Source organism: Lissotriton vulgaris, chromosome 9 (assembly GCF_964263255.1).
Source record: "Lissotriton vulgaris chromosome 9, aLisVul1.2, whole genome shotgun sequence".
In the NCBI taxonomy this organism is placed as follows: domain Eukaryota; kingdom Metazoa; phylum Chordata; class Amphibia; order Caudata; family Salamandridae; genus Lissotriton; species Lissotriton vulgaris.
In genome coordinates, this window is record NC_141697.1 from 260320809 (window position 1) to 260392897 (window position 72089).

Here is a 72089-nt window from a genome sequence, read left to right on the forward strand (position 1 = left end):
AGCTGAACATGGCCCCGTGTTTCCTGGTGTCCTGTGTGCGGGGAGGGGGTGAGGGGTGGCTCCGCTTATCTCTTGCTTCCTAGTTCCCTAGGGGGGGGGGTGCATGGCAGCGTTTACTAATGAAGAGGCTGGGAGTGTAACGAAATGCGCAATCGCTTATACAGTAGCCAAACAAAAGGGAATATAGAACATGAGAAGCAGAAGGGGAAACGGGATTAAACTAGAATTACCTGCACTGCAGAGTTTTGGGAAATCCTGTCCAAGTGGCAAATTCCGCTGGGGCGTAGTCGGGTGCCATAATGCGATCAAAGAAAATGGCTATCATGCTGGCCTGTTATCGAGTATACTCGGCGAGAGGTCTGGAGAGAAGCACTTCCGGGTGGCCGCGGGCAGCGCGGCGGCCTCTTCAGGTCACAGCAGGCGGTGGTCAGAGTGCTTCACAATAGGAACAGAAATGATCCATGAGACGAGTGAACACGTTACAAAAGCAGACGTTAAGTTACATTAGGCAAAAGTGACAATTGTGAGCAAACAAAATACAAGAGGTAGCAAAGGGTACTTTACAGGAGAAATAGACTGGGACCTCGGCGAGAGGGAGGGTGTAACGCCCATCACTAGAAAAGGGGCGGGGCTTAAAAAAAGAGAGAAAACGCCCCGAATCGCGTTAAGACAGGGCCTGAACTGAGTGACGCCCCTCTCCTCCAATGGCTGGCCAGCATTTACGAGGCCAGCCAATGGAGAAGAGGGGCGTGTTCTAGCCCCCATACTAGACAACATAAAATCTCGGACTCCGCCCACTGCGTGGGACGCTAGTCCGAGACCTAAAAATGGGGTTGTAAGAACTGGAATGGTTTTAAATCCATGTGCATTCTTAAATCAATGGCATGAGGAGATGAAGGCAAAAAGGTGTAGGTGTGTGTCCACAGTGGATGATTTCAGTATTTTGGAGTTCCTTTTTTTATAGCCATAAGAAAAATAATATTAACCCCTGTCGTGTTTACTTATTACCAAAGGTTATGATGACAGTACAAATAGAGAAAAACTTCTTTAGTTACGTATGATAGTTTACTTGCACATCTCACAGGCTGTAGCGGCAGAAAGGTCTCAGAGCGAAAATTCCAGGTAAATGACTCGATTTAGTCTTTGATGGTCAGTGCAACATCCACATCAGGTTAGCGGAGGACATTATCACCCCGGAAGACTACTGCCTAGCAAATTTGGAGAGGACCATCGGACCAGCTGCCATCTTTGTACCTTGAAAGGAACCACCATGGTGGCAGTTCCTTTCAAGGTACAAAAAAGTTTGGTGAAAAGCTGCCGTCAGTTATGACGGCTGGTCACCAAATGTTTAATTAACGTATTCCTCCCACTCTATGGAATTTTCTCCCATGGTGTGGGGGCCATTATTTGTTTTTGTGTTCCTCACAGCCAGATTATACCTAAATAAGGTGGGTGGTTTAAGGCCCTTCACCTGAATGCACCTACTCTGTCAGACTGTTGTAAAAAACGTGTGTTGATGGAGCCAACTAGGGCACTGTGGATGGAAAGTTTTCTGTTCACCTGTCTCTAAATGAGGCAGGAAGTCCAAGAGTTTGACTGACAAGGCACTTCCGGCCACATGCATCAATATTCCCGTTTGCGAATTCTTAATTGCGAAAATTAAGGAATCGCAATGAAGAATTTGCAAACGGCTATACATTAAGAAATCGCATTTTTTTTGCGATTCCTTAATGTTCCTTAATTGCGATTCACAATTTGCGAATCGCAATTAAGGAATACCTTTTCATTGATTCCTATGGGCCTAGAGGCCTTTGTCAGGGTAAATGGTGAAATAAAATAAATTAGGTCTAATACCTTAAGGAATGGATTAGATGAGTCATAAAAGTCACAGGAAGAAAGCATGGCAAAGGATCAGTGGATTTTTTTTAAATAAAGGTGTTTTAAGACAAAGTCAGGCACTCTAAGAGGAAAGTGGCACAGCTTGAGTGGCACGAAAAAAGTCATGAAGACCAGATAGCTCTTGCTTGCTGGAACATTGCCGGATTGGAGGAATGTTAGTGATAATAGAGCTGTTGCATTCCTTGACTTTATTTACATGTAAGAATGTAGTAATCAGGATTATAGGCATACTTCCTGCAAAGTACTAATCGCATGGTAACTAGGAGTTGGGTAGGTAATGGCTTTGAGAGGGATGTTGCTGTCAACAATGACTTAATAGTGACCATCGATTTTACTCTATACTTTGCAACAACATGCCAGCATTTTACGATATTGTGCTAAGGCTGCTCCAATTTAAATGTTTCTCTTATTAATAGGGGAGTACCAAAACAAAGGGATTTTTCAGTTGCAAACGAAAAAGTTACTTACCTTTGGTAATGCTCTCTCTGGTGGAAACTCTAACTGCAGATTCCTCACCTTATGAGTATCCCCAGGCACCAGACGGGATCCGGAGATTTTTCTCAGCATTACACCAGTGTGCCTGCAGGTGGCACCATGCAGTTCAGCGTCAACTCTGTCCTGCTCAAGAGGTGACGCTGGAGCCTCCTCCGCATGCTGACATCTGTTACCTTCTTGACTCAACAAGTAATCAGATGTAACAGTGTGCGGACCTCTAAAATTGAACTTTTTTTTTTGATAATCAACTTTATTGGCATTTCGAAAACGACAAAGAAAAAACATTAGTGGCAGCTCAGCAATCATTAGACACAGGTAAAAACATTCAGCAGCATACATAGACGGGTGAGCGATGTCCCAGTCCGGCAGCACCAACGTTGCAATGGAGCAAGACACAGAGCAAATGTCAACGCTCATGGTGGCAGTAGGTTAAACCATTTCCCCCAAATTCTGGTAAATTGTTCTGGCGCACCCCGGGATTCACAAAGGGCCTCTTCCTGGACCCCGCACCAGTCCACCCCCGTCCTCCAGCCCTTGACCGTTGGAGCTGAGTCTCGGAGCCAATGACGAGCAATATCGCGCTTGGCCACGGCCACCGCCATCCCCAGCAGGCTCCTACCCGGTCTATTGCCATCAAGGCCATCAAATACCCCTAGGAGCAGCCGAAGTGGATCATGAGGGACCTTCCAACCCAAGGCCTGTGTTAACTCGCTTTCCACTCCCCTCCAGAACCTCTCCAGTCCCGGGCATGTCCACACCATGTGGAAGAAATCAGCTGGGGAACATCCGCATCTAGGGCAGTCTGGAGCGGCTCTCAAGTGGGCCCGAAAGAGCCTCTCTGGGGTGAGGTAGGACGTGTGTAGGTAGTATATCTGTACCAGCCTCAACTTGGAGGACGTTGTCAGGGTGCGTGGGGCCATCAAGGCGTCTCTCCAGTCGGCCTCCTCCAGGGGTCCAACCCATCCCTCCCATCGGGCTCGCAAGCGATCAAGGGACGCAGGGCTGTTATTGATTAGGGCACGATTGAATCGGGACACTCCCCCCTCCCCAGGTCTCCCATCATCACCTGGGCTTCTAATGGGTTAAATTCTGGGAGGGTAGTTGGTGCGGGGAGGTGCGCGTGGAGGCCATGTCGCGGCTGGAGGTAACGGAAATTTTGGGTATGTGAAAGGGCGTGACGTTGTTGTAGTTCGGCAAAGGCCCGGACGTGATCTCCCACCCATATATCTCCGAGCACCGACACTCCAATTAGGTCCCAGCGTCGGAACCTGTCCACGGACGATACCTCTCGGAGCCAGTTCCCATGCCAGAGTGGCGTCTGGCCCGTGAGTGTACGGTCCCATCCCGTGTAGCGTAGGGAGGCTTGCCAGGCCGTCAAGACCGCTCTGGTAATGGGGGCCAGGGAGTTCAGAATCGGGCAGCCATAGAGGAGGGCTTGAATCCGAGGGAAGTCCGTCTCTGCCAATTCCACCCGATATGCCGGGTCGGACCAGCCGCCCGCAAACCAGTCATGGATAACTATCAATTTGGTGGCGAGATAGTAGAGGTAGAGATGAGTCACCCCAAGGCCTCCGTCATAGGGCGGAATGCGGCAGTGCGCAAGTGTAATCCGCGGTCACCCACCGACCCAGAGGAACCTGGACAGGGATCGAGCCAGCTCTCGAAACCAGGCGCGGGGAAGTGGGATGGAGGTGTTCTGCATGGTGTAAAGAAAACGGGGAAGAATCATCATCTTGAAAAGTGCGCTCCGCCCGAGGGGGTTGAGGGGAAGGGAGTGCCATTTCTTTAAGTCCGAACTGATTCGGGTCACCAGGGGCGCGATATTCAGGGCCCATTCCAACTACGGCAGGAGGGTCACCCATATCCCCAGATATTTGACCGAGTTTTGGCGGATGGAAATAGATGACTGCCAGTCGAAACAATCCCGGGAGGGGTGCAATGGGACCAGGGTGGACTTGGCCGCGTTAAGCCTGAGGCCGGAGACCCGCTCGAAGTCCAGGAGGAGGTGCAGGCATCTAGGGTCTGAGTTCGCCGGGTCTGCCAAATACAGAAGCACATCGTCAGCGTAGAGGGCGATCTTATCTAACTGACTCTCATTCCAGGCTCCCCCTTGGATAAGGCGATCCTGCCGGATGAGCGTCGCCAGGGGCTCCATCGCTAGCGCGAAAAGGAGTGGAGACAGGGGGCACCCCTGGCACGTCCCTCTACGAACCGGGAACGCCTGCGAGAGCGATCCATTGACGAGCACTCGGGCCCTGGGATTCGCATAAAGGACCCCAATATAGCTGCGGAACCGCGAGCCAAAACCCATTATGGAGAAGTGTGGCTCAGGGGTTAGAGGCGGCAGTCCCGGAAGCTGAGATCGGTTCTGGACCAGGGTTCAATTCCTCGGCGGGTCTTGGGCTAAAAATTCCACGGACTCGATAATTCTCGCTCCGGTGCCTTCTCGACTCACGGGTTCACACTCTGCAACTCTGGGCAATAGCTTGCTTAATCTCCACAACGGCCCCTCGCGGCGGGATGCCTGACTTTCACCTTGTGGATACCCGCTGGGGCTATCACACAGGGGAATATCAGGACGGGTTCCCTAAGCAAGCGCCGGGACACCCACTGCGGGTAGCTGTGCGCTATATAAGCTCAACTACATTTACATTTACATTATCCTTAGCACGTCCTGCAGGTACTCCCAGCCCACCGTATCAAAAGCCTTCTCGAAGTCGAGAAAGAGGAGGGCTAGATAAGGGGACAAGCGGGATCGATGGGCTAAGCCATATGAAGGCAGCGGATACAGTGGCGGGTTTCCCTGGCCGGCATGAAGCCGCATTGGTCCGGGAGGACCAGGTCTTGTAAGAAGGGCTTAAGTCTTTGGGCCAGTACTGCGGCGAAGAGCTTAATTTAAGTATTAATGAGTGAGATAGGACGGAAGTTCGCACAATCTAGTGAGGGTGGGTGGGACTTAGGAATGACCACAATCGTGGCCAGGTCCGACTCAGGAGGGAAGGCGCCTTTCTCTATCACATGGTGGAAGAGACGTAACAGCAGGGGTGCCAGAGTATCTCTAAAGGCTGTATAGAATTCTTGGGGGAATCCGTCTGGGCCCGGCGTTTTGCCCCGATTCAGGAGGGGGATGGCCTTTAAGATCTCCTCCTGCGAGAAGGGCAGCTCCAAAGATTCTGCATCTTCCGGAGCAAGGGAGGACATCTGCACGCCAGCACCGTCCAGGAGGGTGGCCAACAGCGCCTCCAGAGGGTGCGCCGCGTAGAGATGAGTATAAAAATCGGCGAAAGTTCTGGCTATGCCTTCAGAGATCGTCCGGAGGGTACCGTCCGGCACACAGATCTCTGGAATGACGCGGTGGATCTTAGGGTAGGACACCAGGTTGTGAAGGAGTTTACCATTTTTATCACCTCACCCATAAATCCACGCTACCGACGATCGCCACAGCTGCTGGCATTGAGACGCCATACCGCACGTGGCCCCCTGGGGCAAAGCCCATGCGGAGGGAGACCGGGGAGTGGTCCGACAACCCCCTTGGTAAAATAGTCACACCAGAGATCAAATGGCAGTCCAAGGCCGGGAGTAGGAGAAGGTCTATGCGGGAATGAGTGTGGTGAGAGGCCGAGGTATGAGTGTATTGTGTCTTACTGGGGTTCCATACCCGCCAGGCATCACAGAGTTCCAGGGAGGACGCCCAGCCCGAGAGGGCCGCCGCGGTAAGGGAGCGGGACGCCGAAGGAGGGCCAGACGTGTCTAGCTCCGGCTGCATCACCGCATTGAAATCACCGTCCACCAGCGTGAGACCGGGCGGGAGCTCGGAAAGGATATGTGTAAGGGAGTGCAGCGTCGGGGATAGGAGGGCTGGTGGGACATAGACATTCCGGATGTTCAAGGGGCAACCTACCAACGCGCCCGAGACCGCAACATATCTCCCCTGTGTATCGGTGTAGGCTTTGGTCAGGGAGAAGGGGAGGCCCCTTCGGAGCAGAATCGCCGCTCCCCGGGACCCGCGCTGGAAGCCGGAGTGCCAGACCATCGCAAATCCATAGCGAGCTAGGAATTGACATTGGGTGCCTAGGAGGTGGGTCTCCTGGAGAAGGAGTACATCCGCCGAGAGGCGTTGCGCCGCTCAGAGGACCGCAGTGCGCTTGATGCGGTCGAGAAGACCATTCACGTTCAAGGAGAGAACGTGGAGGGGCCTAATCAGAGAGTAAGCCATTGGAAGGGGTGGAGAAGTGGGCCAGCGCAGGGGCTGCAGGGGAGCGTGCCGCGGGGGTAGGACTCATCACACCGCCCCTGGGTTAGAGCACAGGGAGCGCAGCGCAGGTCAGCGGGGTCCAGGCGTCCGAGGCATCGGGAAGTCCAGAGGAAGGAGGGGGTGGCAGTCCTATGACTGTTCCTGTGACCGTCCAAAAGGGACCCAGAGGTACCAGAGCGTCTGTGTGCCATGAGTGCATGCCAGACAGAGTGCACCCACCCCAGAATAGTAGCAGAAAGAGCTGTCGTCGGCCACTCACGAGCGATCACCAATTTAGCCAAAGAGCGGCTGCTGAGCGCCAATTTGAGAAGCAGCCCGTAGGCAGCTAGAACCATGAACCATAGAGGAGACAACGGCCTCCTTTTCCCAACCACCCCAACACCCCCCACCCTACACTTCGAAACAGGAAGCATCTGTCGCCTGCAAAAAGCAAAACAATCCCTTCAAAAAAACAGATCCCTCAGTAGAGGACGGAAACTAAACTGAAACGATTTGTCGGGAGCAGTGGCACTAGTCCAGTGACAAACAAGGGAGGACCCCCTTCCGTATGGTCGGATGAAGTACAACAGCCATAAACATTAAAGGTCAGCTAGCCAATCAAATCAAATACATTGACAATGATCTGCGCGGTCACTAAGCACCATAGGATACACGTGTGGATGGTAAAGAAGGACATGGACAGAAGAAGAGAAGGGAACAAGGAATGAGAGCGAAGGGAGATGGAGGAGAGAGGCAGGTGGGAAGAACAGCATGAGAGTGACACAGTGCAGATCTCGGGTGCGACACCTATTAGGTCGCTCACCCTTCAGGTGTCAGGTCAGACCTGAGAGAATGTTTCCGGCATTCCGCCCACTCAGAGCGACCGTGGGCAGAGAGACAACACAAATCCAGGTTCAGGCCTCCGCCTCTTGTGAAGAATCCCGGAGCACCGGGCTGCCGGTCAAATCCGAGTCCGATCCAGATCTGCGCAGTTCCATGCCAGGGATCAAGGGCTCGCCCACGGCGGTCTTGGTGGAGGACCCTGCCGCTGGGGGGCACCCCGATCCAAGGAGGAGGAGGAGAAGGTCACCGCCCAGTCCCTTCAGGCGAGTTCGAGGCATCCTGGCGTTGGCGGCCCCGTCTGCGGGACCCGGTCCGGCGCCGCCGCGGCTTGGGCTCCTCGCGGCCAGAGCCGACGCCAGGTCCCCGGGAAGGGGACGGCATCCGGTTCGATCTAAGGGGCCTCTACTCCGTGAGCCAGGTCCAGGCAGCCTGTGGGGTATCAAAGAAGAAGGATTTCTCCTGGAAGAGTGATAGAGTAGTGTGGCTCACTGGTTAGAGGCGGCAGACTCGAGAGCAGAGGACGGCCCTGGACCAGGGTTTGATTCCCGGCACGGCAGGTTTCTGGACCAGGGTCAGCGGACTCGATAATTCTCTTGCCTCGGTGCCCACTCTGATCAGCGATCACACTCGGCAACTCTGGGCATTAGCTTGTCTCATCTTCACTAACGGCCCCACCAGACCGCCGGGGATGCCTGGTCTCACCCTGGAGATACCCATTAAGGGACCATCTGTCAGGGAAGCCAGGAAGGGTTTCGCAGCGGTCGAAGCGCCTTGGGACCCTCCGGGTAAGTAGTGCGCTATATAAATGCCTATACATTTACATTTACATTTACATAGAGCGCGCAGGTCACCGGACTATTTTATTACCAAATATGCACACTTGGGCCCATAATTTATTTATCCCACTTATTTAATCGGGTAACCTACACTCTACTACCAGTAACCCTGTTCCTTTCTATTTATTTCCAATGTACCTGACTTACCAATCCTTGCCACAGGTACCTAAAATCACAATGTATCAAGGAGCTAGCTGTAAAGATAAGCAGTCATCACAATACAATCTCAATTTAATAAATGTTTATACCTTTTCAAATAACCACAGACTCGCGAAGTTTTGAAAACCTTTATCTAATCATCATCATCATCATATGTCATGAACATAAGGTTAACACAGATCAGACTATCTATAACTAGAATTAGAAATATCGTATAGCTATGAATAAGGCAGAGAATACTAATGATAATGATAATGACATTTATAAAGCGCTCAAATACCAAGAATGGTGTCTCGGCGCTAGAACCTAGAGCAAAGCCCGACCGACTCCTCTCACTGAAACAACCAAGTTTTCAAGTATTTCCTAAAGCTCAAAAGAGAGCTAGCCTTCCTAATCTCAGGAGGCAACAGATTCCACAGCTTAGATGTGCCATAGTGAAAACTCCGACCTCCCCAGTGCAAGGTCCGAATCTTCGGCACTGTTAGAAGATTTGCACCAGTGGACCGGAGTGATCTACCTGGCTGGTACCACATAAAAAGTTCCTGCAAAAACAACTGACCTTTTTGTGTCAAGGCTTTAAAGGCCACAAAGAGCGCCTTGAATTTGATTCGCTGTACCACACGCAGCCAATGCAGCTTCCGAATTTCTCCCGCAATGGGTTTATGCCGGGGAAGACTCAGCAAAAGGCAAGCCGCTGAGTTTTGGACTGCTTGAAGTTATTTCAAACACTGCTTTTGGACATTCAGATAAAGTCCATTGCAATAATCCAATTTGGACTGTATAAGGGAGGTGATAACCACTTTTTTGGTTTCTTCAGGGATATATGGAAGAACCTTCTTAATTTTTTTTATGAGGAAGTAGGAAGCCGAGACAATGGCATTGGTTTGTTGAATAAATGTTAATCTGTTGCCCAAATTTCTGGTCTTATCCAACAGAATGGGCGGCAATCCCATTTCTGCAGGCCACCAAAGCTTGCTCCAAGCAGGTTGTAGACTGCCAAAGATCAACACTTCCGTCTTATCAGAGTTTAACTTGAGGCAGTGTGTGCTCATCCAGATGTTAATGGCGGCCATGCAGACATGGAATTGCACAGCAGGGGAGCCCAGTTTTCCATGAGCTGCAACCACGATCTGGGAGTCGTCTGCGTAGGATGTTAGTGAGAAACCACAGCCTCTAATTAATGACGCCAGTTCAGTGACATAAACATTAACCAACAGTGGGCTCAGCGAGCTACCCTGTGGCACCCCGCAAGGCAGTACATAAGGCTCCGAATTGAACCCGTCGAACAACACCGTTGATCTCCTCTCCTGTAGAAAGTAGGCCAGGAGGGCCAACGCCATGCCTTTTACACCTAAAGTTTTTAATCGGTGGATCAGGAGAGTATGATCAACAGTGTCGAACGTGACAGAGAGACGAGCAGAATTAATGCCGCGGTATCTCCACTGTCCATAACAGCTCTAATTTCTTAGGCCGCCTTGATAAGTGCTGTCTCAGTGCTGTGCTCTTTACGGAAGCCAAACTGAGAATGGTCCAGCAGCCCATTATCCTCGATAAACTGAGTCAATTGGACACTCATAATCTTGTCCACAACTTTAGCTGGGAGAGGGAGGCGAGCAATAGGGTGGTACTTCGATGTCAAAGAGGCGTCTAAAGTGGCGGAAGAACAGAGGTCTCCTTCCTACTAATAGGGAAACTGCCTGAGGAAAACATCCTGTTAAAAATGTCTGCCAGCACAGGTCTCACCAAATAAGCTAGTTCTGTCAAAAAAGCTGGAGAACACGGGTCCAATGGAGAGCCTGATTTGGAGGCCAAAATATGATGGTTCACTGTGTTGGCTGACACCGGGGAAAATTTAAAAAAACCTGCACGTGTCAACCGGCAGGATCTGTGTATTGGAAGTTGGGTGGGCATTTAAACAATCTTTAAAAATGCCAACAATATCCAACAGTTTGCTTTTGAAATTGGACGCCATGTCATCAAAAAACTGTTGACTGCCTAACTTATTTAATGCCTTGGGGACCATAAGTTTATTTATAATTGAAAACAACTCTTTAGCAGAATGTTTCGCAGAGTCAATCTGAGTTTTAAAATATTTACTTTTCTCAATAATCACAAGTGCTTTATAAGATCTGAGGGCTGACCTATAAATCTGTTTATCAATATCAAGGTAATCCATTCGCCAACTACGTTCCATGCGACGGCATTTCTGTTTTTCAGTTCGAAGGAGATCAGAAAACCATGGTGCAGACGGTGCCGCCCTGTTAACTAAAATGTTCTTAATAGGAACCGCTGCGCTAATGGCCTCCAGTAGCCAGCTGTTGTTTGTAGTTATTGACTGCTTTGTCAACGTTGGCGCAGCCTGGGCGAACGGAACGTAATAAGCTAGTTTGAAGGACAATTTTGTCCACTTTACTCCAGGCTCTGCGGGGAGCGGCCTTAGGTATAGCCGTGTTGACCTGCCGAATGATACTCTTAGGGAAGGTAAAACTAATGAGTAAATGGTCTGACCAGGGGAGAGGGATCCCATCTTTAACTTTAAGCCCATGAAAGGAAGAGAAGATCCCATCCAGCGTGTGCCCCGCCTTATGAGTGGGAACACCAACCAGTTGGGCCAGCCCTGCTGCACCTAGAGTATCCAGAAGCATAGCAGTCTCTTTGCTTGTGGGGTCCTCCAGATAAAAATTTAAATCGCCCAGAATGGTAAATTCCTCATTAGCTAATACTGTTTCAAGCATTTCATTAAGATTATTTAGGAATGTGGCTTTAGACCCTAGTGGCCGATACACGAGAATTCCCATAAATGAAATGTTAGCTCTGAGCTTAACCGTAAAATGCAGTGCTTCGCAGCCGGAAAATTGGATGGGATGGATCGAAACAGTGTAGCAGTCTATAGATATGATTGCTACTCCACCTCCTCTCCTGCCCATGGGCCTATCCATCTTAACAAAGCTATATCCGACCGGGGTGGCAGTAATGAAGTCAGGGTCCGAGGCCGCATCGGCCCATGTTTCTGTTATGAACAATATGTCTAGCCTCATATTTTCAATCAGTTGGGCTATTTCATATCTGTGTTTCCCCAGTGACCGGGCATTGATAAGCCCACCCTGTAGTAAGGCCTCAGCTCGCCAACTGCCATCTCCAGTAGACGGATTTGCTACCTGAGTTGTACTAGCGGTCGAAAAGGCGAAGCCACACCAGTGGCATCTACAGTTGGTGTTTAGAGCACAAACCTCACAGCCCTCCCTAGATTGGTGGAGAGCAAAGAGTTCCTCCTTAGAGTATTTAACAATCATTTAGAAATCAGAAAATAAAGGGAAGGAGAAAATAAGGAACATACTAATTTAGATCAACAGACTTTCACAACTTCACTAAAGGCGGGTAAAGAAAGGGAACATGCTAAATCAAAGTAGACTTTCAAAATTCACTAACTGTTAAAAGGAAATGAAACTTATGCAATTTGATTTATCCAGATGTGCTTATTCTCTATAGGGAGGGTAAGAATGGAACATAAACTATATGGAAAAAACGATTTAGCATTTGACTAAGGGTAGGTCAAAAGTGGAACATGCTAATAGACAAATAATGCATGAAAATCTCATTCATAAAGGGACAGGGGAGAAAAAGGAACATATGCAATAATGTTTTGAAATATTCGAGAATTAGAAATGCAAATATAGATAAGCAATTACCCACACAGACTTTATATTTACCTAGGATAGAGTGAAGACCAACCCTGGCCACAGGTCAGTTTGGAAAAGACGGGAAAGGACCCTCAAGGACTTAGGTGCCAGTAGGCGAGCAGGTACAGCTCATGGACAGTCAGGACAGGACAACCCCAGAATTTTGGATAAGGACCGGGTTTACCAAAGGGTACGACCAACACCCGCAGCTTCGGTTGCAACGCCTGCGCTACTCCCTCTCTGCAAGGAATCTGCCAATAACCCCGATTGGGTTCTCGAACCTCCCAGCAAAGTGCTTCGCCAGCACTTTAAGTCTGCGTAACCCCGAATGGGTTTCTCGAACCTTCCAACAGAGTGATTCGAAGCTCTCTGAATTCAGTCACCTATAGAGTGCGTTGGGTCAGGGACAGGTCAGCTATTCGGACAAGTCGGACGAATTCCCTAGCTAAACCTACACTAGTTATACTGTTTTTCGGGTCAGTGTACCACCCCCTAATGTTGCAAGTGTGAGGATCCCCAATTTTGATTGGACAAAGGAGGAGGTTAGGTCATCACACAACCTAAAATTTAGACTTTCTCAGGCTTAATATTCAATCTTTGTACCCACCCCTTATTTTCTGGGTTCCCATGACATATGCTTTCACATAACAATGGTGAATACTATTTTCATATACAATTGTTACAAATGTAGTACAGTTCAGCTTCTTTGACTAGGTTAGAGTTGTCTTCCCAGGCACATCTTGGCTTGAGTTGCCACCTGGCTTCCGTCCAAAGGTCATTTCTGCGGAGCCTTGCAGATCTTGCGCAGACTCAGATTCAACCAAGCTCACGTAAGAACAGGCCAAGTTTTCGAAGTGTTACATGAAATGGGAAAAGAACAGTTTTAATACATACAATAAATGATTTCACTGTAAACCATGAGTTGCTATATTATTCCCATTACTTTATAATAACTAAAGCATTAAGTGTTAGGCAAAACAGACAGCTTTGCGAAAGCGGCAATGCAAGCTCAGAGCATGTGAGAACACAAAGCGGCCATATCAGCTGTATCGCTCATGAGCAAACACTTTCCCACCAGAACTGTGAGTACGTCACATCACATGGGTATGACCGACGCATGCACAGTCTAAATTCCCGCGTAGCAGCGGCCATTTTAATGGCAAGCATATTAGGTTTAGTAAACACATAGGCAAGCGTCACTGGGACACCCCGTGTAGTGCAATATTAGTAACACGAACATGTTAATTTAGTTTTATTAACATTATTTGAGGTTCTTGATACAAGCAAGTCGCTTAACGTGCGAATCCTTGCTCCATCAAGACGACCTTGAGCCGTGCAGGGAACAGGAGATCGTATCGCAAGCACAGCGCCCGAAGCTTCTGTTTAACTTCATCGTAGGATTTCCTTTGGGACTGGACTTCCCTCGAACAGTCTGGGAAGATCATGATCGTGGAGTTCTGGAATTTCAAGGGGCCCAGGTCTCTGGCTGCACCCAGGATGGTGTCCCGGTCCCGGAAATTGAAGATGCGGAGGATGAAAGGGCGGGCAGGACCCCCCCGGGGGGGGGAGGGGTTTGGGCGCTAAGGAGTGATGGGCCCGCTCGATGGTGAACCAGGGGGAAAGTTTCTCCACCGGCATCCAGGAGCGGAACCAGGATTCCAAGAAGTCAACCACAGGGCCCTTCTCCACCCCCTCCGGAAATCCAATGAGCCGGAGGTTGTTTAGTCGGGCACGGTTTTCGGCATCTTCCACCCTGCGATGGAGGTCAAACGTTAGGATTTGAAGGCGGGCCACTTGGGTCTTGAGGGTGGCCAGGTCATCCTCCGTCGAGGATATACGGGACTCCGCTTCAAAGATGCGCGCCGTGGCATTCCTGAGATCCTGCCGGATGAGGGCAACATCAACCCGTACCTCCCCGATCTTGGTCTCCACCGATGCCTGGGAGGCGCTGATAGCTTGGAGGATGGTCGATAAGTCCCCCCCTCCGCCTCGGAGGGAGGAGGGGGTCCTGTACCGGGGCCAGGGTCCGTCCTGGTGAATTGGTCCATACGCAGTTGAGCGAATGGAATCGAGGGCTGTGTGTTTTTCCCCCTGACCATGGCTCCTCCAGGTGATTTGGGCCGAGGGGGCTGGCGTCGCAGGTGTCGGTGCTCAGAACAGCAGGCGTCCCCACACGGTCCCACAACAGGCTCAGGAGGTCAGCTCCTAGCTCGGGATGGAGAACACAGAGGGCCAAGGACCAGAGTGGGAGAGACCAGGGGGAATCCGCTGCGTCACGAGTGGAGGGAAGCAATCCAGGGGGGGGCCCTTCAGGGGCCGCCCTGGGTACAATGTCTCAGGGCGTTGGGCTCAGTCCAGGCGTGAGAAGGTAGGACACCAGTCCACAGGTCGCACTCTCCAGAGGGCAGCTAGCAATATGGCCAGGGGAGACGCAGTGGACGGCAACTCAGGTGTTGGGGTTCAGGGGGGGCAGGTGCCTTATGTCTAGTTCCCCGGTCACTGGTTTTAGTGTGTAGTGCCAAGTGCATATGCAAATTTATGGACGCTCCCTCGGGCTCGCTTTAAAAGGCCTTGCCCGCAGGGAACCAGTGCTTGGTTTCTTTGATGGTCCCTTGCTGCGTGTTTCCAGTTCCTGTTTTTCTACCTTTTTCCCTCTCCATTGAGCTCTATTTCAGCAGACCTTTGGAGGGCTGGTTTTTGGCTTCCCTTTTCCCATTTATCATGTTTCTAAAACCTTTGGGCAATTCTGAACCCTTAGTGGGTACCTGTTTTGGTATTCGGTGACACTTCGGGATTCGCGGCTGCGTTTCCTTTGAGTTCTGGCGTCCCGTTTATTTTTTCTTTTTTGTACGCAAACCATCTTGTTGTGTATCTTTTGGGTGGTTTCACAAAGGAGCTGAATAACGGCCGTTTTTTGTGCTACCTTCGAGTTCTTTTAAAGAAAGGGTTTTTTGGGTGTCTTTTATATCCTTAGACGCCTTTTTTCCCCTATCCCTTCTTTGTCCTTTCTTTTGTTATTTTTTTTGCTAATTCCACCCCCTTTGACATTCTCGGTGTTTCCCGAGGGGGAGTGGTTGGTCTGAGGTTACACCAGAAAGAACCAATACGAAAGCAGTGGATTATTTCCTGTCTCGTATCAAGCTACTCCCGTGTGTTTACTGGGGTAAGCAGGGAGGTCGGTGGTTCGTGTGTGTACTTGGCACTGGTTTTGTTAATGGGGTGTGTCTAATCTTGTCCCCCTTTTCTTTTTTAGCGGTCTCGACTGGGTCAAGCAGTCAGCTACCAGGAAACTAGAGGAGATGAGCTGTGTTCCCCAAGACCTTGGGTTCCCTTGTTTTGTTTACCCACCTTCTCCCGGTATCGTGTTCTCCACCACCCGGAATTTATCTGTGGGTGCTGGGGGTCACGGCGAGGGTAGGGGATGGGGACGTTCTTCACTCCTGCGGTGTTTGGCTGGTTGGCAGCGGAACAGAAAACCAAGCCCACGAATTGATACACCGCCCGAGTGAAGAATGGTTGAGGAGGCTACGGGAGGGGCGTCCTCGATGCAGGAACTCATGCATGCCTTAGCACTTATGCAGGGTGAAGTCCAATCCCTTAGACAAGAGAATCATGAGTTACGGGTGACACTGAGTGAGGTCAAGGAAAACACCAAGAGGAGAGGGAGGGATCCCTCAGTGAAGGCTAAGACCCCAGTGATTCAGCCAGACACATTTAAGTATGAGAGGAGTGGGGGACAGAGTGGGTCTCCTTTGTCTGTTACCGTTAACACTCCTGTGCCGGTGCCTCTGGCTGCTCCTGAGAGGTTTTCAGGGGACAGTAGTAGATATGCTATCTTTATGAATCAGTGTCATTTGCACTTTATGTGTCTACCAGCTGCTTTTCCCGATGACACTACTAAGGTAGCGTTTGTAATTTCATATCTTTCGGGTACTGCTGCTGGTTGGGCGGTCCCCTTAGTCGAAAACAACGACGCTGTGTTAAGTAGTTTTCCGGCATTTAAGCTCCAAATGCGTAGTCTGTTTGCTAAGCATGCGTTTATGCAAGCAAGCGATGCAGAATTGCTAAATCTACGGCAGGGTAAGCAGGACCTTCTGGCTTATGTGTCTACCTTTAACTTTAACCGCTTAGTAGCAGAAACTCAATGGCCCATTGCAAAAAGAACATCTTTGTTTTATCAGGGCTTGCGCGAAGACTTAAAGGATATAGTCTCACAGGTAGTAGATCCCCTGAGGATTGTGTTGAGTTCATCGATCTGGTGGTAAAACTCAATCATAGATTGTGTGAGAGGAAGGGGGAGAAGACCAGGTTTCAACCCTCGAGGACAACTGTAACCAAGAGAGAGACACCGGAAAGTGGGGATGTAAAGACAGATCCCGAACCAATGCCGTTAGGTGGGGTGCGGGGTCCCTTAACCAAGGAGGAAAAGGAGCGGAGGCGATTGTTGCAGTTGTGTTTGTATTGTGGGAGGGGTGGGCACTTCGCTCGAGAGTGTCCAGTGAAACCGTCCCGGTTAACAGTGAATAAGGCTGTGGCTTTCATGGTAGGGGGGTGTGAGAGGCCTTCTGTCCTTGAGAGCAGCAGTTGCAATCCTTATGATGTACAAGGGGCAGTTCAAAGAGTCCTGCACCATTTCACAGTGACAGCTTGCTTTGCATATTCATCTACTGGTAGAGCATCCCTGTCGGTATTATTGGTTTGTGGGGCCACAGGGAACTTTATGGACATCGGTTTGGCCGAGCCGGCAAGCCTTCGGTGTCACAGACTGAGGCGGAGAGGCAGGCGGCCCTACAGGCGGTAGCGGACTTATCCAGTACCAGAAGCCAGTCCGGGAAGGGTACGGGCTCAGAAGACCCGGGCATGGGCTCGGAGACGGGACTATCGGAATTTGGTGGAGCCCGGGGCCCTATTGTGACGCCGCAGACTTCGGAGGAGATACTTGAGACGTGTTGAACTGAACTAGTGAAGTGGACTCGCTGGTTGGACACCGGGGCATTGGGCCCGTGGCAGTGGACCGCTGCTACTTGAGGTCTTGGGGCGCTATAATGTGGGGAATGTGGGGTGGAGTGCGCGGGGTTGATTTGCTTTGAGGGTCTAGCACATCGAGCCACGCCTTACTGGCCCCTAAGGTCACCGCAGTGGAGACTGCGGCCATTACTGCCTTTCTTTGAGGGGTGGTTGGGAGTGTTGGTTTGGATGGGGGTACTTCCAGTTGCGGGGGGGCCTGTCCTGGGGGGGAGGGCGTTGCGAGCAGTTGGGGTTGCTCAGGGGGTAGTTGTTGTTGGAGGGGTTTGGCTTCCTGTTCGGAGAGGGTGGGTGGGGTGGCCCGTGGTCGCGGGACAAGTGAGGACATTGTTCTTTGTTGTCTGGTCCAGTTGTGTGGGGAGGGATGGCTAGTACCGGGGCATTGAAATGTGTGTCCTGGAATGTGCGGGGTATGCAGTCAATGACACGCAGGCATAAAGTTCAGGCATACCTCAAGCGTAGAGGGGTTCATATAGCGTTCCTGCAAGAAACGCATCTTAATAAGCAAGAGGGGGCTGCTCTGCAGAGACGCTGGAGGGGACAGCTGTTTTACACGACGTTTTCAGCATTTGCAAGAGGGACACTGATTTGGATACGGGCGGGGGTCCCCTTCCAGCTGACAAAAACATTGGTGGACCCTGAGGGCAGGTATGTGGCGGTGGAGGGGAGGCTGAGAGGCAGGGTGATATCTCTCTGCAATGTGTACGCCCCTAATGTAGATCTGCCCGTATTTCTGTCTACAATCTCGGGCAAACTGGCGGGTTATTTAGCAGGGCCGGTCCTCTTGGGGGGGGATTTCAACTCAGTCGAGGATGTGTTATTGGATAGGTCCCATCCCCCACTGCGCGCGTCCCCAGTGCATAGAGTCGCCAAGCGCAGGTTGGAATGGCAGGAGAGCTGGGCCCTCAGGGATGCATGGAGGGCGTTGCACCCCACTACTAGGGACTACTCTTTTCACTCGCATCTGCATGATCTGCACGTGAGGCTAGATGCGTTTCTTTGTTCGCCATGCGTGCTCCCTGCAGTGGGTGGGGCGGAATACCTGGCCAGGACGCTATCGGACCACAACCCTTTGTTGATATCTCTGAACTGGATGGTGACTGTTAACTGCGTGCCAACATGGCGCCTGCAACCCGACACCCTGGATGATCTGCTGTTTAGGGAGGATCTGGGAGAACGCATTGAGAGTTACTTTGAGGAGAACAGTGGTTCGGCCTCCACGAGGGCGGTAGAGTGGGATGCGTTTAAGGTGGTGGTGCGGGGACACTATATTGGGCACACAGCTGGGGCTCGCAAGACTTTGATGGACGATTTGGACAAGGCTGAAAAGCGGCTGAGGGAACTGGAGAAGAGTCGCCCGAATCACCCTGAGTTGCAGGAGGGGCTTAGTGGTGCGCGGGAGGGGCTGGCTGTTGAGCTGGAACGGCTGCGCAGCTTTGATCATAAGGCGTACATGACGAGGGCACATGCGGAGGGTGATAAGGCGGGGTCTATGCTGGCATGGCTCGCTAACCCAGTCGGGAGGGGCATGCCGATCATGATGATCCAGGAGGTGGGGGAGGGGCCCTGCCATACCCAGCCCGGGATCCTGAATAAGTTTCGTACTTACTACGAGGGGCTTTATGAGAGTGGTGAGACGGGAGGGGCGGATGAGCTAGGAGAGTTCTTGGACGGCTTGCAACTGCCGAGGGTGGAGGACTCAGAGGCAGAAGAGCTGGGTCGGCCCATCACTCTTGGAGAGATAGGGTGTGCAGTAAAGCAAATGGCCAGGAACAAGACCCCGGGACTTGATGGGCTCCCGATCGAATTCTACAGCAAATATCTAGAGTACCTTGCTCCGCGGCTGCGTGAGGTATACAATGAAGCTCAAACGAAGGGTAGGCTCCCGACCTCCATGAGTGAGGCCCTCATGATCCCGCTCTTAAAACCGGGCAGAGAGGGTGCGGCTTTGTCCTCGTACCGTCCGCTGTCCATGTTGACGACGGACTATAAGATCCTGAGTAAAATTCTTGCCAACAGACTGCTGGTGCACATGACGGGCCTTGTTCATAAGGACCAGTGCGGTTTTATTCCGACACGCAACACTACCCACAATATTCGTAGGCTTACGAGACTGATGGGTGAGGACTGGCCGAGCGCCGTTTCCCCATTTGTCCTTTCCATAGACATAGAGAAGGCCTTTGACAGCCTTGAGTGGGGATACCTGTATGAGGTGATGCGACGCTTCGGACTGGGGGACGGATACATAAACTGGACTAAGGTCCTGTACACTGACGCGGTGGCGAGAGTTCGAGTGGGTACTCTGATCTCGGGGCAATACCCGGTCAGGCGTGGCACCAGACAAGGATGTTCCCTATCTCCGCTCCTGTTCGCCTTAGCGATGGAACCCTTCGCAGTGGAGGCCAGGCTGGGCCGCCACTATGCCAGTTTATCGTTTAGGGGCACACCGCACTTCATCTCTTTATACGCAGACGACCTGTTGATGTTTCTGGCCGACGCGGGCCCGAGCTCGAGGGGGCACGGCGGCTACTAGGGCGGTTTGGCCGGTTGTCGGGCCTGAGGGTCAACTGGCCTAAATCCTGCCTGTTCCCCCTGAGGTCAGGAGAACCATGCCCACTCACTGCGCAAGAACTTAGATGGGAGCCGCGCTGCTTGCATTATTTGGGGGTCTATGTTTATCACTCCCCGGCTGATTTACTGGAAGGCAACATCACCCGCTGTGTTAATGCCCTACGGGGATCCATGGACTTCTGGTCGACCCTGCCATTATCCCTGGCTGGTAGGATCTCCCTGCTCAAAATGGTGGCCCTGCCCAGGCTTTTGTATTATTTTAGGACACTTCCGGTTTGGATCCCGAGCTCTGTCTTTAAACGCCTGAGATCTCTGGTCATAGCGTTCTTATGGGGCACGGGAAGGAGGCGCATAGCGCTCGACACTCTGCTGCGCCCCAAGGATGAAGGAGGGATGGCGGTGCCGGATTTTGAAGGATATTACCTGGCTGCGCAGCTGCAGATTTTTACTCAGGAGGTTGCGAGAGTGTATAGAGGCCCTGAAGACGCGAGAGTAGATGGTACCCAGCGGCATGTTCTGGCGTACATCACGCTGCACCAGAAGCTCCGGGTGGGAGATTTGACGGTCGAGGAGCAGACGTTTCGACTCTGCTGGGACCGGGACCGTAAGCGGGCGGGAGTCCGCCTTATGTATGCCCCTGAAATTCCGCTGGGAATGATCACGGCCCTCCCGCATGGAGGGGACTGGTCGCGCTTGCTAGGTTGGGAGGAGGCCGGGATACAAATGTTGGGCGATCTGTATGAGGATGGGGTGCTGTTGCAGTTTCAGGACTTGCAGGAGCGTTTCGACCTGCCGAGGGGCGACTACTTGTTGCATGCAGCGGTAACAGGCGCTATGCAAGCCCACTGGGGGGAAGGGTTGCAGGAGCCGGGCGTCTCTATGGCCTGCCAATACACAATGATGGCGGCGGGGACCTTTAAGGCTGTCACTTGCTTGTACTCTAGGATGCAGCGGGAGGCCTTGCAACCATTGACGGCCCTGAAGGCCAAGTTGGAGCTGGATCTGCAAGTGGAGATACCTGACACGACCTGGGGCCAGTTACTAAGGCGAGCACGGAAGAGCTCGAGAAACGCCAGGTTTCAATTAATTCACTTCTATGTCATTCACAGGGCATACCTCACACCCGGGAAAATCCAACAGTATTTTGGGGTAGACAACGCCGCTTGCCCCAGATGTAACACAGTCGGGGCGGACCTGGGTCACATGTTATGGGATTGCCCCTCTCTGGGAGACTACTGGCAGGAAGTTGGGCGGGCCCTTAACAGCGCGACGGATAGAGATATCCAGTACACTAAAGCGGTTGGCATCCTCCATTGGTTCCCGCACACGCCTAGAAACAAGACTACTAGCAAATTTATAGACCTGGGACTTATTCTGGCCAAGCGGGAGATTACGAGGAACTGGAAGTCGAGAGTGGGGCCCACATATAAAAGATGGTATGGGGAATGCCTGAGGTGGACCGCATGTGAAAGTACCTTGAGATACCAGGTGGCATGGAGGATGAATGACGAGAAGGCTCTGGAGAGGGCAACTGCATGGGAAATGATGGTGCAGGCGCTCCGTGACATGGACGCTGAGGAGTTGGAGGGCGAGGGTGAGCTAGATGGGGCAAGCCCTGTCACTGTACAGGAGAGCACACCTTAGCGAATGTCTGTTCCTCCTACAACGCACCAGGCACTTTTACACTACTGATACGGCGCAGAGCGACCACGGGGGAGGGTGGGAAGGAAGCTGGAATTGGCGGGCTGTTGGGGAACCGAAATCGGGGGAGGGGGAGGGGTGAAAATTGTAAAAGCAACTCAGAAATGCTTGCCTACTGCCACTGACAGACAATGTAAGGTGATACGAGAAGCACCCATGGATGAGAACACCCACACCGGAGGAATGGGTGGACCTCCCAGATAACTGAAAGACTGGTAAATATTACTCTTGTGCACAGTGAAATACTATTGCTGCTTATCTTGACTGTACAATTATATTGGTGTTGCAATAAAAATGATGTTAAAACAAAAAAAAAAAAAATCGGTTTGGCCGAGAAGTTGATGGTTTCGTGTGTGCTGAAGAGACAACCTGAACCCGTGAGGGCCATTGACGGCACGGAACTGTCCTCTGGGTCAATCGTCCGGCAGACCGAACCTCTGCTGATGACATTCGATAATGGGCATTCTGAGACTGATTGTTTCAATCTGATAGCCACTCCAGCATTTGGGGTGGTACTCAGGGTGCCCTGGTTACAGGCCCATAATCCTAGGATCGATTGGGCGCGGAGGTTGGTCACGCTCGATTCGGAGTATTGCCTTCTGCACTGTTATTGTGAGGTGACTGATTGGGTGTCTACGTTGTCTTGTGCAGCGAGTGGCTGTGTTCAGAACAGTTTGCCTTCTTCGTTTGTGGCATACAAGGAAGTATTTAATAAGGAACAGGCGTGTGTTTTGCCTCCACACAGGGCTTTTGATTGCCGTATTGATTTGGTTCCGGGGGCCATTTTGCCCTGTAGTAGGGTTTATGCGTTGTCGGAGCCGGAGAAGAAACATCTACGGCATTACTTGGACGAAATGTTGAAGTATGGGTTCATTCGACCATCTTCTTCGCCTGTATCCTCCTCCATCTTTTTCATACCTAAGAAGGAGGGTGATCTCCACGCTTGCGTGGATTACAGAGCGCTGAATAAAGTTACAATAAAGAACAAGTACCCATTACCACTCATTCCGGTGTTGTTAGATCAGCTGCAACATGCCCAGGTGTTTACAAAGCTTGAGTTAAGAGGTGCTTACCATCTCGTTCGCGTCCGAGAGGGCGACGAATGGAAAACGGCGTTCCGCACTAAGTTTGGTTTATTTGAGTATTGTGTTATGCCTTTTGGTTTGTGTAACGCGCCTGCCGCTTTTCAGTTTTTTATTAATGAGGTTTTGCGTGAGTTTTTGGATATCAGTGTGATTGTTTACATTGATGACATTTTGGTTTTTTCCCAGTCCTTTCAACCCTCGAGGACAACTGTAACCAAGAGAGAGACACCGGAAAGTGGGGATGTAAAGACAGATCCCGAACCAATGCCGTTAGGTGGGGTGCGGGGTCCCTTAACCAAGGAGGAAAAGGAGCGGAGGCGATTGTTGCAGTTGTGTTTGTATTGTGGGAGGGGTGGGCACTTCGCTCGAGAGTGTCCAGTGAAACCGTCCCGGTTAACAGTGAATAAGGCTGTGGCTTTCATGGTAGGGGGGTGTGAGAGGCCTTCTGTCCTTGAGAGCAGCAGTTGCAATCCTTATGATGTACAAGGGGCAGTTCAAAGAGTCCTGCACCATTTCACAGTGACAGCTTGCTTTGCATATTCATCTACTGGTAGAGCATCCCTGTCGGTATTATTGGTTTGTGGGGCCACAGGGAACTTTATGGACATCGGTTTGGCCGAGAAGTTGATGGTTTCGTGTGTGCTGAAGAGACAACCTGAACCCGTGAGGGCCATTGACGGCACGGAACTGTCCTCTGGGTCAATCGTCCGGCAGACCGAACCTCTGCTGATGACATTCGATAATGGGCATTCTGAGACTGTTTGTTTCAATCTGATAGCCACTCCAGCATTTGGGGTGGTACTCAGGGTGCCCTGGTTACAGGCCCATAATCCTAGGATCGATTGGGCGCGGAGGTTGGTCACGCTCGATTCGGAGTATTGCCTTCTGCACTGTTATTGTGAGGCGACTGATTGGGTGTCTACGTTGTCTTGTGCAGCGAGTGGCTGTGTTCAGAACAGTTTGCCTTCTTCGTTTGTGGAATACAAGGAAGTATTTAATAAGGAACAGGCGTGTGTTTTGCCTCCACACAGGGCTTTTGATTGCCGTATTGATTTGGTTCCGGGGGCCATTTTGCCCTGTAGTAGGGTTTATGCGTTGTCGGAGCCGGAGAAGAAACATCTACGGCATTACTTGGACGAAATGTTGAAGTATGGGTTCATTCGACCATCTTCTTCGCCTGTATCCTCCTCCATCTTTTTCATACCTAAGAAGGAGGGTGATCTCCACGCTTGCGTGGATTACAGAGCGTTGAATAAAGTTACAATAAAGAACAAGTACCCATTACCACTCATTCCGGTGTTGTTAGATCAGCTGCAACATGCCCAGGTGTTTACAAAGCTTGAGTTAAGAGGTGCTTACCATCTCGTTCGCGTCCGAGAGGGCGACGAATGGAAAACGGCGTTCCGCACTAAGTTTGGTTTATTTGAGTATTGTGTTATGCCTTTTGGTTTGTGTAACGCGCCTGCCGCTTTTCAGTTTTTTATTAATGAGGTTTTGCGTGAGTTTTTGGATATCAGTCCTTTGAGGATCATGATGCTCATGTTTCGCAGGTTTTCTCTAAGTTGTTGGAACACCGTTTATTCGTCAAGCTGGATAAGTGCACGTTTGGTGCGACACATGTTGAGTTCTTGGGTTTCTTGATATCGGCGGATGGTATTAAGATGCATCCCCGGAAAATTGAAGCCATTATCAATTGGCCCATACCCACCTGTCAAGGATATACAGGTACTACTTGGATTCGCCAACTTCTATAGTCATTTTATTAGCCATTTCTCAGAAATTGTTTCGCCTATGACTTCTTTGTTGAAACAGGGAGTGGTTTTTGATTGGACGCCTGCAGCACAGTTGGCATTGGAATGTTTGATTGGGCAATTTACATCTGCTCCTGTGTTACTGCATCCTGACCCTGCCCTTCCGTTTTATGTAGAGGCGGATGCGTCCCAGCTGGCAGTTGGGGGTGTGTTGTCTCAGCGTGACAGTGAGACTGGGTTGATGCATCCAATTGCGTTTTCTCGAAAAAACTACTACCTGCTGAGCAGAATTACACTGTGGCCGAGAGGGAGCTATTGGCATAAAGCTGTCTTTTGAGGAATGGCAACACTATCTTTGGGGCGCTCGTCACCCCATCACGATCTATACGGATCATAAGAACTTGGAGTTTTTCCGTTCTGCCAGGGCTTTGACTCCCCGGCAGATGAGATGGGTGCTGTTTTTCAATGAATACGATTTTACCATCACGTATAGGCCAGCAGCTCAACAGAGGGAAGTCTGATGCGTTATCTCGGATTTATGCGGATCCGTCACAAGGAGGGCGGGTAGAGGAGACCCGATTTATGATCCCAAGTGAAAAGATCGTTGGTTGTGCCTCCATGGATGGCTTTTTGGTTAAAGTGCAAGAAGAAATGAAACAGTTGGACCTGGCTCCGTGGCTGACGGAACCTGGGTTTACGTTAAGGGATGGGTTGTTGTATCAGGCTAATAAGCTGTTTGTGCCCCCTGAGTTGCGTACACTGGTTCTTACTTATTGTCATTCATCGCCTTTGGTTGGGCATCCCAGTGTCAATAAGACCAAAGAGTTGTGTATGCGTTGGTTCTGGTGGAAGTCTTTGGCCCACGATGTGCAGGTATTTGTGGCCTCATGTCCGGTGTGTGCTGTTAGTAAGTCCTCGCACATGTCACCATCTGGGTTGTTGCACCCTTTGCCAGTGCCTCCCTCCCCCTGCATACGATCAGTATGGATTTTGGGACCGATTTGCCGCCTGATTCAGGGTTTACGACCATATTGGTTGTAGTGGATTTATTCACTAAAACGGCACACTTCGTTCCCTTACTAGGGTTACCCATGTTAGGGGTGGTCGGATTTGACCCCATTCATGAGTGTTCAATGTAGATTCCTCAGGGCTGCGTAGAATGCTTTTTTCTGCAATCCTTATTGTGCCCCGAAGATCCTTTTGTGACTTTCCCTAAACCTCTTTCTGCCTAAGGCCATGGTATTTTGAGACGCTCCCTAACTAGTAGAAAAGGGAACCTCACCCGCGAATCCTTGCTTGGCTTACTGTTTGGTTAGTGACCACGCCCCCTCTACTCAGCGTCCTGCTCCGTGAGGTTCCCGTATCGTCCCGAGATCCTGCTTTGCCTTAGAGGTCCCGTTTGTGCTCTTTTCCTGTTCCTGTGGTTTTCACTCTAGTTTCACGGTATTTCTGTTCCTGGCCTGTGTCCTACCCGTTGTTTGTACCTCCCGCTCTGCTCCGCTAACTTTCTCCTTCGCGGCACGCCCTTCCCCAGTGCCTAGCTCTCCCTTCCACCTTGATTCCCCGCCTACCCTTCAATCCTCGCTTTTGTCAGTTTCCTGCTGGCGATTCAGCTCTGTTATTCTCCGCGATCATTTCTGTGATCGTAGGGGTTTTGCTGATGTGTGTTTATGCACTCCACTCCGTCTTTAGTTTACGAGTGGAGCGCTGCTTGTCTATTTCGTCTTGTTACATGTACGCCCGCTCCGCTCTGTTCTAAGTTTACGAGTCGGACGTGGTGTGTTTATTGTCCGTGTTCTACGTTGTTTGCTCCCTCACTCCGCTCTGTCTTAAGCTTAGGAGCCGGAAGTAGGGATTGTCTGTGTTGTGTGTTTGTTTCTCACTCCGGGCTGTCTTAAGTTTATGCGCTGGAAGTGGGAATTCCTGTATCACTTTGTCTTTAGTTCTATAAGTGATACCAGTTTGTCATCAGCTGCACTTGTGGCCCCAGTCCTGCTCTGTCTTCAGTTTATGAGCAGGACTGGATTTGTGTGCATTCTGCTTTGGAGATATCCTTGCTGGTTGTCACCCAGGTTCCCTTCTATACCTCCTGGGTCTTGCTTTGACGACTAGCATAAAGCCCTGACGCTCACTTGGTGAGGTAAGTGGAATGCTATGTTGAACACTTATGTATCAACCCTGTAAATTACTGGTGAGGTTAGTATTGTTGTACATTTATTTTCCAGTCATCTCCTGCCATCAAGACTGCAGCTACGTCACCTTGCTGGGGGAGAGTGGTATACTCCCTGGGAAAATTCCCCCCACACTTTTTGGTAGCAGCTGACTTTGAGCGAAGTTATCTCTCCTCGCTTGGGTCGTTGTTGTCTGGAAGTGTGTGGGACATTCATCTTTGCTCCCGTGGATGAACAGCCTCCTCTACCGTGGGGGATCCTTGACAGAAAGCCAAGCCCAAGTATATATATTCCACCCGAGCAAAGATGAATACAGACCCGAGTGCGGGTTCTACAGAACATACCCCTTCAATGGAAGACATTAGTGCAGTAGTTACAAGCTTACAACAGGAAGTGGCAATGTTACAAACAGAAAATATGAAGTTACAGGCAGAAGTAGCCCAATTACAAGCACAAGAAACAGGGGCTGTGGGTGGGACCAATGCAGGGGCAGTGCCCAAAAGAAATTATATTCAACCAGCCAGGTTTACTGTGCAAAGGCCCACGGTTAGTTCACCTGTTGAAGCTTCAAACTTAGGCCCTCCTGTACAAGTTACGGTTCACACACCTATCCCTGTTCCCTTAGCCATGCCAGAGAGATTCACAGGAGATAGTGCTAAGTTTAACAGTTTTATGACTCAGTGTCATCTTCAGTTTAAGTGCAAGCCGGCAGCCTTTCCAGACGATGCCTCAAAAGTCGCCTTTATTCTTTCTTATTTGGGAGGAAACGCTTCAGAATGGGCTGTCCCTTTGGTAGAAACAGATGATCCCCTGTTGTATAATTACAACGACTTTCAGCTCAAGTTTACAAGACTATTCCCATTCAACCATCTGAGAGGGTGCCTGCAGTGGACTCCCTTAGTAGGAATTTGATTGATATCTGGAAGAAAGCCCAACAGCAGCTGTTTGAGTCTAAGAGGGTCATGTAGGCACAGGCAGATAGGCACAGACGGCCAGCTCCCCTGTATGCAGTTGGGGATAGGGTTTAGCTTGCTACAAAAAAACTGAGGTTGCCGGGACCGAGGAAATTACAGCCTCGGTTTGTGGGTCCCTTTCCTGTCCAGAAGGTGGTGAATCCAGTAGCGATTAGGTTGACCTTACCGGTTGAGTATAGTATTCATCCTGTGCTTCATACCTCTTTGTTGAAGCCTTATGTCACCACCACTCAAGAGTTGCCACCTCCTCCTCCTGTTTTGATTGATGATAATGTGGAGTATGAGGTTAATGCTGTATTGGATTCCAAGCGGAAGAGGGGACGGTTGTACTACCTTATAGACTGGAAGGGGTATGCCCCAGAGGATCGTTCTTGGGTTCCAGCGAGTCGGGTGCATGTTGCCCGGTTGGTACGTCTGTTTCATCGTCTGCACCCTGGGAAGCCTAGGCCGGTGGGAAGGCTTTTGGGGGGGGGGTACTGTTGGGGTTCAGGGGGGGCAGGTGCCTTCTGTCTAGTTACCCGGTCACTGGTTTTAGCGTGTAGTGCCAAGTGCATATGTAAATTTATGGACGCTCCCTCGGGCTCGCTTTAAAAGGGCTTGCCCGCAGGAAACCGGTGCTTGGTTTCTCTGATGGTCCATTGCCGTGTGTTTCCAGTTACTGTTTTTCTACCTTGTTCCCTCTCCATTGAGCTCTATTTCAGCGGACCTTTGGAGGGCTGGTTTTTGGCTTCCCTTTTCCCATTTACCCTGTTTCTAAAACCTATGGGCAATTCTGAACCCTTAGTGGGGACCTGTTTTGGTATTCGGTGACGCTTCGGGATTCGCGGCTGCGTTTCCTTTGAGTTCTGGCGTCCCGTTTATTTTTTATTTTTTGTACGCAAACCATCTTGTTGTGTATCTTTTGGGTGGTTTCACGAAGGAGCTGAATAATGGCCGTTTTTTGTTATACCTTCAGGTTCTTTTAAAGACAGGGTTTTTTTGGCTGTCTTTTATATCCTTAGACGCCTTTTTCCCCTATCCCTTCTTTGTCCTTTCTTTTGTTATTTTTTTTGCTAATTCCACCCCCTTTGACATTCTCGGTGTTTCCCGAGGGGGTGTGGTTGGTCTGATGTTACACCAGAAAGAACCAATACGAAAGCAGTGGATTATTTCCTGTCTCGTATCAAGCTACTCCTGTGTGTTTACTGGGGTAAGCAGGGAGGTCGGTGGTTCGTGTGTGTACTTAGCACTGGTTTTGTTAATGGGGTGTGTCTAATCTTGTCCCCCTTTTCTTTTTTAGCGGTCTCGACTGGGTCAAGCAGTCAGCTACCAGGAAACTAGATGAGATGAGCTGTGTTCCCCAAGACCTTGGGTTCCCTTGTTTTATTTACCCACCTTCTCCCGGTGTCGTGTTCTCCACCACCCGGATTTTATCTGTGGGTGCTGGGGTCACGGCGAGGGTAGGGGATTGGGACGTTCTTCACTCATGCGGTGTTTGGCTGGTTGGCAGCGGAACATCAGGGAGGGCCTTCAATCGGGAGTAGATGAGGGGGCCTAGGGGTGCACTGCTTCCCAGCGCAGGGTGTCTGAGGATCGCAGGGACGGCCAGACCAGGCTGTGAGGCAGAGGGTCCCAGACCAGTTCTCCCAGGATGGGGCAGCACAGCGGGCAGTCCCGGTGACAAGCGCAGTGTGGGGGATGCAGGGACAGGCGATCTCCCAACCCCCCACAGCAGTTCATGGGCGAGACCACCACGGGCACCAACCCCTTCCCTGCCCCACCTCATCTCAATCTCCTCGTGGCTGGGTCAGCCGAGCAGGTCCACATTGTGCGCTCCGGCACAGAAGTCAGCTGAGCAGGGCAGTCAGGAGTGCCCAGAGCTAGCAAGGGCCAGGCAGGGCGCCACCTCGGTGGGTCGGGTGCGTCCTCCAACCCCGATGCAGGCCGTTGTAGTGCGGGAGAGGTGCAGGGGCAGCCAATCCCAAGCACCCCCTCCAGCCAAATCCGGTTGCTCCACCGCAGGGGACAGCGTCGGTCAGCGGGGACGGCCCTCCCAATCAGCGCCCCCACCGGGGCACCAAGAGGGGCCCAGCCTCCGGGCCCAGCACTGGGTCGCGGGCCTCCGCCCCCCACAGAAGAACACCAAGGCCAGGCGGGGGGCCCAGGTGCAGGGAGCAGCTCCTTCGCGCGTATATGCCCTACTGTGGTCTCAGGCAGCCGCAAGTCTCATGCGGCATCCCAGGTCCGCCCTTGGAGTGGTGGCAGTCTCAGGGCTTCAGACGGATCCTCCCGGGACCTGCTTCCACTCCGTCATGCCTCGGGATCAGGAGGAGTCTGTGCGTTGCTGTATCGGGCAGCCGAGCACATGCAGAGCACCCCCGAAATTACAAGTGGGGCCGGGTGCCCCGCCGTCTGTCCAGGGCTCAATGTGAGGCACGGCCAGGGGTCCGGAGCAGACAGCTGCGGCCGCGGTTCAGGGTCACTGCGGCCATCACCATGGGGCCGCCATGTTGTCGGGCGCGCGGCCCGGAGAGACGGAGGAAGCTGTAGCGGTGTCCAGCCTCCTGCAGGGGTGCAAACGGCACCGGAGGATGCCACGGAAGCAGGTGACTGCCTGGGCGGTGGCAGAGGTCGCAAGTGGTGGCTGCTGACGTGGGTAAAGGATGGATGATGGATGGGGGTCCGGAGCGCACTTAAAGTGCGACCGCCATCTTGACGTCCTTGGCCACTTTTTTAAGGATGGTTAAAGGAGTCAATTCTACTGAACAGAGAGGTAGGAAGGTGGTGAGGAATCTGTGGTTAGATTGATTATCAACTAGCAAGTGCATTAATGAAGGTAAGTAGCTTGTTCTTCTGCTGGATATTTCTAACCCCAGATTCCTCACCTTGTAAAAATATACAAATGCAATATCTTTCAAGGCAATGGGCCGGTGGAACGGCTCAAACCAAAAAATTTTACATGACCGAACAGACAAAATATCCCTCTGCTGACCAGCTATCACAGCAGAAGTGCTTCATGTATTTATAAATGGATGCCAATGTCACAGCTTGGCAGTACTCCACAAATGAGACCTCAGACCTTCTGGAAGTTGCTTTTAGGTCAATGCATAGCAGATCCTAAAACAGAGGACTATCAATCTTGATATGGTCCTTTTGTGCACTGCTTACCTTTCTTTGTCCCAGCGAACTCCACAAAAAGCTGATCGCCCATCCAATGATCCTAGGTACAATTGATGTTAAAACTCAAGTCTCTTTTAGAGTCCAGATGATGAAGCCTCTCTTCTTCTTTCGAGGGATCAGGTGGGGCAAAAATGCCAGAAAGGTGATGGATTGTCCAACATAAAAGGCATCACAATCTTTGCAGCAAAGCCACCTTAGTCCATAGCACCAGTTTATCGTACAAGAAAGTGGAGTGTGGTGACAAAACAGGACTTGTAGCTGACTCATGTTATAGCTATTAGAAAGACTGTTTTGAGAGTCAGTACACAGCTGTGCATTGACTCAAAAGGGCTAAAATTAAGTAAAGTAAGAACCAAATTAAGGGCCTACTGTAGCATTACAAAACAAAAAGTATGTGTGGGAACATATGCACCACACATTTAAGGAACCGCATCACAAGTGATTTAAACAGAGATGGTTGATCAGGTAAACGCAAAAAAAGTCTAAAGGGCCAACAAGTGCTCTTTAAGGATGGACAGGTTAATTGCTTGCTGGACTAAATAAAGGCAAACAACAGAACATCCCACAACTTTGATTGTAATGGGTCAGTATGGTGAGAATCACACCAGCCCGCAAACTCGTTCCAGAGTAAATATATTTTGTAGATGGATGCCTGGCTTCCTGAATGGCATCAACTACCACAGAAGGGAGGTAAAAAGCAGTCAACTGTTGCTGCTCAATCTCCCCACATGAATGTATCGATTGCGCGGGCACAAGTGCAGGACCACCCCCTGCTGCATTGAAAGAAGATCCTCCCAAAGCGACAGCATGATCGTAGAACACATGCCCATGGCCAGAATTTCTGGGTACCACACTTACCTAATCAAGAGCCTTATCTAGAGCCACTACAACGACTTGATCCCAGTCACTCCTGATCTTCTTCAGAGCTCGGGGCATGAGTGGCAGCAACGGGTAGGCATACAGCAGTCCTGTACTCCACTATAGGTAGAAGGCATCTCAGAAAGGGACTTCTTGGGAACTCTATTGCACCAAAGTGCTAACAATGCGCGTTATCAGCAGTGGCAAAGAGCTCGAGCCAGGGTTCTCCCCATTGCTGGAAGAAGCCCCTGTCCACCTCCAGGTGTAGCTGCCATTCGTGATCCACTAGGCGTCACCAACGGAATTTGTCAGTACTAGTGTTTCAAGATCCCTCCTTGTGGTTCACGACCTGGGAGATATTTTGCTGACTCTGCCAGTTCCAGAGGTTATGTCTATTGGCATAGGACCTAGGACCCCGCTCCGCCCCGCTTTTTACAGTACTATATGGCAATGGCGTTGTTTGTGAGCACCTGAAACAGCCTCCCTTTGATGGATGGTAAAAAGGTGTCAAAGCCAGGTCAAAGGCCTGTAAGTCCAGCAGCTTGACATGGAGGCAGGTATGTGTTCGGAAACATGAGCCCTCTGATCGCTACCTCCTGTAGATGGCCAACCAAACAGCAACTCGTCTGCCACCACTGTCAGCTCTCTGAATGGAGTAGGGAGTGGGGTCTGCTGTTGGTCCAATTGCGATTGAGCAGCCACCACTGCAGGTCTTTTGCAGTCTTCTCTTAAACCTGGATGGAATCTGACAAGTTTCCTTGGTGCTGAGCCCCTTAAGGAATCACATCCCACTGCAGAGTCCGCATATGCCATGTGGCATAGTCCCCAGTAGGATGTAGGAGGCCAGGAGCCAGAGATGTTTCAGAGCCACTCTCACTGAGACACAGGACCTACGCGAAACATCGAGATCATTGCCCAATTGTCCTGGATCTGGTGGAAGATTCAAAATTGCATCATATCTAGAATGGCTCTGAATAATGGGATCCCCAGCTCAAGAATCAGAGGTGACTTTGGCACGTTGATTGAAAACCCCGAAGATGTTAGGATTTTTGTCATCATTTGGAGGTGGTCTACGACTGACTTTTGAGCCTACCTTCAACAGCCATTCATTCAGGTAGAAGCAGACTGGTATGCCCAACCTCAGAAGATTTGCTGTAACCACTGTCATCACTTTCATGAACACCTGAGGGGCACTGGTAAAATCGAAGGGGATCATGGAGAATCAAAAATGTTCCTGGCCTACCTTTAACCAGAGGTAACACCTGACGGACTGCAGGAAAGGAATGTGAAAATAGACATTGTGCAAATCCAGTGCTGCCATCCAGTATTCTGGATCTAGGGTAGATTACTTGGACCAATGTGAGCATCTTGAAATTAAGAGGGTGAAGATCTAAGGACGTAGGCCTCCATCCTTCTTTGGCACCAGGAAATAGCAAGAATAACATCCAATCCCCATTTCCAATGTTGAAACCCTCTCTATGGCTCCTTTGCTCAAAAGAACCTGGACCTCCAGCCACAAATTGACAAATAGTTCTCCAACAGCCACTCTGATGTAGGTGGAATATGCGGTGGATCTGAAAAGAATGGGACAGTATATCCTTGTTGAACTCTCTAAAGCACCCATCTGTTGGATATAATGCTGTGCCACCTGTGGAGGTAATAACTCTATCCTGCTTGCAAAGGTCTGGCATGTGCCACCATGGGCAAGCTAAAGTAGTTTGTTGGTGGTGGTGGGAGAGGCAGAGCACTGAGCAGTGCGCTGTCTCTGAGAGCCTAGACATTCTCTGCTGGTTTCCTAATTACAAATTCGAAAGAATTGGAGGGTCTTTTGCTGCCGAGGTGGGTCTTGGTGTTGCCTTTGAACCAAAAGACTTCCAAAGCCTCAAAAGGAGCAACATTGATGACAATACTGCTGCATAGGTAGTGCAGAAAGGCCATAGGAGCACGCTGTGACACTACTTTCTTTGAAACTCTCCATGACCGAATATGCCTTATGTCCAAATAGACAGGTGCGGTAAAATGGCATGTTCATTAGTGATGCCTGAACGTCACCTAACAAGCCCATGTATCAAATCCTTGCGTGATGCTGAAGCACCACACTGGTACCAACTTCCCTGCCCAAACAGTCAGTGGTGTCCAGCCCAGAGTTGATGATGTACTTCAATGTGTCTTGACCATCTTGAATGGTCTGAGCAAAATTAGCCCCAGACTCCTCTTGGACTCCTTGCAAAACGTCAGTGACAGAGTTCAATAATCCATGGAAGTGGTTTCCTTGCAAGCAGCTGGAATTAATAAACATAAGTGCACGGCTGGCAGAGGAAAACATAATTTTACTAAATGCATCTATCCTTTTTGATTCTATATCTGGCAGGGTCATAGGGAAGGAACTAAGATTGACTCTGCTAGTGGAGGCTTGAACCACCAGGCTGTCTGGAGTAGGGTGCTGCATAAGGAAGTTAAGCTTACTAGGATCTGGTTTATGTTGTGCCACTTGCTTTTCCATTGATGCGCATGAAGAACAAGGTTTCACCCAAATGTCCATGAAGGTGTCAGTCAGTGCCTTGTCAGAAAGTAGTAGAGGTTCCATAGATGATGATCCAGGTTGTTGGACCTCTGCGAGCATGTTGGTTTTCACTTCCAATTAAATGTAGTTTCAGATCCAGGGCTTCGGTTGGCCTTCTAATAACCATGGCAAAGGATGCTGGCTCTTCTGTAGAAGGACTGGGGGAGGGGTGGCACTAGCCCTGTATCAGGGAACCTGTCTAGCCCTATGGCCTCTTGTATATCCATATAGAAAGTGCCCTCTTTGTATTGGGAGGAAAAATCATCCCCACCCTCCCTGTCGTCACCGTCATCACCAAATGCAGTTTGACTCTGATCATAGTCAAACCCAAAGATATGCTGGAGTACTGGAAGGTTGCCTCTAGGTAAAAGGCATATTCTTGTCTGAGTCAGAAGGAATATTGGTTGGGTGCATAGGAACTCAATTTGCACGTGCCTTAGTTTGAGGTCAGGATGGATTCAGTCAGAGTCCAACAGAACTATTGGCTCAACATCATCCAGCGTGGCATTGGTGCCGGTGCTGACATGGCAGGAACTTCCATGATTCTTGGTGCATGGTGTGGAACCTGCTTCAGAGGTGGATCTAGGCCTGTAGATGATTCAGAAGGTGGAGCTGGTGCTGAATGTGGGCCTGCTGCCAGTAACCTGGATACAGACATAGAGGAACCCGTGAGGCCCGAAGGTGCACCAGAGATGCGAAACATCACAAATGATATGTGAAGATTAAGGGCATGTTGGGCTAGAATAATGACTTTAAAAACCTTTTATGACAGGTGATCCAGCGGGACACCAACCTGCGGACAAGTATCACAAAAATACACACGTTCGGGCCCATAAACCACTCTCACAGTATCCGGTTGATGAAAACCCCGCCGGGAATCAATTTCAGCTTTTCTATATGTCTGTTTGCCTAAAGAATTGAACCTATTTAATTACTAAGCCCTTCCTTACTCATGGATCTATTTTAGTTGAATTAGAGTTGGTAATTAACAGCATTAAAACATTTACCTATTTTATTTAATCAAATAACCACAGACTTAGTTTAAGTTGAAAGTTTTATCTGAATTAGTTTAGTGAATCAAGTACAAATTACAGTGTTAACTCCATCAGTCTGAAAAAGGTAAGCTTCAGTTACCTAAATTAGACTATATGTTTTAATGACGAGTACCTCAGGAAGAGAGGACAGAGAGAAAAAGCACATTGACACAAAATACATTTATATTTACCTAGGATGGTGCGAGATCAGACCCCTCTGGCCAGGAGTCTGGACCCCACAAAATAACAGGTAACAGGTTCAGGACTGGATTAGGATAGGACATGTCACCTCTTCTGGATTTAACACCAGCGTCAAACCCCTCGCTGATACTAGTTTCCCTCCTCGACTATCTTCCGCATCTCGTTCCCAGTTCCCTCGCCTCCTAGGTCCTCTTCCACACTCTTGTTCCTAAATTTTATTTGTAAAATTCTAAGTCTGCTTTCTAGTAAATCGATCAGCAATCAGACAGCATCTCTAGCTCTCAGCGTTCTGGCAGCGATCAGGCTACTTCATTTAGCTAACTATCCCAATTATACCTTCTGGTGGCATGCTCCACCCCCAAATGTTTCAAATCTGTGTAATTTGTGTATTATGATTAGACAAGCCAAGGGAATGATCGTTACACCATACTAAGTTTATTACTTTTCTTAAGAGCATTGTCTTATGTTCCCGCCCATTTAACTTGTTTCACCCAAGCATTATTCTCACCTGTTTTCATGTTAATTTTTAAACATTCTATAACATTTATACATTTGTTCATTGAGCCTTCAGGATGTTCCGTCATCTTTCTGCCTATGAGAAAAGATCGTCCTTGATCAGGTTCCAAGACTTGAGATCACGACTCCAGGGTTGCTGTCTACTGCGACTGCTCGCATTACCCACGTGGGTTTAAGCCTCGTCTCTCATTTTAGGCCCAATTACGAACTAACAGAGAAGTCAAAAAGACAAGATGTAAGATTCGAATAAAATAATAAAATAGTTTCACTGTATACCACGTATCTCTACTCTAATCCCATTTCTAATTCTTTATGCATTAGGACTTAGTATAAAACACCATTTAGTTTCAAGCAAAGCAGATGCTTAGCATGTGAGTTCTGAAGCGGCCATTTTGGACTTTAGTGCGCAGAAGCAGAGCTTTCCCTCCAAGTGTTATGACATCATGCAGTTGGCGCATGCCACTTCAATTCCCGCGTTTTTAAGCGGCCATTTTAGTGTCAGTCCAGTTACTTGTTAGTAGACACATAGGCAAGCTTCCCCTGCTTCTACATTGTGTACACATTTTGTGTAAACTAGTATAACAAACATTTATTAGTACTTTATTATGATTATGTGAGAAGATTCATCCAGCAAATTGCTTATATGCAAATCCTTGCTCCATCACTGGTAAAAAAAACTAAAAAAATTCCCCTTTTATATACAGTGTCCCACACAGCCCTGAGGAAGACCTTCGCAAAATCTCCAGACCCATTGAGATGGTCGAAACGTGTTGACGTACTTAAAACGAGGTCAGGGGGCACATATCCCTACAAAAAGGAAGCAGAGGACACAAGACGGGCAAGGAAAACCATTTATACCTCCAAGTCCTATAAAAGTGTAAACAACCAATGAACCCTAACCACAGAGTGCCACATGGTACCCGTAGGACCAACAATCAGAGGTATAATAATATACCCCCATTGAGATTGACTGTAAAACTTTCACTGTTTATGTTAACATGGATATTATAATGGTAAAAACAATTGTGTGATTATATTTGTTTGACACTTATTTGTGTGAATACAAATGGACTGTATGTTTAAGTTTTTCTGTGCCCTTTTTTCCATAACTGTCATTAATGTGATTTGTTTGTCTTCCTCTGTACGATAAACACACCGCGTGGTCTGATAAAAAAGGTCCTCAGCAATAAGTCTCACTTTTGCAGAACTTTTATTATTTATGGTTGCCTGTCTATGATATGTGTGCCAGTTTGTCTTTTGGGAAAAATATCTAATATTTTTATATATCCAAAACAAGACCAAAACTTTAAAAATCCACCATACCGTTCTCAGAAATCCTCACTAGTCACAACAGAATGAAAATACATTTCCTTGAAGTTGATATCTCCATCTGGGCTATCATGGTGTCATGAACAACAACTCCAAACAGTTCTGGCTGACCGTGGTGTCGCGTGCCAGGAAGACCCACAAGACTGTACCTTTAGAAATGTAGGGCGTCGGCAACCTCTCAATGAGCCCCGAAGGGCCGGCGTCCGCAGGCGTCGGTTCGCGAGGTCGGTGCAGGACTCGCTGGGCCCTTAATGTCACACGCATTGCAGATCGAACTCCTCGCAGTTGAAGTCGGTAGCGCCGGTGTCGGCAGGCGTTGGGGCTGCGGTGCGAAGTGCAGTGGTGCGCTGTTCTCAGGTTGCGGTGCAGGCAGCGGCTCGGTAACGGACTGTAGCGATCACGTGGACGAGGGGGCTACATCCATACCATTCTCGTAGATGCAGCTGTTTTCCTGGTCGACATGATAAGAGTGTAATCACCCAGAAGACTACAGCTACCAGCATGCTGAAGGACAAGACTTATGAGGCATAGGGCGGAACTTACTTAAGCACCTCCTTCATGATGAGAAGGTGCATGTCAATCATTCTTGTTTTCCTTGGGAATGGCGGATGGTGTTCCCCGCCGGATTCCAGCGTGAAGATTGCAGCCGTTGCTGTCCTGGACGCTTTCCTGGATTTCGTGATGCTTTGAAACTTGCATCAGGTACTTTAGCGGAAGGAGTGCGGGCTCGCCTTCTCCGCGTTCGTCTTGTGTCCTTGTGTGTTTTCTGTACAGAAAAGCTGCGGTGCCGTTTTAAACGCACAGCTTCGTGTTTGAATTGCATTCAGCGGGAAAAGGAGGTTATTGTCACTGCACGCATCTGATTTCTAAGACGCATTCAGGGCTATAACGTTTCCAGCAGTCTTGAGGAGAAGTGGCCTTACCTGCTATTCAGCCGATGAACTCAGCCGCTTGTCCTAGTTTTGTCAGTCACCTTGCAGTGAACACTGTGGCTCCGATTCGAACTGCAACACCAGAGGAACAGTACAATTGAATCAGCGTTGTGCCTTTTGTTTACCAACGCTTGCAGTCCTCATGTGTATCGTAATCCTGGGGTGGCATTGAGATATTTCACGTTTACCAGAGACAGTTGCATTCTGCGTTTGTTTTTGTATACGCCCACAAAGAATCATTTGGATTGGACTATAATTTGTTTGTTACTTTTTTGTTTCATGAAAAGGGAAGATTCTCCTTGTCTAGCTGTAAGAATCCTGCTAAGGAGAGAAAAAAGACATCTTGCATTGAGCTATCGCTATTTCTGAGAGAATAGGTGTTATATCTTCTATCTTGTCTTCCCCTTCTGCAGAATGGACGTCCGTCTTGGTACTTAGCAGATATTTGGACCAGACCTTGAGGGATCCACAGAAACTACAGCTAGTTTATTATTTTGTCCACTTCCCTTTTCCCCTGGACACAAATTCACGCAGAGGGTTGCCTCCTTTGTTTGGTATCGTGCCTGGGATGAACTGGGGGGCATTTCTTCAGACATCGTCTCCGCTGGTCACAAGGACAAGGTTAGTGGCATTTATTTATCCTTGAGCTACTGGCAATCCTGACACGGATGTCCAGCAGCATCGGTGAGACCAGGGCTGTGGTCTGTGGTGTGAAGTGATGCAGTGCTTGTCGCATTGTTGGCAGGTCACAGTGCAAGCAGCGGCATCGTCTTTCCTGAAGCTTTGTTGTCGGCTAACAAACTTGAGTCGATGGCGCCAGCATCGGTAAGCCAAGCTTGCAGTGCGGGATGAGATGCATCGTGTAACTTACGAGCGGTGCCCTCAAACCACATTGCAAGCAGCAGTCTCGATGTCGGCGTGGAGCGTTGTCGCTAGGGATTTTTATTTATTTATTGATTTATTTGAGTTTTATATAGAGCTGACTAGACCCGGAGGTATCAGAGCACTTTACATAAGGTTCCACAAAGTTACAAAATTACATAAGTTATATCCGTTACTAGAAAAACATTTGACAAAAATAGAAGATGAGATAAGTGGAGCTTAGAAGGGAAAGGGTGTAGGGTAAAGGGGTAGGAGGGAAATAGGATGGAGAGACGAAGGAGGATCTGCCCAGAGTCTGGCTGGGTAGGTGACGGCAGAGGGGGAAGTCCACAACCCATCTCCTCTTTAGCAATCAGGTAGCTCCACCGGGCATTGGTCAAAAAACTAGGTCTCCACGGTCAGAGGTAATTTTGTAGATTAAGTATCCTGATGGGTAGGCCGGATAGGGAATGGATAGGGAGTAGCCATTCTGCAGCGCCTGGTCACTCCTTTTTGTTCTTTTATTTTTGTGTGCCGGTACTTTCTCCCCTTGTGCCTCAGCAGATTACAGGATAGTCCACATTCATGCTGCATAGGTCTTTGCCGGTTACCACTGCTCTGGGGGCCGCCAGGCCGGTGTTGTTGCCTTCGTTTTTATGAAGCGTCTCCACCAGGCGCCATTTTCAAGTCAGGCGTCCGGCTTCAACAGCTCCTTGCCGCCTCTCAGTCACTCAGTGCCTTCTCTCCTTGGGTGGCCCCATTCTGGTCGTAGACTGAACAGCTCTTCCAATAGGTGCCCTTCCAGGCGTTAAACGGTTCCCTGGGGAACCCCTTGTAGCCTAATCAACGATAGATCACCATAATTCAGTTGTAACCAGCTTCCCCACAGGATCCTGCACAGTTCCTCGGGCGCAGTGACGGCTTATGCGTAACCACTATTCTGGGCGGTGTCTTTGACTTTACATCACATACACAGTATTTGGTTTGAAGAAGCACAAACTCAGGATTTAAAAACATACCACAGTGGTTGAGGTTAGTTTACTAAAAAAGAATGCATGCCTACCCAAACTAACTTTCAGCAAAATTAGGATAATGAATGATAGGGGGTGGTGGGGATATATCAGTACAACCTATCCTAAGCACTTTACTTGGAGCTGATTTCTTTGATGACATTGTTTAAGTCACTGCGTAAATTAGGATTGTAATTTATAAATTGTAAGTAACAAAAGTATCTCTGTGACAAAAGCAGTTACCTACTGAACTATTAACATCAAATAGTATTCGGTGTTATGCATAATACACGTTCTTTGCAGCAGGTACATTAACCCTCTGTGCTGCTGGTGAATCAAAACTTGCAATAGACAACACTTATATCTTCATCCATTAGGAACATTAATCACCACATTATCTATGACTTATGGAAGGAGGCACTAACAGCGCTGGGTAAATACTGCCTGCTGCCTCGGGCTGGTAGCTGTAGCTGCAGTCTGTGGAGCCACTCACTGCAGACAGCTGCTCTGACAGTGTTGTGATGTGCTGGAGACAGAAGTAGGTTACCGGTCCAGAGAGGGCAGGCTAGCACAGTGACAGAGATTAAGCTGAGTCATCTGCAGCTATAGATTGTAGTCATGGTGAGAAGGCATGGCACGGCACACTGTCTTCAGAGCTGTACCCTACACCTTTAGACACTCGGCGCCCGCTCTCAGCATGAGGGGCACAGCCCCTGGGGACCCCCCCACGAGCAGGAGGGGTCAGCCTTCTCTCAAGGAAGTCATAGAGGCCCTTTACGTATTAATTCTGCAGCAGTAGCAACAATCCCTGGGGGAGCAGGTTAGCTGCTACAGGAATTTGAAATGAAAACATCCTGCTGCTGTGAAGCCTGCACTGACCAGAGCTTTTTAGTGACAGTCAGTGACTGTCACTGTGTCAGTGTCTATCTACACTTTCGGCAGCTGCCAAAGTTAGTGAGAGCTGCAGGACGGGAGTGCGGTGCGAAGTGCGGTACCCACAGGTTGCAGTGCAAGCAGCGGCTCGGTGGCAGCATCGGGTGGCATCATCCGTGAGACCAGGGTTGCAATGCGTCATCGGCATCGTAGACGGCTTCAGGTTGCTTTTTATTCTGTTGCAGCACTAAACACACAGTCACCAGTGCTGATGACAGAAGAACTTGAAGTCTTTGCTGTTACTGAGACTTCTTGAACAGGGGGCAAGCTCTACCTCAAGGCCTTGGAGAAACTCAATAAAGAAGTTGCAGAAAGTTCAGTCCAGTCCTTTCTTCACAAGACAGAAGCAGCCACTGCAGGCCAACACAGCAAAGCGCTCAGAAAAGTGGTAGTTCCTCCCCACAGCTTCTCAAGCTCTTCTACTTGGCAGTCTTTTTGGTCCCAAAGAGTTCTATAGTTCTGGGGTCTGGGCCCCAATATTTATACACCAAATTATGTTGTCCTCTCAGGCAGAGAGTGTCTGTGCTTAGTCCAAACCAGTTTGGTCCTTTATGGTCTAGCTTCCCAGCAGGAGGTGGAGACATAATTGTCCAAGGCAGACAGGACCTATTCAGGTGCAAGGGAAATCTCCTCCACCACTCTAAATGCAGACCGGGCCAATTCAGGTGCTAGTGAAAACCCCTCCCACTAATCTGAATGCAGCCCAGGTCAATTCAGCCCAGCCCTGACTCATCCAGACTCTCTGGAGCCACTGCACATCCCAGCCCCTGTCACTCCAAAGCCAGACAGTAAATCAACATCCTAACAGAGGCACACAGGATGACTAAGCAAGAAAATACCTACTTTCTAAAAGTGGTATTTTCAAACACAGAATGTAAAAATCGCCTTTACTTGCATCTTTAGATTCTGACTTCAGGCATACTAAACTTTATTTTCCTATCTGGTCCCAATGGGAAGTTATATTTATAAGATGTTATAAATTAACTCCCATGCTTTCCAATGGGCCAGATAGCCTTTCAATAGTGTAACATGAAATTGGCAGAATTTCACTATCAGGACATGCCACACACATCAGGGCCTGCCCTACCTTTCACATACGCTGCACCCTGCCTACAGGGGTACCTTCAGCCTCCCTTAGAGGTGACTCATGTAAGAAAAGGGAAGATTAGGGTCTGTCAAGTGGAAGCACTTGCCAAGTCGACATGGCAGTACTAGACTGCACACAGGCACTGCAGTGGCAGGTCTGAGTTACCCTTTCAGGGCTACTCATGTGGGTAGCACAATCAGTGCTGCAGGCCCACTAGTAGCATTTGATTTACAGGCCCTGGCACACTCAGTGCACTTTACTAGGGGCTTACCAGTAAATCAAATATGCCAATCATGGAAACACCAATCCATAATACAAATTTCACAGAGAGCATTGGCACTATAGCAGTGGTAAAGTGCCCAGAGTCCTAAAACCAACAACAGCAGGTCAGGAAAAAATAGGAGGAAGAAGCAAAATGTTTGGGGATAACCCTGCGAAAAAGGCCATCTCCAACAGGTTGCTTTTGTTCCATTTCAAAAAGGATTAGGCTTGGTAGTTCAGGCTGTATTGTTTCTATTGGAGCAGGATCACAGTGGATTCGCAATCGGCAGGGCCCATTTTGAGGTGGCCCAGTAGGCATGATGGACTAGGATGAGGCACAGAGAAACTACCAGTTGCCGATATTAATTCAAGCATTCCAGCCATTACATTTTTGTTTAGTTCTTTTCTTTTAGACTGTTTAGTCTCATCTCCTTCAAATGCAGTTGATTCATGGGGTTACTGTGCTCATTTATGTGCAACATTTCTGGTACAAAACCAGCAATGACAATATGCAACCTGCAGCAAGGCTGGACTTTGAAGGCCTCCTGGTGGAAACTCCACAATGAGAATTCTTATTGCGGAAATTCCACCTCCAGTACGTAGACTCCTCCATGAGTGCAGGTCTTCAGCCACGAGTGCAGAGGCCCTTTGTGAATCAGGTCCTTAGTAAGTACTAATTGCAGTTATGTGCAAAGGAAACTCAGGCGAAGTTTAAGACTGTTTAATAAAGCTTGCTGGTCCAAGCTCACTGATTTACTATGGCTAGGTGCATCAAGGAATAACGGGCTGGAAATTCAGTGGACATGAAAAAATACCAGGAATATCATTGGTGTGCTCTTCTTGATGCTTGCACATCAATTAACAGCCTTCAGCTTTGAGACCTCTCAAGACTTTTGTGAAGAGAAGACACATATTGAAGCATTTAATAGTGAACTTTGTTTGCTTGGATCATAGTGTCTGGATCGATTTGTGACTCCCATGTGAGTACCCTAGACCAGGCTTTTCGGTCCATTCTTCTTTATTGGAAGACAGTCATCCTAGGTAAAGGTATCCTCTACGCAGCCTTTGTGGACTTAAGGTCTGCATTTGACCTTGTCCCAAGGGTAAGGTTGTGGAACTGTCTAGTAAAGTTGGGTATGCCATCCCCTCTTGTACGCCTCCTGGTGAATCTACATGCTCAAACTTTTGCCCAAGTACGTTGGGGTAAACCAGGGGAGGTAACGGATAGATTTCCAGTTGCTAAAGGTGTTAGGCAAGGGTGCGTTTTAGCCCCTACTCTTTTTTCTTTATATATAAATGGGGTTACTAATTACTTTGCCAATCACCCCCACTGGCGCCCCGTCCCTGGCCGGAATGAAAATCCCTTTGCTCATGTTCGCTGACGACACCCTTTTAATTTCCAACACCAGACAGGGTCTTCAACAGGCCCTAACAAGGTTTGAACTGTTCTGCAGCGAGCATGAGCTTGAGGTGAATGTGTCAAAAACAAAATTTATGATAGTAAGAAGACACACCCCGATTACAGCTAGGGTTACCATGGGGGGCACATCCCTGGAACAGACTAAACTGTTCACCTACCTTGGAATAACGTTTAGCGAGACCCTTAGTTGGTCTCAACAGGTTGACCTATTGGCACTAAAGCATGCGCAGATAGGAGGAGCCCTGATCAAAGAACATAAAAGCTCCTTTACCCGGCCCATGTCCCCTTTAATGAAGATTTATGGAACGAAAGTTCTACCCTCTGTTTTGTATGGGGCAGAGCTCTGGGGCTACAGTAATCTGGATCCCCTGAAAGCTGCTCAAAATAAATTTCTTAGGGTGGCCACTGGTCTCCCACAGTCAACACCGCAGATTCCACTTTTGTACGATCTTGGGTGTCAGCCTGTGGAGGACCTAGCCAGATTGCGACCACTAGCATTTTGGCGCCGCCTCTGGACAACGCCCGAACTCCAACTCTATGCAAGAGCATGCATTGAGGTTAGGGATCTTCCTGGTTCGTATAACATAGGTTGGTTCAAGGATTTAAGAACTACCTTGTGTGCCTTGTTGCTTGGAGAACTATGGTTAAACCCCGTGACTGCAACCTTCCCCTCCAAAAAGGATTTGAAGTTACAATATTGGGATTGGGTTGTACATAAGAGACATTCGGGATTGACCGCTAGCAACCTTACTGGTACATTCGTTGTTATGAAGGATGCCCCCTGTCTTGAAAAATACTGGGATGCTATAACCAAGCCCCTGGACCCTAAATTATTTCACCAATATAGATGCGGTTCCTTGCCTTTAAGGGAGTTCACTAAAACGTGGGGTAAGGGTGGGTCTGGGCACTGTCCTAGGTGCTCAGTGCAGGGTGAAAGTGTAAATCATTTTCTTTTTGTCTGCCCGCTGTATGTTGCCCCTAGATTAAAGTGGTTAAGTCCAGTTTGTAGAAGCTTGGGAACACGTTCAGCAGCAAATGCTAGTAGGATACTGTCGCCTGTGATTGTAACTGGTGTAGTGAAATACTTAGGATGGGCTTGGATTTTAAGAGCAAGGTTCATTAACTCGTCTTAGGCTTTAGCCTAAAACCTTAGGCTCTCCATTGACTGTGTGTTAATGTGTAACCACCTATAGTGCCCGAGCTACCATGGTTATTCAACTAAGGATTTATTTTAACCTTTTAAAAAAAAAAATTCAAATGAAGTTTTGTATAAATGATTTAATATGGTCTTAGATTGTTTTAATACTGCTTTATATTATTTTAAAAATAACACATGTATTTTTTATATTGTAATTTGTGATGCATGTCTTTCATGATGTAATAATCGAATAAAGACTTCTTTGAATTGAAATTGATTTGTGATTACTAACAAAAGCAGATTAAGAATTTGATTTATAGAATAAAAACCTCTAGAGCTTCGGGCCCAAACAGCATAACAACTGTCCTGCTAACAATGAATAACAAATGTTTGGCTGAATGCACTGCTTGATTCCGAGGCTGAGATGTTTGTCAAGAACCTATTGCTACACTTGCACTACTGCAGATAATGACATATTTTCATGGGTGCAAACTAAGGGCCTGATCCGCAAATGTAACATACACGTTTGAGTAATTTACACTTTTAAGTCAGTTTACCACTTTGTAGCTATTCACAAAATCCTAGTTGAAATTTACTCCAAGAGTGTAGCTCATGTGTCCTCACCAAAATGGAGCACGTGGGAGGGTGCTACTCTTTTGAGCAATTTTACAGTTTTGAGTAAGAGTTCCGCTTATATCAAAATCCTAGTGTAAATTTACTCAAAAAATGAATAGCCAAAAATTATTAAACTTTTTCAAGAGTTTAAACTACTCAAAAGTGTACTTAACCTTGGTGAATCAGGCCCTGGGTTTCTCTCTGCACACGGCACCACTGACATAATCGTGTCTCTATTATTGTTATCCTCTAAAGATTTACTGCTGCTTCCTGGATAATCGCTCACGTCTGATAAGAAAGATTGCATGTGGCTGTACACCAAGTTAAATCTGTGGCATTGGCCCAGATCTTTTGTGGTTGCTAAACGCTCTGCAAAAACACAATTGAGTGCGAATTCATGTGAGTCATGTTAGTGCTTGTTTCCAGAAGATCGCTCCCTAGAACAGCCTCAAGCAAGGCTGTCTCGTGTAATCTGTACATGTCAGACATGCAATTAGGAAACTTAAATAGTTTCCCTAGAACTAGGTGGAGTTCCTGTGTCCAAGCTAGCCTTTGCTGATGATCGCTTGCTGTTTAATAACAATCCCAATGATTTGCAACACCTTTTGTCAGCACTAGACCAATTCAATTTCTTTTTTTAAAAACCTATTGTTGTTGCTTTTCCTAAACACAGTACAGATAGTGCATGTGCATCCAACAGGGTGAAAATGTTGCTATTGTTTTTACAAGCAGGATCCGAACACCAACTTTGCAGGAGGTACCGAAACACAAATATATTGGTGCACCAAAAAGAAATATGAATACAAAAAGTCCGATCAGATTGCCGATTGTTTCATATTTTCTTTATTTTAGTTTCAAGACAGTCATGGAGTTTCATGAGTCCTAACTTTACAGCCAAAAGCAAAGCCAACGTGTTTCAGTCACCACCGTGAACTTCGTCAGGGCTGTAATAATATGACATAACAAATATAAATAAACAGTGATAGGCAAGATACCTATACCAATATAAACAAACCTATCCCACATAGAGTGATCCTAAATCATCCAACCTATCCATTCAAAACATTGTTAATTAAAAACATGTTAACATATAATACATAGGTCATCAAAAGCATGATGTGGATGACAGTAAATGAACCATATAATCCTACATGGCGCACTTATAGATATTCTATACACCTGACCCAAATATAAGCAAAAAAAAAAAAAAAGTGGGAGAGCAATTGTGGTACATAAATCCAAATAAAATTCAAAAGCAACAAAGGACAGGATCCATACTATTAATTAATATATAAACACATTTTATACCCCATATGTCCATATGTGCGATCTTGGATCTCACAGCATTCCGTTTAAACACAATAAGTAATAATGCATACAATCCACATTTTTTTAAATAGCAAGCCAATTTTTCAAGGTCATCAATATACTATCCTGCATTCTTAGTTGTTTCATCAACGTCAGAGGTCACAGGTATATGTAAAACACCTGCTCACTCCTATTTCGAGTCAGGCAGATCTCACAAAGACACCTATTGGCAGGAGGTACCCTGCACCCTCAGCCACACTTCCACAACATTTATTCACTATGGGCCAGATGCATCAAAGGGTTTTGCCCATTCTGTGTCTATGGGAAAATGTATTCCTACATGTTTAAATACTAGGTTGCGCGCAGAAAAAGGGAAAGGTAGCGGGGTGGTGGTGTTGGGTAGTGAAAGTGCAAATCATAGAAATAAGGTTAGAAACAGTTAGATACTTTCAGGATCACTGGTACATACATACAGCGCCCTATCTAAGCATTCTTAATCACAGGTTGCCATGCACAGTCCTGATGAAGACTCGCAGCTGAGGCTCCAATCTCCCGCTTTGCATCAGCCGAGTTGAAACGTCGACGCTCTTCTCAACAAGACCTGTACCTGCATCCCATCAGATATATACCTTTGAAAATGCATTGAGTGCACATTGTAATTTACAGAGTACATTTAAATGAAAGTTATACTTCGGACAGGTCTACATTGTCTGGTTTTGATTACCAGTGATCCTGAAAGTATCTAACTGTTTCTATCCTTATTTCTATGATTTGCACTTTCACTACCCACCACTACCATCCCGCTACCCTTTCACTTTTCCTGCGCGCAACCTATGTCCATTGAAAAGAATTCATGACTCATTCAAAATAAAAAATAAAATTTAAAATCATATATATAGTTTGGCACTCTTTCCTATGTGGTTTCTGGACAATGGTATGCATAGATAGTAATTAAATGCATGCATGCGGAATTTCTTTAGGTTATTAAATACCAGTGTTTTAGGCTCTACACAACACAGACTGTTCATAATTGAATTTAATTCTTTAAATAATTGGTCACGGACCATTTTTTTATTCCCGTACTGCACCCAGGTCCAGCTTGACTTTTTGGGTTACCCCATTATCTGTAACGATATTTAAATAGTAGGGCATATTGATAGTGTTGTGCATTAAAACCTTGCATTCTGATCCATGGTGGACCAATTCAATCTTCTTAATCATTTAAAGATTACCCCGACAATACCTATGGCAGAGGTATTTTGTAGAGGCTGCATTGGGTCTTCCTGGTCATTAAGGATGACTTAGTTGGTACTGGGATCCATTATTATTATGTGGGTGCGAAGTTGAATATTATCCTGGCCAACAAAGTTGGACAACTTTGTCCGCTAGTGTATCTGCTCTAAAGTCTTACGCCTCATGTGGAGTGGTCTCTCAAGCTTCACTGCTTTAGATCTTCTCCACCAAATAGACTGTCATGTTACATTATAGCGATGATACATTTATATATGGGAAATGTAAAGATGTATTAACTTATCGAGGTTAAATCCCTTCAAAAGTTATTTGGGCTCAAGATGGGTACTCTTCAATCTCTTTTTTGATTGGAGTTTAATTAGATATCAATTAGTAGTAGTCTTTAGTATGCTAAATTGTCGGAGAGTGTCTTTATAAAGTGATTATTACAGGATGACATAATGTTACAAAAGGGGACTTGTTTTACTTATATGTATTCCTTGGCCTGTTTTGTGTCTATTATTTACCTGTGGTTAGCATGATGGTGAATAGAAGGGATGGAAGGCTGATGTCTCTAGGCTACAGTCTTTGCAGTAGAATGCCATGCTATAGGCTGACGCACTGCTCTCGTTTCCCAAACACCTATGGATCAGAAAAGACATTAAATGTGTGCAAGCTCTTACTTCAGGAACTTACTGTCAAAACTTAACCTTTCAACAACTAAATGTATTGTTTAGAGGGGAAGAAAAAGAGCAAGGGGTTTGTAGTCTATTGAAAATGTGAAGCTTGAGTTGGTTAATAAATATCCTGTATTACAGAAGAATGGGGAATGAAATAAACAATGTGAACTCAGTATGCTTATTTCCCCTAGTCTGAGAGGTGCAGTTAGATACTAATTTAAATATGGAGGCTGAGTCTTACCCAGCGGCAGCCGGCACAGGTAAGTGCGGTGAGCGGGGTGGAGCGGGGCATAGCAAGGGGGAAGTCGACAGACAATGGAATAGCTATCATTTTTTTTTTATTATACCTATTCCGCCATCTGTCGACTTTCCCCAACCCATTACCACCACGCCCGCCCCGTACCGCCGCGCTTACCTGTGCCGGCCGCCGCTGGTCTTACCAGAGGTATTCAGGTATAAGAGAGTTGGATAATTGAACGTTATATTATCTTGGTGAGATGTAGGATATTCTTCTTCCTCTATAATACAGAACAAGTTAATAAAAGTCAATTTGAATATGCAGTGATGCACTGCAATCTGAGGGCCCGATTCAGAAAGGGCCTCCGCAATCGTGGCAGAGCCCCGCAGTTGTGATCGGATCATCACAGTTGTGGCGGGGGCGGCCCGCACCCATTGCAGCGGCTACGCACTCATGACGGGACCTCTGCTCTGCAGTTACTCATTGCAGAGGCCTCACCACAAGAGCAGGCCCTTGCCACGAGTGAGGGCCCCCTACCACGACTGCGGGGCTACCGCAATGAGTGCGGAGGCTTTTTGTGAATCAATCCCTCAGTTCTTAGTCTGGGGGTGAGGCTTATCCTTACTGAGTGCTAGTATGTAAACATTCTTTGTTTTCAACCTGGTAAAGTACTTGTCGGCTGAAGTTAACAACCCTAACAAACACTGGCAAAGCCAATAAGTCTGGCAAGCCTACAATATTGTTAATTTATATCCAAGCATATAGGATTTAAATTTTAAAAAAATTAAGTAGAAAAGACTACAAATGCCCACTGCGAGTTGCCTGGTCCTTGCAAAAATAAAGACAACATGAGCAAAGCCAAAAAAAGGTTAATTTAAAAAAAGAAATGAAAGGAGGGTTGGACCAATGAACTCTGGCACTTAAGTGCATTACTCTTTAGGCAGCCGTTCCCATGTAATCAGGTAAAAATGCTGCCACTCATATTGTGTTCTGTGTTTATGTGCACGAAGACTCTAGAGGTCCTCAACAGACTCCTTACAAGTATTATGTTATCTGATGGGTGTGGTCAAAACAGTTTGTGACGCAGTGCATTCAGTTAACCCTTGCATGATGACGAATAAAGAAATGCAGAGCTCCGTCTGTGGTGTAGTCTGTTACATGCTCCCAAGCATGCACGCTACAACTCATAGTGCAAGGGAGAAAATAGCTGAAGGGGGCTGGCCCACTGTCCCTTTCTGAATGCTGTGGTGGGTAGAATCAAAACATGAAAGACAATGTATCACACCAATGGATGGAAAGGGCTGGCCTAAAGCCCCCTCTTTATATGTATGTATGTATCATTATTTATAAAATATTTATGAATATGTTTTGCTACGTTAGATGGCAAAACAGCTAAGGCTGTCTCCAGGTCAAACCTAATGACGTATGGAAGGAGATGGCTATCTGTATGGACCTGAGATCTTATTTTAGGTTCACCCATACCACCAATATTTTGGAGTTGTCGAGCAGATAAGAAATTCTGTCCCTGGCTTCGCTAGACTGTCAAGCGAGGCTCTATTGAAAAAGTTGAAAATTTTACATTAAGAGCAAGCTCACATCACAGATTGGGATATAACAAGTGACTGCTTTCTTTGTACTTCTATAAAATGCACCACTTTACCTTTGTAGAACAGAGATGTATCACTCGGATCTCATCAACTAATCCAAATCACATGAACTCGGATGAAGTTGGACCCCAAATATTCACCCAATGCTAAGTCACAGATTCAAACTGGACACTGATCTCACTCTCAGAGAACACATCATCCCCAAAACCAAAATGGCCAGGAACTTCTCTTTACTTAAGAACATGTAACCACTTACACAGAAAGTGAATTCAGAGCTGCCATATAATCCCTTGTACAGTCGCATCTGGATAGTGGCAATGCCCTGTTCCACTGTCTAACAGACTCAACATTGGCCCATCTTAGGGGCATGCCTCATTAAGGGTCGGAAGAAATATGACCACATCGTCTCCTTATCCCTGCCGGATATCCACTGGCTTTCCTTTCCAGCTTGCACCTTCTTCAAAACCAGCTGCGTCATCTGCACAGTCCTCAACACCAGTACTCCCACATACCTAGCTAACAAGCTTACCATGCCTGGTGGCTCTCCGTAGACCTGTTGCCAGGACACCATAAGACTGGAGATGAAGAAGAACAACAAAACACAATTGGAGAGGTCTTCTCCATCTACGCACCCAGGATATGAAACAACACCCACAAAACCATCAGATCTTCCCCAACCCTGCCCCAGTTTAGGAAAGAGCTGAAAACACGCTTCTTTAAAGATTACTGTACCATGATGCAATAACCCCCCACACAGCAACTCCTCCTCCTATAACAAGTTGACTTTGTCTTTCACTCTATAGAGCACTTCACTGCCATTCCACTGAGTTTGTGCCATAGAAATACCACACACATACATGATTTTCAGCTAGCAGAATTCATTTCAATGTGTTTCCCTTGGGGCCAGTACTATGGAGTAGAAAGTGAGACAAGTCAACTGTGTTGGGTGTAATTGTGGTTTGAGGCTTGTTGAGAACTTGCTGGATTTTGTTTTTTGCACTAGCCCTTCAAATGAGGGATTCCAAGGTGTTAACTGAGGCCAATTTTATTGAAGCTGACAGATGGGAGGCTTTCTTAATTCTGTGGAATGGGGAAATGGAGGTCATGCATGCAATTCCTTTAAGAACGTTAATGTAAAACATAGGAAGTCATTACAAACAGGTGACATGAGCTTCTCTGGGGATCTGATCTGTTTCACAGTAAAATGTCATTCTATTTTAAAATGTGATTTATCGATTCACAGGTGATTGTGTTTTAATGGAGTAATCTAATATAACGTTTGTTGCTTTTTGAAGTAATCTGGATATGCTTTGCTACGGTGATGCAATGCATAAAAATGTTTTCAAAGAGAGTCTTCATGAAATAGTTAAATTAGCATTAGATCAGATTATGAGACAGTTTGACGATGTGAAGCCAGACGGAGGGTCTTTCAGCCTCTATTAGAGTGGCCAGGACTGCAGGGTCACCCCCAAAACTTTAATCTGGCATCGGTGATAGGGACAGGATTTCCCTGAGGGTCCCATCTTCTACTCTGATAAGATTCATCTGTACCAGCCACATACAGCGCTCCCTAGAGTGAGTCGATTAAAGTAGGGCAGGGGCGCTCATAATCTAGGGAATCTGGACACCAATTAGTGAGGAGGTGTCTGACAAGATGTTTCAGGTACTCCTAGCTGACTATGAACATGGCCGTCATGTTAGCATGGGCATTGGAACCACGGGAGCTCAGCCATGTTGAAACCTGATAACAGCCAATGCAGTCCACTGTATGCTCTTCTGATGCTCCCAATCAGGAGAGAAGACCACCTGGAATTCCAGGCTCACATTCACATAAACCATCATCTCTTCCCTTCTGATGCACTTAGCAAATAGTTCTATCCCAGGTTCTTCCCCTTCCAGGTCTGGGGGAGAGTCCACAATCAACTTAGGCTACTTTGTGGCTAGAACATCAGAGGATCGTCTGTCCAAGACAGAATCACTTCCAATTCCCACTTCCTCATCCCTGCCCTTCCTAACAAAACAGAAACTTCAGTTCTTCCCCAAAAATATTTTCGCTGTGGCTGCAATGCCCACACACTACAAGAGGACGGGCCAATCCCAGATATTTATTTTCTTATGCCTCCATCTGACAATACTTCAGCTCGAGGTTTGTCGTGTAGTTCTTACAAGAAAACCTCAAATTGTGGGATTGTGGTCCAGACTGATTCCAGAAAACCACACCAGATAACATAGACTGTGGGATTGGGGTCCAGACTGATTCCAGACACCCCCACTGGGTATGTTCGCCTGTATACCAGCTAGCTCACAGTGCCACTAGAAACCCCTCTTACCATGGAGAGAATAGTTCTTGGCAACTATCGAACAGACAACTCTGTCCCATCAGGGATCTTGGAAACAGTGCGATACTTTTCGCTCAGTCACTCGTGCTCACTTTGTCTCAGAGAGATACACAGAATAAATGGTGAGGACGTTTTCAATAAGCATTTATTGAACCAGCGTCTTTCAAGTGTAAAATAGGTGTGCTGAAACAACCATTAGACAGAAACAGACATAAATGATTATAAGCACCAACAGAGTAAAAGGATGGTAGAATGGTAGAATTCTACCATAGTGCTAAAACAATGAATACAGGCAGGTATAAAAATACATGACAGTCCTAATGCGTACCTCTACGATGCAACCCTAACTAGATGTACCTAAGTGTACCTAGCATGTATGTAGGTGTAGAGCCAAGAATTCCTCTAGGATAAAGTCGACCCCATTACCTGAAGTGAGAGACTGTGGGACCCCGTCTTGGTCTCGAGATGGACACCCCGCAAGGGATGTCAGACCACTGTGAGCTGGAGTGTTTGTGTGCAGGAACCTCAGCGTCTTGTGTCAGTGTGTCAGCATGGAAGTCCTTTTTCTCCTCTCCATACCTCAGCAAAAATATGGTGTTTATATACCCAAAGTGGTACCCTCAGGGGATCTACCTTGCAGTGTCATGTTGGACTTAGGATGACGGAAAGAAGAGAATGTGGCTTAACAGCTAGGGTGGTCGACCTCGGAGCTGGTGAACCGGGTTTGAATCTCAGCAGGGACGCTCAGCATTTTGCGATACTGGGCAAATCACTTAATCTCCCTGTGCCTAACAAAAATGAATGTGTCCGTCTGTAACGTAACTGGTGCTCATGTAAAGCGCTCTGATACCTTTGGGTCTAGTTTGCGCTATATAAAACTCCACACACACCCTTATACGTAGTTATTATGCAGGAGATGGTAGTCCTGCTGAGTTTCCAAGAATCTTCATGCATTATGAACGAGGCTAGTGTTCAGGGCAAACCCCATGTCCTGTAAGTAGTACCATAGCTAGGTAAAAGGTCAGTCCCAAGAACTGTTATGTAGTGTAATGGCAGGGGAAATATAGGTGAAAGGTTTGGTTACTACCTGAGCCTCTTTTGGGGTACCTATATGACACATAACAGTTTCTTCTGGACTCTGAACTCACTTCTATAGCTTATGGTCCCCCCTCTGGGATGAGATGTTTATTTGTAGTGCATCATAACAGTAATGATTGCTGTGGTATGTAAAGGAAGTGCTCCCCGATTGTTAGTCAATAGTAGACACCAATCCTGTGTGAAAGGATATATTTTATGAGAAGAGGTTGCCTGCAGCTCATGTCCAGGTGGGGCCTATAAGCAAGGAGGACTAAGCAGGTTTCCATCTGGACTTCACTGATTGACATGGGCAGAGTGAGAGGCCAGTGCTTCCGACTCCTGGTGTAACATAACATGCATCAAGCTACCTGGACACAACGGTCCTTCTATGGACTGTCTTGGGCCCTGAGCCTTGTACACAAGGGTCTCGTCTAGGCTGAGTACCATTATATTGTTCCATCAGATTTTGACTCTGAGCAAGGGAATCCCCAGATGAAGCTACCACTAAGTGAGGGTTTGCTGAACATTGAGGATTTGTGTGAATATTACAGTGACCCTAAAGGGCACGTGCTATTCCTCTGTGACGTTGGAAGATGATGAGATACGATGACTCCTGTGCATAGCAATGGTCCAGTGGGCTTCTGCTCTACGGGCAACACTCCATCTTGCAGCCCTAGTTAGTGATGTTCATGTAGAGCGCTCAAGTGCCCTTGGGCCGAGTTCCCACTCTATAAAACTGCAAAAAACAAAATCATGAGCTATAAAATAACATCAGCAAGCTCAATCTTCAGATCATAACAGTTAAGGAGCTGAATAATGACTGTTAAATTGCTGAAGAGCATGCCCTATACTGTGGCACACCCAGACGTGTGCCTGAGGTGGTAACATCCTTTCATTCAAAGCAAACTGATTAATTCCAGCTTGAGTGTTGAATGGCCAGGGGGCCTATTTCTCAAAGAACACCTCAAAGGGAAGGCTGCCATTGAGGCACACGTGTGAGTCTCCACAGCTACTTTCAGCCTGCTATCACTGAGTAAATATAGTGTGTTGCTCCTATTCTATTAAAAAGGTAATGGTTTAAGTGGCATCTCTTTTTATTACACAAAAACGACGGCCTTTAAAAATATACAAAAAATTGCATTTTATTTATTAGTGCCAAGGTGAATGTACTTCTTTGGGGTGTCTTCACCAAGGTAAAACTCAGTTTTTAATATGTTTTCACTTTGAGTGAGTTTTAAGCACGCTTACTGTCTTTAGTGTCAAAAGCCACACGTGATTTGCAGTATTTTTCTTGTTTTGTCAGTGTGTGGTTGAGTATGCGTGTAGGCCGAGGAGCAGAGGTGTGACAAGGTGTGCTGAGTGGGCGATGGAACAGAGCCCCACGTCAGGGCACCACCGTGGAAGGCCCTCACCAGCCTCTGCCACAGTGACGTGCTAGACAGGGCAGAGTCTGAAGCCCATGGATGGACTGGGGCACGTGGGCAGAGTCTAACGATGATGTATGTGGGTCTAGACACCGGCCTGTCTGTGCCTCCTCCAGGGAAGCCTGTGTGCAGCTGCAGGCCCAGGGCAGGCTCATCTGGCCCACAGATCACATCTCCGCCCTCTCTCCAGCTGTTGATTCCCCTGTCCAACTTACCAATGAAAGTTCGGCTGCTCTGGGGCAGAATCCTTCTCATGTCAAGGCATATGCGTGTGGGTCAGACTCACATGTAATTGGCCATTTAACATCCTACAAGCTTTCCCCCTGGAGGGGTTTGCAGGCAGGTCAGCCTCTGAGAGAGGAAGGGGAGGGAACATTGGGTAAAAGAAGAGGGCCATGTATGTATGCATGTATGTGGTATTTCTGTAGCACGAACATGCAAAGGGCAGCAGAGAGCTGTACAGAGTGGTGAAGTGACGAGACAGGGAAAACAAGGATGGAGACAGAACAGGAGAGGAGAATAGAGAGAGATCGAACTGGAGAAAGCGAGGACAGGAAGTGCGGAAAAGGAACGGAGATGGAATGAGCAAAGAATATGTAAGGCAGAAAAACAGGTGACACATGGCAAGGGGTGGGAGAGGACGAGAAAAGAGAGAGAAGGGAAAAGGGGAAGGAGGATAGGCAGTAAAAGGAGACAGCAGAAGCAGTAGAAAGAGAGGAAAAGAAACAAGGGCACAAAAACAGGAATGGTATGAGGAGAGGGTGAAGGAGAGAGGATAGGGAAGCAGAAAAGGAATGGCGAGCAGTGAGGACAGAAGAGTGGGAAAAAAGAGGCAGATGAAAGGAGCCTTTATGATATTGTGCTAATGTGCTTATAAAAAAGAAAACAAATAAAACAAGCATTTATAATGCAACGGTTTCGCCTTTGCAAAACTTAGAGCTATTGGCATTGCTCATGACATTATTTTTATTTATGTTTTTTTTTTAAACATAAATAAATGGCATTGTCATTTACAATGCCGATAGCAGGGCAGGAGAGCAAGCACACGTCTGCAAATGTAAAGGATGCTTGAAAGCCAGTACTGGCTTTAATTGATGGAGTCACTTGAAAAACATTTTTGGGGAGGTATTGAAAGGTGACCTGATGAGATGTGAAGTGTGTGCTTTTAATGGACAGGTTTAAAAAAAATTCCACTAGGTACAGTCTTCACATTACTCATATCTATATTTTGGAAACACTTTTTATGTTAAACATAAATCTTTTTGTGCACTTTGTGACAGCCTATCTTATAGTGTGTGTAATGCTTAACTTAATGACATACATATTCAAGGTTCTTTCTATCACAGGCTGGGACCTCGGCCCACTAAAAACACACAAGTCACTATACCCCCTGCACCAAACAGAATTAAACTCTGTAGCTATATGGTTGCATACACAGATATCTGCAGCGATTGCATTAACCACTAAAGGCTTCACAATGGTAAATAGTGCAGAGGCAGACTCAAAACAGGAGCACAAGCAGCAAGCAAAAGAGGCAGACGCAAAACCGGAGCACAAGGAGCAGGCAACAGAGGCAGACGCAAAACCGGAGCACAAGCAGCAGGCAACAGAGGCAGACGCAAAACCGGAGCACAAGCAGCAGGCAACAGAGGCAGACGCAAAACCGGAGCACAAGCAGCAGGCAACAGAGGCAGACGCAAAACTGGAGCACAAGCAGCAGGCAACAGAGGCAGACGCAAAACCGGAGCACAAGCAGCAGGCAACAGAGGCAGACGCAAAACTGGAGCACAAGCAGCAGGCAACAGAGGCAGATGCAAAATCGGAGCACAAGCAGCAGGCAACAGAAGCAGACGCAAAACCGGAGCACAAGCAGCAGGCAACAGAGGCAGACGCAAAACCGGTGCACAAGTAGCAGGCAACAGAGGCAGACGCAAAACCGGAGCACAAGCAACAGGCAACAGAGGCAGACACAAAACTGGAGCACAAGCAGCAGGCAACAGAGGCACACGCAAAACCGGAGCACAAGCAGCAGGCAACTGAGGCACGCGGAAAACAGGATGTAGTTTCCGTGATGACCTGGAGTGAGGTGGTCACCCTATATAGGACTTTGGGGGTGACCAGTAAGATCACGAGGCCTAACGGAAGGTTGCGGCTGCATGCGAGAGAGAAACCGAGGAGAAACAGTGAAAGACAGAAGAGAGCTATTTTAAAAAAATGCAGACTAAGCTACACAAAGAGAAGAAATAAGAAAGACGAGATGGGTAGAGAGAAGAGAGATAAGGAGACCGGGAGAGAGAAAAAGAGACAGTTTAGTATAGTGTGAGAGAGAGGATCTATGGAAAGAGAGGATAGGGGAGAAAGATCGAGAGAGAAATGGGCTCTAGCTCAAATATGCCCCCGCGAGCCTCGGTGGCTCTGAAGACGAATGCCTCCGGTCGTGGGAGTCCCTCGTGGGGGACTCAAAAGAAATGCCCCCGCTTTGGAAGAGCCTCGTGGGCTCTGAAAACAAAATGCCCCTGAAGCTGCTAAGATGCCCGAACTCACCGGGAGCTTCTGGCAGACACAGCGCTCTTCTGCCTGTATGCTCCGTGGCTCTTCCTTGCTCCTCGGAGGCCCGGGGGAAGCCGAAGGGTAAAGTTAGAGACCTGCAGATGACCCAGCGGACTCGGGTGGATCCAACCGACGTGGGCTTGACTGGACCTGCCTGTCACATCCCGTGCACGCTTCCGTGCACCACTTGGGGTTTCGTGATCCCGGGGTGCAGAGCAGCGATCGTTATAGGGGTCCCCAGGGAGGCACGGTGCCTGAGCCCCCATGCAAAGATCACCATAGAAACTGCCACCCCCAGGCATTTTTTTAAAGCAGAGCCGCCGAGCGGAGCCTGCAACAAGCGCCCACCCCAGCAGCGCCCAACTGTCGGCTGTGGGCAGCTCTCGCTGTAACACCACATCCTCACTCCAGGAAGAACCAAGAGGGAGGGGGCAATATTCAGGGCAACGGTAAGTAGAGGGTCTGGCGTAACGGCCAGAGCAGCAGACCTTGAAGCTGAGGAACCAGGTTCGAGCCTTGGCGAAAGGGTCAAGCATCCGGTGATTTTGGGCAAATCACTTAATCTCCCGGTGCCTAAAAAAACAAATGTGTCCGTATGTAATGCCACTGGTACTAATGTAAAGCGCTCCAAAACCTTCGGGCCGAGCTTACGCTATATAAAACTGCAAACAAACAAAAAAGTAGATACAAGAGCAGAGGCAGCAATTTGGAACGAAATATGAAGTGGTCAACTGTTGAGAAGAGCGAGGTGTTATTAGGGCAAGAATTTGGGCCACCCAAGGCAACGAAGAGACGAATGGGGAAAGAACCTGGGACGGAAACAGAAGTCAGCGAGGGAGGAGGAGTTTTTTTGTACAGCCTGCACTACAGGAGAGAACGAGGAGCTAAATATCCCACATTATGCACAAACCTTGCAGTCCACTGATGAAGTAGGCCATTTTTGGGTGCTTAGGCGAGATTTGTGAGGAGTCGGTCTATCGGGCGGGTGCATTGAACCTAGTTGGAGCACTTTCCCGCGAGGGCTCCTCCACCACTAACTCACCTTGTTGCAGCGTGTGTCTTCCGGGGAGGGTTCAGTCGGTGCTGAGTGTCGTCTGGACTCCTCGGGCCCTCTGGCCGTGCCACAGGGCTCTCCTACGAGACTAGGAATTCTGCAGCCACCCACTCCTGGGGTTAGGAAAAACAAAGAGTCAAAAACATGCCGAGACAAAAAAAAAAAGAACCGCCCACCGCCGCAATGACGATCGCAAAGGGGCGGAGAGCGAAAAAATCGCCGGAACGCCCACAAATCTGCTCGGGGAATGAGTGACGCATCTCTGTTCCAATGGCTAGCCTCCATTTATGGAGCTAGCGAATGGAACAGAGAGGCGTGACAAAGCCCCAGACTGTTCTCAAAAGATTTCGCCTGCGCAGCGGATCGCCAGGCGAAACCTAAAAATTCAGGAAGGGACTGTAGAATAGGGACGAGCCAACACAGAGAAAGTAAGGGTTGAAGAAAAGAATGAGTGGGGGGGAGAGAAGAACAAGCATGAGACAACAATGGGGAAGCAGAAGCACAACAGATGGGCAAAGAAACACATGGACAATGAAAAGTGGGGGGCCTTTTAGAGAAACATGCAGACAAGGTAGGATAGGTGCAAGGGCAATGATTGAAGCACATTGACATCAGATGGTTGCAGGGGTTGGAAAAGTACAGTCAATGGAGGGTGGGCAGGGATGATGTAGCAATCAAACAACGGAGATCGGATGCGTAGGAAAGAGAAGCAAACCAACAATGGGCTCAGGGATGGGGAAGCACTTGGACAAAGGAGGGTGTGTCTTTGCAAGATTGGTAATGGAAGGTGGGCGGGCAGAGAGGAAGCAAGAACGGCAACTGAGGGAGGGAGTGTTGGGTAAGAAGCACTTGGGCATGAGAGCAGAACACAAAGTACATGAGGGAGACAGCTGGAAAACGCATTCAATCTTGTAGAGTGCTTAACCAAAAAGAAAAAAAGTTGTGTCTGAAATGGGAGCAGTGGAAGGACAAAAGTAATTGGTCCATGCTCCAGGGGAGGATCTGGGACAAACACCAGAAGAGGAATGGAAGACCACAGAAGCTGACGAACAGGAAGCAAACAAATGAAAGTACCATAGAGCTAACCAATGGTATGCAATGGCGAGGCTCTAAGCCCTCTGTAAACTAATAGTATGTCTCACAACAGACTGCACATTCAATGTCTTGGGCAAGACCTAAAAATCGGTTCCAATGCAAAAACATCAGTCACAAGGAGTAACAGAAAGTCCTGATCTATTATAATTCAGAAGATGTGAATCATTTTGTAACTCATTGTGCATGGCAGAGAATAGAGGGATTGTGCGATCAGTGACAGAGGACTCCATCCTTGGATTTATAATCACCGAATGCCAACATTTTAGGTTTCATTTTGTACCTTGAAAGTTTTCGAACATGAAAGCATCTGAATGCAATAATATACTACCTACATCTTGGAGGCCAACTTTAGTGCTTCTAAATAGCCAGTAAACACCCCTCACCCCCACCAAGCTCAAGTCAAATCACAAGATAGTACTTTAAACAAGTGTATTAACAACGTTCATCAAAAAGATCTCCTAATATATAATACCAACTGACCATCTGGCGTCAGCCACTTGACTTAAACAAAGTCTTACTCCAAAAGCGGTATCATCAGATAGTGGTTTCCTCTATTGTATGATTATCGGGTGAGCTGTGTAACATGCATTACTTTCAAATATCTAGGGCGTGTAAGTCCCCTAAATTCAAAAGAAAAATATGCTAAGAAGGGGCCCAGACCCCAGAGAAGTCGTGCTTTGGTTGGGTTATCGATATTGTCAGCTTTCGTTTTTTAGGGCTCGCCCCTTTCCTATTCCGCAGGAATAGGAAAAAGAGCCCTAATGCAGCTAAACCACTACTTAAGGCCAAGGGCTCTCCCAAAAAGCGGATTTTGGGAAGTGCACACCTCGTGCACGAGCTTGCGTGAGCCTTCTGCCTATCAGCCTGCCAGTTCTCCTCCCCTAATTATTCACTTCACTTATTCACGGCCGCAGGCCGTGACTCTGGCTCTTCAAAGGCTCTGCTCCCCGCCCCCGCCTGCACTTCACGGCTGCCAGGCCGTGCCCCTGTCGCTTCATCAGCTTGCCTTCTGTCCCTTAATCTCCCCGTGACTCCCCCCTCACCTCCCACTCCACTGCTTCAGGCCCCCACCATTTGCTCAGGACATTGCTTGTTTTAACTTGATTCACGGCTTCCAGCACGTTTCTTTTGCTCTTCTCTTCTGTTTCAGTGCCTGCCATTTATTGCCGCGTTATGCTTGCTTCTACTTTTCCCTTTTATTAGGATCAGGTTTCCCCTTGACTATATTTTCACTCCAGCCCTCATTTCATCTCCTTCTTTAATGTAGTCAACTCACATTCAAGCATAACACTACAGTGCTCATTCCTTCACTCTCCATTTTTCTTACATATGAATTCAACTAAAGTTAGCAGGGTTACCCCTCCCCCTGTCATTTGTCGCTCACACAAGAACGGTCAGCATTCGCCAATCATTCATTTTTTTGTGTGTGGTATTTTCAGTTTCACTGCTCCTTCCAGAATGCTCTGTATCTAAGCTTCGCCTGACCTCGGGTAAATAAAGACATTTATCAAGCGTGCCCTAGTAGTCAGTTGATGTAGCAGCCTTTTTTAATTCAAATAATCTGGATCTGTGAGAAATATTCAACAAAACAAACTCCACAAAGCCATCCGCACATCAAAGCCATCAGCCTCGCGCTGGCCTCACTTCTCCTCACCCCTAATTGCTCTCACTCTCCATCTGCACACTAACCAGGCAGGCCACCTTCTCCCTCTCCAGCGCGCGCCCCATTCTCTCTCTAATGTATTTTCAGTTTCACGGCTCCTTCCAGAGTGCTCTGCATCTAAGCTTCGCCTGACCTCGGGTAAATAAAGACATTTATCAAGCGTGCCCTAGTAGTCAGTTGATGTAGCAGCCTTTTTTAATTCAAATAATCTGGATCTGTGAGAAATATTCAACAAAATAAACTCCAGCGGTGTACACAAATCATTCCTGCCGGCTCCACGAGTTAGGATTCTTCTTACATCATTGCAATGGACTTGCTTTGCTGGAATGTAAAACCAATTGGCTGTGAGTTAGCTGAATTTCCGAGCAGAACGAGAGCCTGGTAAATCAACAGAAGAGTGTAGAGCAATCTGCATTGACATGGCTGCCAAAATGTAGCTAATTTGCCTCGAAGGATGGCTCCTTTCCTATTCCGCAGGAATAGGAAAAAGAGCCCTAATGCAGCTAAACCACTACTTAAGGCCAAGGGCCCTCCCCAAAAGCGGATTTTGGGAAGTGCAGGTCTCGTGCACGAGCTTGCCTGAGCCTTCTGCCTATCAGCCTGCCAGTTCTCCTCCCCTAATTATTCACTTCACTTATTCACGGCCGCAGGCCGTGACTCTGGCTCTTCAAAGGCTCTGCTCCCCGCCCCGCGCCTGCACTTCACGGCCGCCAGGCCATGCCCCTGTCGCTTCTTCTGCTTGCCTTCTGTCCCTTAATCTCCCCGTGACTCCCCCCTCACCTCTCCCACTCCACTGCTTCAGGCCCCCACCATTTGCTCAGGACATTGCTTGTTTTAACTTGATTGACGGCTTCCAGCACGTTTCTTTTGCTCTTCTCTTCCGTTTCAGTGCCTGCCATTTATTGCCACGTTATGCTTGCCTCTACGTTTCCCTTTTATTAGGATCAGGTTTCCCCTTGACTATATTTTCACTGCAGCCCTCATTTTATCTACTTCTTTAATGTAGTCAACTCACATTCAAGCATAACACTACAGTGCTCATTCCTTCACTCTCCATTTTTCTTACATATGAATTGATGTAAAGTTAGCAGGGTTACCCCTCCCCCTGTCATTTGTCGCTCACACAAGAACGGTCAGCATTCGCCAATCCTTCATTTTTTTTTGTTGGTATTTTCAGTTTCACGGCTCCTTCCAGAATGCTCTGTATCTAAGCTTCGCCTGACCTCGGGTAAATAAAGACATTTATCAAGCGTGCCCTAGTAGTCAGTTGATGTAGCAGCCTTTTTTAATTCAAATAATCTGGATCTGTGAGAAATATTCAACAAAACAAACTCTACAAAGCCATCTGCACATCAAAGTCATCAGCCTCGCGCTGGCCTCACTTCTCCTCACCCCTAATTGCTCTCACTCTCCATCTACACACTAACCAGGCAGGCCACCTTCTCCCTCTCCAGCGCGCGCCCATTCTCTCTCTAATGTATTTTCAGTTTCACGGCTCCTTCCAGAGTGCTCTGTATCTAAGCTTCGCCTGACCTCGGGTAAAAAAAGACATTTATCAAGCGTGCCCTAGTAGTCAGTTGATGTAGCAGCCTTTTTTAATTCAAATAATCTGGATCTGTGAGAAATATTCAACAAAACAAACTCCAGCTGTGTACACAAATCATTCCTGCCGGCTCCACGAGTTAGGATTCTTCTTACATCGTTGCAATGGACTTGCTTTGCTGGAATGTAAAACCAATTGGCTGTGAGTTAGCTGAATTTCCGAGCAGAACGAGAGCCTGGTAAATCAACAGAAGAGTGTAGAGCAATCTGCATTGACATGGCTGCCAAAAAGTAGCTAATTTGCCTCGAAGGATGGCTCAGTGAGGTAACTTTGATCTATGGGACATGAGTTCTAATCCCAGTAAGGCCAACTCAGACTTTCATCTTCAGAGGCCTGTTACGTGATTGTCATTAAATTCGGTAGTTGCAATTCATTGTGTATTTAGGGTATTTACACATTTTCAGAGATGCAGAACGAAGCTCTACATTATATCCTGCTTTTTATTGCAAACCACGTTCTCTGTGATTATTTCAGCAATGCGGGCACTTATTGCATAGTGATCGTGGTGTTGTTGGCACTCAGCATAAGGTGAACAAATACTGGTAACTTCTAGGCACACAGTCAATTCCTCACTAGTGTCACAAATATGGGTTTTCAAGGAAAAAAACACACTTCTTAAGCCTGCGGAAACACAGCAGAAAACCTTTATCGGAAAGCCGTCAACTTGGCTGGGTTATTTTTGGTGTAAATGCAATTCTGAGTGGGCCTCTTTTTATGGCCGCCTGCTCGTCCTAAATACCAACGGCGCTGACATACTGGGAATACATGGAATTTCTCTGCAACACTCAGACGCTCTTTAAAGTTACTGTCGTACCCTATACTATATTTATGCTAAAATGTTTGACAGCAGATGTTGCCATTGGCGTTTGGGATTGAATTTATTGTATTGCCTGTAATACCTGCCTTCAAGCAGCATTAAATGATGTTTCTTTGTTGATTGATTGAATACATATGAGAAAAGGGATTATTTTTTGGGAGTTTAGAAAACAAACCCCGAGAGCATCGATCATTTAGGATCCCTTGCACAATAGTCTACAAATGGGTTAACTGTAGGTTAAAAGTACTTTAAGGTACCTGTTGGTGCACATTTGAGAATACATTTAAGGCAATCTTGTACTTACTTATTGCTTCACTATCTTATTGATTTAGCATTACAAGCCTCATTCTTGGGTGAATCTTTTCAAAGTTTTATTTTCAAGTGTTTGTGTTTTTCAACCTGATTTATATTTCATCATACATCATCATCCTTGACTGTTAATGTTGCCTGCATTGATTTTTGCCTCCATTTATTCTCCATTGCTCTCCTCTCTCTCTCTCCCTCTCTCACTCCACTCCCTCTCGTCTCCCTCCTTCCCTCTCGTCCTCCCTCTCTCTCCCTCCCCTCACTCTCTCACTCTCCCTCTCTCCGTCTACCTCTCTCTCCCTTTCCCTCACTTCCCTCTCACTCTCTCCTCACTCCTCTCTCCTCTCTCACCCTCTCCCTATCTCTCTCCTCTCTCCTCTCTCCACCTCTCTCTCCTCTCTCCCTCTCTTTACCTTCCCCCTGCTCTCCTTTTTTTCCCTCTCCCCATCTCCCCCTCTGCCTGCTCTCCTCTCTCTCTCCCTCCCCTCTCTCTCCCCTCCGTCCTTCGCTCTCGTCCTCCCCCTCTCTTCTTACCCTCCCTCTCTCCCTCTACCCTCTCTCCCTTTCCCTCTCTCCCTTTCCCTTACTTCCCTCTCCCTCTCCCTCTCTCCATTTCCCTCTCTTCCCTCTCCTCTCTCCCCGTCTCCGTCTCCCTCTCCTCTCTCCCCGTCTCTCTCTCCTCTCTCTCTCCTCTCTCCCCCTCTCTCTCTCCTCTCTCCCCCTCTCTCTCCTCTCTACCTCTCTTTACCCTCTCCCTCTTCTCCTTTTTCTCCCTCTCCCGATCTCCCACTCAGCACCACCACAGCACCACTCAGCACCACAACAGCATCACTCAGCACCACCACAGCATCACTCAGCACCACTACAGCATCACTCAGCAACACCACAGCATCACTCAACACCACCCCAGCATCACTCAGCACCACTCACCATCACCACATCATCACTCAGCATCACCCCAGCATCACTCAGCACCACCACAGCACCACTCAGCATCACCACATCATCACTCAGCGCTACCCCAGCATCACTCAGCACCACCACATTATCACTCAGCACCACCACATTATTACTCAGCGCCACCCCAGCATCACTCAGTGCCACCCCAGCATCACTCAACGCAACCACATCATAACTCAGCGCAACCACAGCATCACTCAGCGCAACCACAGCATCATTCAGCACCACCACCGCATCACTGGTTCAAATATGTTCTTTCACTGTTTCAAGCTGTTTTCAAGCTTTCACGCTTTATTACAAATCACAAAAAAGATGTTAATATTTCACTTCTGTTCTTGGATTTTCGTCACAATAAAAAACACTGAACATAATCTTCACAAAAGTTATTTACAAAAATTTAAGCTATTGCCATTAGAAATTAAATACATTATTTAAGTAATTATTTAAAAAATTAAAAGCATTGTTAATGACAAAGCTATTAATTTAACTATTTGAAAAAATAATACATAAATTAAAAAAAAACATTTATAAGACCAATAGCTCAAACTTTCCTAATGCGAGCCCTATTGTATTTCCAATGCTTGTCTACTCAATAGGTCCCATATGCGGTGCAGCCATTGGCTGCGCTCCGTGATTCCATTTGTGTGACAGTCCCATTTACTGTTGGTCGTCCAAGACTTGCCACCAGTATATTGCCAGCTTTGGGCAATGCCACAGCAGTTGGGCCAATGTTCCAGAGTCCCCACAGCCCCTCCAACATCGGTCCGATCATCAGGGGACCTATTTATGTATTCTTTTGGGATCTAATACCAGTTCATCAGTATCTGCAGGTCCGGAATAGTTGTAGCGGGCACCGGACATTTCCCCGGTGGGCCGGAGGGGAGGGAGCCGCCTGTACCAAAAGCAGGAGTGGTGCTCCTTGTGAGCTCCCCCTCCCCCCCGCAGCTCCTACCTAAGGCCGGTCGAGCAGCAATCTGCCAGGCTGGTTTCTGTTCCCAGTCTGGCCCTGACTATCTTGGTCATTGTTTCTCTACCTGTTGTTGATTGCGCTGTTATGCGGGCCCTCTCGTAAATATCCTCTCTCTCCTCGCCCATTAATACCCATCCCCGTTCATTTCCCTTTTTTTGGGGCTGGAGAGCTTTTACGTACAACTACAGTGGCAGCTTGTAAGAGAAGATATAATTTGGAGAGAGCATGCTTATCATTGATTTTAAGCCAAAAGCCATCTCTTATAGTCCGGTAAGGTCCTGCTTGCCGTTCCCTTTATCCCTCTGTTGGAGAGGCAGTGTTGAAGTTGGGTATAGTGAGGGCACTCCGATTCCGGGATACCCACCCCTCTTAAGCTCTTCAAATGTAAGCATGCCACTCTTACCCACCAGGTCTATGTATTTGTACCCTACCAGTTGCCATTCACGAAAATGACCTTCTTTCAATGGTGGCGAAAAATCATGGTCACCAATGATCAGCGTAAGAGGGGATGGGAAGGTTGTGAATTCCTCTCCTCAAAGAAACCGCACCCCAACCGAGTATTGTTCCTCTAGTGGCTGGAGAAGAATATAGGTCCCATGGTCTTTGGCATTTTGGCATTGAATGGGGCTTCCAGATATGGACCCCGCCACTTGTTGGTCCATAAAGCACCAATGCTGTTTAGTGTGCTCCCTGGACCTTCCAGCATGGACGGCCTGGTATCAGTGTGCCAGGTTGTGGACACCAAGAACTCTCTCCAACAGGTGGTGATATGGCAATGCCAAAGGTATGCAAGGCTTTTTCCTTCCATTCACAAAAGTGTTTGCTTCCTACTGGAGTCTGTATTGTGTGCATGGATGGCTATAGTGGTAGTGTCTGGGGAGGACTGTCATTTTGAGGGCGGCTATATAACCCATCAACCAGAGTCCCTTGGTTTCGCATGATCGTAAGTCCCACTGTACTGTTTAAGGAGCTCGTGATAGATGGGGGCATATTTACGAGCCCCTTTGTGAAGCTCTTGCACTACACAATGTGGTGCGAGAGTGACACAACTGTAACAATAGATTTATGAAGACATGCAAGGTCACTTTATGTGGGTCTGAGTAGCTCCATAAATCTGGAGTAAAGCAATGCAGCGCAAATCGCTGCACTGCCTTACCCTGTACTGTGAAAGAGTTCCATTTGCACTGCGTGGGTGTTCCTACACAACTCGAATGGATTTTGGAGCATTCCCAGATTTACCAGAACTGATTAACCTGGGAATGCTCCAAAATTCTACACCTTCCCAGGGGAGGCGTAACAAGGAGAAATATCTTTATTTTTCCTTGTTACTTACTCTTTATCCGCATCACACATAGATAGGGGAATATGTCTCAGGTGGTTGTTTTATGCAGGAAGGTGCCCCTTCCTGCTCAAAAACAATCCTGCATTGTTAGAAGAAGGGGTGATCCCAGGGGGGTCAGAATGTATTCTCCCGACCTTCCCGTGATCCAACTCTTCCAGGAATGCTGCCGAGTCCTAACGTGAAGTCCTCGCCGGGGAGGACGCCGGGTCTAAGATCGTACACACTAAGCTCACACCACACTTATGAACGGACACCACACCGTGGGTTTCAGTAAGCAAGTTCTTTATCAACAGTAGAGCTTTAGGCAAAATGAACACTTATTTACAAGCGATCGAGGGATCGTAAAGTCTCGGTTATGGGGAGCAAGGAAGCGGGACAGTCTCAGTATCAGGCCAGTACGAAGCGTACCCTGCGCACAGCTCTCAATCCTCGAGCCGAGGGATACGAGCGATGGTGGTCGTACTAGCTGCTGTACTCACTCCTGTCGCTTCAGGTCGTGTTGGTAGAGTCGATGGTCCAGCCGGACCAAGGTTCTCCTCGAGCAGGTCAGCAGGGCTCGATCCAGAGTGAACAGAGTGTCTGTCAGTTCTTGTGGAGCCGCGACAACGTCAGCAGGGCTCAGGGTGTTCAGCGAATGTCCTTAAAGTTTCAAGGATGAGCCGCGACGAGGTCAGCAGGGTTCAGAGGTTCCAGTTCCGTCTTCACAAGAATGAGCCACGACAGCGTCAGCAGGGCTCGATGAGTTCCAAAGTTCAGTCTTCTTCTCAAGGGGTTGAGCCGCGATCAGATCAGCAGGGCTCTCTTGTCCAGGATACAACTGCCCGCCAGTTCTAGGGCACCCCTTGATATAGCCCAGTGGCCCTTTGATGTCCGGACCCTCGCAGGCGGAGATCTCACGCCTCGGGGCTGGTCGTCAGGGAGTTCCATCGGCTGGCCCTTTGATCCTCTTGAAGATGTGTCTGGGGATTCCCAGACGCCCAGCAGGGTCTGGAGCCAGCTCTCGGGGAGGCCAGAGGTGCGATCGAAACCAGCCCATGGGGGAAGGCCAGAGGTGTGAGCGAAACCAGTCCTCCAGGGGAGGCCGGAGGTGCAATCGAAACTCTTTGGTCCTATCTCACTCAGGAAACACTTTACCCCCCAGCCGGGCCTGGCGTGTCTGCAGCCTAAGTTTCGCTGGGACCGGGGTCGGGCAAGGCTATGGGGTCAGGGAGCTCGGGAAGGGTAATGGCAGCCGGTGGCCCTGTGGGGTGATGCAGGTTCAGGGTGCCTGGTACCGGGAGGAGCATGCAGGGATGGATGGTCGTCCATTGGTAGGGTCGTGTAGGGAGCGGGACGGACATGGAACGGGACGACCAGGGGTTTGGGGGTGCTGGGCTGGGCTAAAGGGACACTGAGGAACGGGGTGAACCAGGCCACGAGGCCAGGTCCAACATGCATGAAACGGAGGCACCCTTGCACCATGGTGCAAGGGTGCCTGCGCTGGTGCAAGGCAGGCAAAAAGGCACCACCAGAGAGGAAAAGACAGGCATGCGCCGTATTCTTTTAAATATGGTGTATTCCTGCCCTTTCCCTAATACATAGGTTATTCATTGCAATGCTCAGGTATCCCCCAATCAGTACCCTTTTATCTGAGGTTTTGGGTTTATCCATCAAGGTATGAACTAAAAAGGTTTCCTGTCACATGTCTCATATTCCTTGTCACCTCCCACCCCCTCCCCTGAATCCAGCAGAAATCAGTATGCCTACCTCTTTCTTTTCCTTAGGGCTTGAGGAAACATTTTGTTCAGGGAACCACCTGGATCCAAATCTATGCCAGTCTCTGGGTAATAGGTGCATTTGGTGTTTGAGGCAAAAGTTGCGTTCCATTGTCCTCAGAATGGACAAAACCACCTAGCATTTTCATAAGTTGTCAGCCCTCTAACGTTAAAACTTACAATTTTAGTTCGAACCTTGATGAACTTTACCTGTTGCTCTGTGATCGATTAGGGACAGAAATGCCATCCGGACACAGGTGACTTGACAGTGGATACTCCAGGCATCTACTGAGACTCAAATATTTGTATGTGACTAAGGTGGGATCTCCCTCCCCAACCACAAAGAACAACAAATAATAAAAAAACAAAAAACACTTTGCCTCAAGTCATATAGGACTGGAATCCAATACCATCAACCAAATGCAGCAGTATGTCCTGAACCTTCGTCCACAGATCACAAAGATTCAAGGCAAACTACTCCATCTCCCAGCCTTCTCCAGTATTCATGGGGGTTCCCTAAGGATCCACCCTTTCTCCCATCCTTTTCAACATCTTCTTGGAACCTCTAGCTAACGCACTAAACTCCACGAACATTTTCTTCCACATGTATGCAGACGACTCACAACTCTACCTGAACATCTCATCCCCAGAAAATATCGCCTGTTTCAATACTATCATAACATCTACTCAAAATTGGTTAACCTAGAACCATCTCCTGCTCAACTCTGCCAAAACGGAATTCCTGCTCATCTCTCCTCCGAAACACATCCCAAAGCTCGATCTATGGCTGACTCACTTCACGACCTTCAACTGCACTCCAAATATCATAGACTCAGCCAAATCTCTTGGAATCACCTTGGACAAGCACCTGAATGTAAACAATCACATCAGCAATGTTTGTAAAGGGACAAAGCACTTGATATGGACTCTTAGAAATATCAAACCTTTCCTGTCACAAAATGACTTCAAGCAGGTGGTATAAGCGCTTGTCCTGCCGAGGTTAGACTATGGCAGTGCTACTCTCTACGGCCTTCCCAAATACGCCTTGACGCCAGTAAGGACATCACTGAACTCAGCGGCAAGACTAGTTACAGGCACCAAACGAAACGAGCACATTTCACAAGTCCTTAAATCTCTCAACTGGCTACCTTATGAAGCACTAATTCAGCTGAAGATTGCAGTGCTAGCACACATAGCCCTTCACTTCAATTCACCCAGATACCTGGCACAAAAACTTGAACTATCCTGTGGGGAGAGAACATCAAGAAGCGCCTCTACTTTCCACTTGAAACCTGGCATCTTTAGCAAAAAGCGAACTTGTCTCCGAGCTTTCTCAGGTGCTGCCCCTAAGATTTGGAACTCTCTACCACGGAAATACGCAAACTCACCTCGACAACGGCGTTCAAACTGGAAACCAAATGGTTCCTAATGAACAAATTCTTACCCTAGTGGGTTAGATTCATGGGATCGGGTGACTTTTGTTATTATTACGATGGTACCCTCATTTGACACGGATCTTCTACTATGCATATTACTCCCCCCTCATGGCCCGCTTACTTCTGTTTACTATATGATCCCTGTTTTTTACTATGCATATTATACTTCTGTTTACTATATGATCCCCGTTTCTTAGTATGCATATTATTGCCCCCTCATGTCCCGCTTTCTTTTGTGTACTGTATGATCCCCGTCTTTTACTAATTTGTTGTTGTCATTACACTCTTGGCCTCACCTGTAAAGCGCTCCGATAACCTTCGGGATCTAGTTCGCGCTATACAAAACTTTATAAATAAAAATAAATAGTGCTCCCGCACCACCGCACAAGTTGCACAGCTGCTCTCTACCCTGGACATCTCAAACTCACTTGATGTAAGCCGTAGTGCTTCTATTCATTACATGGGGCTCTTCGGGTCTCTGCCGCGGGACCCTGTTGATGTAGGCTATCTGTTGCAGCGATCCTTTCTTGTGTTATGGTGAAGAAGTCCGGTATTATGCTTATGGAAGGGTGAGGTGTATGTCACCAGTTGAGATGTTACAGTTGTGGTGACTCACTATGTGCATCCGTGTGTTGTGAGGCGTCTTTCTCTGGAAGTTCTAGTACTCTACGAGCCTCAGAGATTGAGCACTCTTGATGCAGTTGATCCTTCCAGGTAACAATGAGTAGAAATGGGTGCTCCCAGACATAATTAATATTTTGGGATCTCAGATGGTCCGTGATGGGTTTAAAGGCCCTTCGCCACTGGAGTGTGATTGCAGAGATTTTGGAAGAGTGAGATTTTAAACCCTTGAACCTCTACAGGGCCTTTCTCCCAGGTCACCCGAAGGATATCCTCTTTTGCTGTTAAATGGTGCACACAAATGAGGAAATCAGGCACCCTGGCTCCCATTGTTATGGCCCATCGGACCCAGTGCACCCTGTAATTCTCGATGTCACTGTTGTTATGCGCAGACAGGATATTCTGTAAAAACCTTCGGACATTAAGCATGATGTCTGAGCCCTCTACGTTGTTGGAGACCTACTGTATTCTTACATTTTGGCACCTGGAGCTTATTTTCCAAATCATCCATGTGAACCTGAAGGTTTAAGTACTCACCATCAGGAGTAATAACTCTTGTGTCAGCATTTCAACTTCCGGTTCTCTAGCTGCTTCAGCGTCCTCCTAGGCCGAGACTCTAGTGCCCATGCCTGTCAAGTCATGTTTAACTTCCAAGCTCCTACGTCAGGTCTTGT